We start from the raw sequence: 72,089 nt of genomic DNA on the forward strand, positions 1-72,089 counted from the left end.
AACAGGATAATTTATTAGTCCCCTATCTGCATCCACTCAGTTCTCTCCAAAAAAAAAAAAAAAAGAAACCAAAAAGGAAATAAATCTCCCATTCAGTCCAATCTGACTGGAAGTCATGACACTAGAAAGATGGTAATGATATCTATTGCCAATCTGTCATATACTTCTTTTCAATCGAAGACAGTGGGATCACAGTCTATTTCCTAGGTTTGGTCATATTTCTTCAATGGGGTCTGAAATCACTTCTGTAAAATGTATCTGATGATCTTTTGTGGTCTCTGGTCATGAACCAAGTTTCACAGCTGCTATATAAAACAACTGGCAGAGGCTTTGAAATGTGTATGCTTTGTTTTTCAAAGATAGAAATATCAAGTCTCTTCCACTGGTAGTTCCATGTGAGTGTTAGAGCTTGATATGATCCTCTTCTTTGTGACCTCATCATTTTCACACTGTCTGTGCTGAATTTCTGCCAAGATATATGAACTCTTCAACCCTTTAACATTCTTCCTGCTGTTTTAACTTTCAATTATCCTCAAGTTCCAACTTCTCATGCTTCCTGTTAACCGTTCTCCATTTTATCTGGGACCATGAGGACAGTCCCAAATCCCTGGTTACTCAGCAAAAGTTAAATTTACCTTGTGCAAAAGGCCAGTGGGACGTAGGCCTTGTTTTGAAGTTCTACTTTGAAGGTTTAGGTGATGCATAGGCCTTGTGCTGAACTTCTGTTTGGGGATGAATTTCTGGAATAAAGCTATGCCTTGTGAGACACCCTGATGACAATCACATATTAGCGACATATGCCACTTAGCTAATAGCATAAACTATGAAAACAATGCTAAAAATCAATACACTTTCTAAAATGCTGTATTTAAGCTACTCAAGTATTTTCAGCAGAGCTAGGTGAGTGAAGTGACAAGATAATTAATCCATGTCTGGTTTCTGTTTATTATAACAGTCACTTGCAATGAATTCACCCCTGTGCAGTGGGCCTGCACTAAACTACTTTAAACCCTCAAAACAGGATATAAGTGGTGAATGAGACTTCTATTGTTCCACTGCACAGGGGTGAGATTCACCTTTAACACCATAAGAATGGCCATACTGAGTCAGACCAATGGTCCATCTATCCCAATATCATGTCTTCCTACAATGGCTGGTGCCAGATGCTCCAGAAAGAATGAACAGAACAGGGAAATATATCAGGTGATCTTTTCCCTGTCATCTGTCCCAGCTTTTATCAGTTAGAAGTTTAGAGACTTCTAAGAGCATGGAGCTGAATCCCTGATACACTTTGGCTAACAACCGCTGATGGAACTTCCTCCAGGAACTTATTTAATTCTTTTTAAAACCCAGTTATATTTTTGGCATTCATAACATTCCTATGAGTTCTACAGATTGACTGTGCATTGTGTCGAGAAGTACTTTCTTATGTCTATTTTCAAACCTGCTGCCTATTAATTTCATTGGGTGATCTCTGGTTCTTGTTTTACGTGAAGGGGTAAATAACACTTCCTTATTCACTTTCCCTACCCCATTCATAATTTTATAGATCTCTCTCATATCCCCCCTCATATTTCTAAATTGAACAGTCCTAGTCTTTGTAATCTCTCCTCATATGAAAACTGTTCCATACCCTTAATAATTTTTGTTTCCCTTCTCTATACCTTTTCCAATTCTAATATGTCTTTTTTGAGATGGGGCAACCAGACCCACACACAAGTATGGCCGTTCCATGAATTTACACAGTGGCACTGTGATATTTTCTGTTTTATGATTTATCCCTTTCCTAATGGTTCCTAACATTCGGTTAACTTTTTTGACTGCCACTTCACATTGAATGGATGTTTTCAGAGAATTATTCAAATTGATGCCAAGATCTCTTTGTTGAGTAGTAACAGCTAATTTAGACCCCATCATTTTGTATGGATAATTGGGATTATATTTTCCAGTCTGCATTGCTCTGCATTTATCAACATGGAATTTCATCTGGCAATCTGTAGCTCCATCAACCAGTTTTGAGAGATCCCTTTGTAATTCTCTGCAGTTAGCTTTGGACTTGAATCATCTGCAAACTTTGCCACCTATGAATATGTTAAACAGCACGGGTTCCAGTACAGACCCTTGGGGTACCCCATTATCTACTCTCTCTACTGTGAAAAATGACCATTTATTCCTACCCTTTGTTTGCTATCTTTAAACAAATTACTGATCCACAAGAGTAACTTCCATCTTTTCCAGTGACTGTCTACTTTGCATACGAGCCTTTGGGGACCTTCTCCAAGGCTTTCTGGAAGTCCAAGTACACAATATCCACTGGATCAACCTTGTCCACATATTTGTTGACCCCCTCCAAGAATTCCAAAGGATTCATGAGGCATGATTTCCCTTTACAAAAGCTTATCTCTTCCCCAAAATATCATGTTCATCTATTTGTCTGATAATTTTGTTCTTCACTATAGTTGTAACCAGTTTGCCTGGTACTGATGTTAGGCTTACCAGCTTGTGAATGCCAGGATTGCTTCTGGAACCCTTTTTTAAAAAAATCGGTGATGGCATTATATATCTGCAAATCATCAGGTACAGAGGCTAATTTAAGTGATGGTACCACATAGCACAATTAGTAGATCTGTGATTTCATATTTGAGATTTTTCAAATACCATCTGGTCCTGTTGACTTACTATTGTTTAATTTAGCAGTTCATTCCAAAACCTCCTCTATTGACACCTCAATCTGGGACAGTTTCTCAGATTTGTCACTTTAAAAGAATGGCTCTGGTGTGGGAATCTCCCTCCCATCCTCTGCAGTGAAGACCAATGCAAAGAATTCATTTAGCATTTCTGCAACAGACTTGTTTTCCTTGAGTGCTCATGTTGCACCTCAATCATCTAGTGCCCTCACTGATTGTTTGGCAGGCTCTCTCACCCTTGCTGATGATGGTTATAGCAGATCCAGGTATTCAGCATGACTCCCCATTTGAATGTCTCATTAGGACCAACTGGAAACACGGCCATGGAATTCCATGCCACAGCACGACTTAGGCCTTGTCTACACTACCGGGTAAGTTGAACTAAATTATGCTACTCCAGCTACGTGAATAACGTAGCTAGGGTCGACGTAGCTTAGATCAACTTAGTGTGGTGTCTACACTGCGCAGCAGGAGATGCTCTTTCGTCGACTTACTTTACTCCTCTCTTTCCGTTGGAATACTGGAGTTGTCTGCACAATGCTCTGCGATCCATTTAGTGGGTCTTCACTAGACCCACTAAATCAGCCCCCACTGCATTGATCACAGCAGTGTCGATCCCCAGTAAGTGTCAACATGGTCTTAGAGTCACTCGGTGGAGTTTAGATATTTGCTCAGAGAAGCTCTCTCCATGTCTGGCATGTAGTTATTGGACTTGCAGAGCTGGGAGTTCCTGCCTGAAAAGCTGTAAAAAGCTGCTGCATGAGAAAACAGTTACTGCTGCTTTTATTTAATGCAAAATATAGATGAGAGAGGAGCCCAGTCCAGTAAAACACTTAACCACATGCTTTACCTTAAGTATGTGAATGGTCCCACTGAAGTCAACGATACTATCCATAGGCATAAACGTGCATAAGCGGTTTGCTGGACCAGGGCCTTAGATTTTAGTCCAGTTAACACTGCCTATAATGCTCATGCAAACTGATAATGGATTTTTGCATACAGCCATAAAATGTATACAAATTTTTTCAGTATTGTGCATTTTGAGGGTGAGGATAAGGTAAAGAATATATAGGGACCGCATTGTGGATAAATTGTTCCTTCCTAAAGGGAATATAAAAGATCAGATTCTCCAACCTTTCCCCATTTAAAATTGTTTTTATATTGCTTTTGTTTTGTATTCTAATAAATCACAGTTAGATATGTAGGTTGGCATTATATTGATGTAATGCTTTGAGACAAATTCAGGTATGTTAGCTAGATATGAGGATGAGTGTGTGTAAGCAAGTACTCATTCCTGTTAAATGAAAGATCAATTCCCATAGAAAAGTGTCACACAGGTGAGTGTAATATAAGTTACTAAAGCCTTCAGGATTATACCATTCACACTGTATCCTTTTGGGGAAGTTTCATTTTCTTTTTGGAATCATTGAAACCCATGTTAAATCTGACAAGCTACTGTTTGAAGCTATCCATTTTTCTCTAAAATGACGCATTCTTCATGTGTGCAAAAGACAGGAAGAATCTCCTGATGGCATTTCAAAAACAAAGTATAGTTTATGGGCGATCCCACTTCCAAATGGAACAAAACCAGATTGGCATGGTAATAATGTGAAACACACATTCTAAGGCTGGGGTCTCAAACAAGTGGCCCGTGGGCCGCATGTGGCCCATGGAGTTATTTCCTGTGGCCCGCCATAGCTCCCCTCACTCCCTGTCCCCCTGAGCGTGCCACGTTCCCGCTCCTGCACCTACCTCTCAGCACTTCCCGCCACCAAACAGCTGTTTGGCGGCATTTAGGACTTTCTGGGGCGGGGGGAGGAGCAGGGACATGGTGCGCTCAGGGGAGAAGGTAGAGAAGAGGCGGGGCTAGGGTAGGATTTGGGAAAGGGGTTGGAATAGGGGCAGAGAGGGAGTGGGAAGAGGCAGGGCGAGGGACAGGGCCTCATGGAAGGGGTGGAGTGGGGAAAAGGCCGGAGGTGGGGGGGGCTTTTGTATCTTTGTATGAAAAGGTGTCAAAGATGTGGCCCTCAGGCCAATGTACTAGTCTTCATGTGGCCCTGGTGGTGATTTGAGTTTGAGATCCCTGGTCTAAGGACTGTACACTGTACCAGAGGTGTGCACAGAAGTGGAGTGACACTATCCTCCAAAGACGTAAGCATATGCTTGACTTGAAGCATCTGTGAGCAGTGCCTTTGAACTTGACAGCAAGACTTACAAACACTGGAAGTTAAGCACATAGGTAAATTTTTGCAGGATCAAGGCAGTAGAAAAAAAATCAAAGCAGCTCTTCGAAAGTCCAAGATTTCTTCAGAAAAGTTGAGAAATCTTGGTTTCTGGAAGGATATGAGAGAGCTGGGAGGCAATATTATGGGACAGCAACATGAATGTCTGAAATGCCTTATGAAGAGCCATTAATACAGTTTCCTGCTTGAAACTGAAATCAAAGTTAAAGATATGCATTAAGCTGTCATGACTGGGATTTGTATAAATAGGTTATTTCATTGGTACGCCATGGTGTAACAGCTTCTCTATAAGGATAGAGAGCACAATACAACTAGTTGCTTTTTTTAGGCCCCCATGTTCCCCTCCACTTTCGCACATAGAAGGGAGGCTGCACTCATGGATCCAGGATTGTGGAGCACCTCTGGGAAACAGGGCGCCTGCAGCAGAAAAGAGGGAGCATGACTGGCACAGCTGAAGGCATCGATAACCAGCAGCAAAGAGAGGGAGAAAGGATGGTCTAGAAGATAGGGCACTGGACTTGGCCTCAAGAAAGCAGGGTTCAATTTCCACCTCAAATGTAGACTTCCGATGCAGCAAGTCACCTAATCTGCCCTGTGCCGTCCATCAAATGGGGGTAGCACTTCCCTACTTTGGCAGGGTGTTATGAGGATAAAATCCATTAATAGCTCTTAGGAGCTCAGGTACTACTGAAGGCTGTAGAAGTACTGAGATAGAGAGCTGTGCAGATGCATCCCCCTAATGTAGTATACCTCTCTCTCAGTAGTCTATTAAAAACCTGACCACAGTTTAAAGCTTCCCTCCAAAGGGATGGCAGACAGTGCAAACATCCCCAAGAGTAGGTGAGAAGGTTAATTCCCTGCAGGTTTAGGAAAGTACAGTTTGGACTTCCAGCAGAAGTGAATCAAGCACCTGATCTATATTGTCCTCTTTAGGTCCTCTTTAGGTAATTCTTACTCTTCTTCTAGGACTCAGAGGATGGGGAGGAACAAACACAAGTATTACAAAATACAAACTATGCACAAAATAAACCAGCCCCCAGCAGTCTACAGTTAGCCAACCCCATCAGAGCCAAACAATACATCACAACCAAGCAGAAAAAATATTTGCCAATATATACCCAGAAAAACACAGTAAACAAGACTCCAGCATTAATGAAGAACATCAAGAAGCATACCACCACTGTATTGCTGGCTTCTTAGCATGAGTTCTTAGGAGATTTTAGCTTTAGAAAACTAATCCTTACATCTCATCTTGGCTGAATGATGTTTTCCTCATGTTTCTTTATGAGTGATGAGAAAGACTCATGTATTCACCAGAAATACTTGCATGGAAGGATGGAGGGGAGTGGAATGGGAAGGGAACTTAAAATGATAAATTTAATAGGGATGCAATTAAAATACTTAAGTCCTGTATTATTCATTTTTTTAGGAGGCATAAATCTCTCTCTATCTGCTTCCACATATAACGAAGTGTGGGAGGGGTAGGGAATCTCCATGGGAATAAAAGAATTTAACGTTGCTGGGTTTAGTGCTCATGCTCCTATGTTATAAGCTACTAGAATCAAGACAGAATTTTAATGTTGCCAAGAACTGCAAGGACTAAAGAAAACACCAATGTCAACTCTAAAAAACTTTTAGCCTGGAGAAAAGAAGTGCTGTTGGTGAAGCCACATCTTCCTGCACTAGCAAAGAGCTCCACTTGCTGGCAGGTGGCAGTGTCTGAATTACTGTTTTCTGTTACTGTCTTAGTTACTGAGCCAAAAGTAAACAGGAGATAAATCAATTACCTAAATTATCAAAAGGAATAAAGTGTTACAGTGTTAAAAAGCAGTGGATACAGAGAGAAAGTGACAGCTTACATTCTTTTAATTATACTTCCTGGTTTGGGATGGAACTCCTTTCATAAAAGAGTACATGGAAGACGTTCAGGCTTATACAAAACAGCAAAATAGAGCATAGACTCAAAAAGCTTGATGCAGTGTCCACTAGATTTTTTCCATTGACTCAGTGGGCATTGGATCAGACACAAAAGAAGAAAGGGTCTCAGATTTCAAATGTACAACAGCTTAATTTAATTGAAGTTTCAAAGTATGGAGTGCACTATCAAAGAGCATATGGGTACAGACATGTCCTGGTTAGAGATAACCTGTCTATGGTTGGCACAGTGTAACATACAATGATGGTTATTGCAGAAATTATTCCAAAGCAGCATAATATTATACAAAAAATATGCTGCTCTTTGCAAATTGCTTTTGTGAGTATTGTCTCACATCTTTATTTCTCATCATAGCCTTATTCTTTTCACCTGTATAGCAAAGTTGAATGTGGCCTGTAATTTCATCCTACACTTTTTCAAATGCACATCATGAGTGTTCACTCATGTGGATAAAATTACATTTAATGGAGTATAACAAGATATTTTGTATGTAATTAATGAACAAAAACAAGTTAATACTATGTCAGAACTAAGTGTGAAAGTACATCACTCTTCTCATTCATTTAATTAAAAAATAAAAATTGATTTTCTAATGCCTGGGAGGCTCTTGTGGAACAGTGCAGTGGTAGAGGACACTAAAACCTTGTTTTGTAGGAAACAAGAATGATATGCTTTCACGAAAAGCAGGACTGCAACTAGAGTTGAATCCAAAATGTTAAGAATTATTTTTAAAGGATAAAAATGTATACAATGTTCTTGCCTATCACTAATTGCACTCACATGCAATAGGGCAATAGACAATTTGGGGCAGATAAATTATTCAACAAATTATGCTTCAATCTGTTTCACCAGAATATCTGAACAGATGTTTGAGTTTTCCTAGATTTGTTATTTGAATTTACTTGACTTTTTCTGGCAATTTTTTAAGGCCAAGAACAACTCTCTAGGTGCATCCAGTACTTTATGCATGATGTTCACACTGTGACTAGTCACATGGACTTGTTTCGGTTCCTTGACTTGAGAAGCATGTCTCTGATTCCTTCAGGCCTTCCTGATTACCACTGGGCCTTTGGCTCTCTAAGGGAGAGGTAGCACACAGAGATGTAGCATGAAACTTTAAGCACAGGCTTACGTACTCTTACGCACTTTCCTAAACTGAGGCTAACTTGCTTCTTTGCCAGGGCTAATGTGAGGGATTTTGAAAGCTCTAGTATGTCAAGCAGTGTCCCTTTCCAAATAAAATATACGCATATGTATAACTATATTTTTGATGCACAATTTTTCATTATTATAACAAATACCATGGAAAGAGACACTCCACATTGACTTCAGAGGTATTAATCAGGAGTAAAGTCACTGTAAGTGAGATCAGACATGGGCCCAAACTAAGTAAGGAAACAGTCTGATCCTTGTCTGGCAATGCTCTTTCAAGGGGAAGTTTATTCCTCTGATGCATCAGTTAGTGTCTCATAACATATACAATAATCTCTCCTCTGTTTTTTCCACCAAATGCATCCGATGAAGTGAGCTGTAGCTCACGAAAGCTTATGCTCTAATAAATTTGTTAGTCTCTAAGGTGCCACAAGTACTCCTTTTCTTATATACAATAATGGTTTTCTGTGAGCACTCTTGGTAGGAAAATTCTGACCATGGGTTAAATGATTCATTTTAAAATTTGAGTGAATACCCATGGAAAATATTTTGTTTTAAATAAGAGCAATTCTAATAATGGAGAGCCTACAGTATTTACCACTCCATCTTTGAGAATTCCAGATATAAGATTGCAAGTATAATAAACAGTGATGTGAGATAATTAAGACACCTTTATTTATAGATAGAGAATAGAGAAACAATTTACATAATTCCCCCACTGGTACAGATTATGCAAGTGGCCTCTAGAGGGATCCAGTTTATTGCTTTTCTGCTGAAGTCTTTGCAGCACAATTCTTGCTTTTAGCAGATAAATCTTTCAGCTGGGGTTAATGAAAGAAAATGCTCTACATGGTAGAAACAAGCCACAAATTTCAGATCCAGAAGCTCTCTAAAATCTCAGGGGTATTGAAAGGGTGGGAAAAAGAAAAGGAGTACTTGTGGCACCTTAGAGACTAACAAATTTATTAGAGCATAAGCTTTCGTGAGCTACAGCTCACTTCATCGGATGCATTTGGTGGAAAAAGCAGAGGAGAGATTTATATACACACACACAGAGAACATGAAACAATGGGTTTATCATACACACTGTAAGGAGAGTGATCACTTAAGATAAGCCATCACCAACAGCAGGGGGGGGAAGGAGGAAAACCTTTCATGGTGACAAGCAGGTAGGCTAATTCCAGCAGTTAACAAGAATATCAGAGGAACAGTGGGTTGGTGATGGCTTATCTTAAGTGATCACTCTCCTTACAGTGTGTATGATAAACCCATTGTTTCATGTTCTCTGTGTGTGTGTATATAAATCTCTCCTCTGCTTTTTCCACCAAATGCATCCGATGAAGTGAGCTGTAGCTCACGAAAGCTTATGCTCTAATAAATTTGTTAGTCTCTAAGGTGCCACAAGTACTCCTTTTCTTTTTGCGAATACAGACTAACACGGCTGCTACTCTGAAACCTGTGATTATGCAAGGCACTGAATTTAGCCGTATAGAGTGGAAATCTGTCAACTTCATGAAAAAACTCGCACAGATACAGACAGACATCATCTTCCTCTCCAAATGCAAACAGATGGACATCATACCGAAAGGACTGAAGGTAAAAAATCCATTACAATCTACATACCACACAGACTATGCTGACAGCTTGTGCCACACACTCTCAAGGAAACTGCGGAACCACCTGATCAACATCCTCTACAGCAAACAGGGAAAGATTAAGAATGAGCTCTCAAAACTGGATACTCTCATAAAGAACCAACCTTCCACACAAACTTCCTCGTGGCTGGACTTTACAAAAACTAGACAAGCCATTTACAAAACACACTTTGATTCTCTACAAAAGAAAAAGGACACTAAGCTATCTAAACTACTATATGCCACAAGGGGCCACAACAATGGTTCCCGTAACCCACCCAGCAATATTGTTAATCTATCCAACTATACTCTTAGCCCAGCGGAAGAATCTGTCCTATCTCGGGGCCTCTCCTTTTGCCCCTCCACCCCCACGAACATGATACAGTTCTGTGGTGACCTAGAATCCTATTTTCGACGTCTCAGACTCAAGGAATATTTCCAACACACCTCTGACCAACATATTAACCCACAGAGACCTTCCTGCCAACACTACAAAAAGAAGGATTCTAGGTGGACTCCTCCTGAAGGTCGAAACAGCAGCCTGGATTTCTACATAGACTGCTTCCGCCGACGTGCACGAGCTGAAATTGTGGAAAAGCAGCATCGCTTACCCCATAACCTCAGCCATGCAGAACACAGTGCCATCCACAGCCTCAGAAACAACTCTGACATCATAATCAAAAAGGCTGACAAAGGAGGTGCTGTCGTCATCATGAATAGGTCAGAGTATGAACAAGAGGCTACTAGGCAGCTCTCCAACACCACTTTCTACAAGCCATTACCCTCTGATCCCACTGAGAGTTACCAAAAGAAACTACAGCATTTGCTCAAGAAACTCCCTGAAAAAGCACAAGAACAAATCCGCACAGACACACCCCTGGAGCCAGGACCTGGGGTATTCTATCTGCTACCCAAGATCCATAAACCTGGAAATCCTGGACGCCCCATCATCTCAGGCATTGGCACCCTGACAGCAGGATTGTCTGGCTATGTAGACTCCCTCCTCAGGCCCTTCGTTACCAGCACTCCCAGCTATCTTCGAGACACCACCGATTTCCTGAGGAAACTACAGTCCATTGGTGATCTTCCTAAAAACACCATCCTAGCCACTATGGATGTAGAAGCCCTCTACACCAACATTCCACACAAAGATGGACTACAAGCCGTCAGGAACAGTATCCCCGATACTGTCACGGCTAACCTGGTGGCAGAACTTTGTGACTTTGTCCTGACCCATAACTATTTCACATTTGGTGACAATGTATACCTTCAAATCAGCGGCACTGCGATGGGTACCCGCATGGCCCCACAGTATGCCAACATTTTTATGGCTGACTTAGAACAACGCTTCCTCAGCTCTCGTTCCCTAATGCCCCTACTCTACTTGCGCTACATTGATGACATCTTCATCATCTGGACCCATGGAAAAGAAGCTCTTGAGGAATTCCACCATGATTTCAACAATTTCCATCCCACCATCAACCTCAGCCTGGACCAGTCCACACAAGAGATCCACTTCCTGGACACTACGGTGCCAATAAGCGATGGTCACATAAACACCACCCTATATCGGAAACCTACTGACCGCTATTCCTACCTACATGCCTCTAGCTTTCATCCAGATCATACCACTCGATCCATTGTCTACAGCCAAGCGCTACGATATAACCGCATTTGCTCCAACCCCTCAGACAGAGACAAACACCTACAAGATCTCTATCATGCATTCCTACAACTACAGTACCCACCTGCTGAAGTGAAGAAACAGATTGACAGAGCCAGAAGAGTACCCAGAAGTCACCTACTACAGGACAGGCCCAACAAAGAAAACAACAGAACGCCACTAGCCATCACCTTCAGCCCCCAACTAAAACCCCTCCAACGCATCATCAAGGATCTACAACCTATCTTGAAGGACGAGCCATCGCTCTCTCAGATCTTGGGAGACAGACCAGTCCTTGCTTACAGACAGCCCCCCAATCTGAAGCAAATACTCACCAGCAACCACATACCACACAACAGAACCACTAACCCAGGAACCTATCCTTGCAACAAAGCCCGTTGCCAACTCTGTCCACATATCTATTCAGGGGATACCATCATAGGGCCTAATCACATCAGCCACACCATCAGAGGCTCGTTCACCTGTGCATCTACCAATGTGATATATGCCATCATGTGCCAGCAATGCCCCTCTGCCATGTACATTGGCCAAACTGGACAGTCTCTACGTAAAAGAATGAATGGACACAAATCAGACGTCAAGAATTATAACATTCAAAAACCAGTTGGAGAACACTTCAATCTCTCTGGTCACTCGATCACAGACCTAAGAGTGGCTATACTTCAAGAAAAAAGCTTCAAAAACAGACTCCAACGAGAGACTGCTGAATTGGAATTAATTTGCAAACTGGATACAATTAACTTAGGCTTGAATAGAGACTGGGAATGGATGAGTCATTACACAAAGTAAAACTATTTCCCCATGGTATTTCTCCCTCCCACCCCACCCCCCACTGTTCCTCTGATATTCTTGTTAACTGCTGGAATTAGCCTACCTGCTTGTCACCATGAAAGGTTTTCCTCCTTCCCCCCCCTGCTGTTGGTGATGGCTTATCTTAAGTGATCACTCTCCTTACAGTGTGTATGATAAACCCATTGTTTCATGTTCTCTGTGTGTGTGTATATAAATCTCTCCTCTGCTTTTTCCACCAAATGCATCCGATGAAGTGAGCTGTAGCTCACGAAAGCTTATGCTCTAATAAATTTGTTAGTCTCTAAGGTGCCACAAGTACTCCTTTTCTTTTTGCGAATACAGACTAACACGGCTGCTACTCTGAAACCTGTGAAAGGGTGGGGTTTCCTGCTTATCTCTAGTGGTGGGAAAGCCTCAAATGAGTCAATTTAGCTCAGATGAAAAACACAAATTCAGCTGCATATTTGAACTTTAGCTGGTCTGGTGAGTCTGCACTATTAGGTTGGGAATCTGGCATGAACAGGTTCTCGCTTCTAGTATTTCTTCCTTCTTGTCACAGCTATAGCCAAGAAGTACATGAACAGGTAGCCAGGGAAAATTATCTGCCTTTGAATGATTGCCTCCAGTTTGGTGCCTGTTTTTAGTTTACCTGTATCATTTCACACAGCCCCACTCTAAATCGGTTTAGATAATTAAAATCCATCAGTCATTAAAATACTTATGAGATCTAAGTAAAGTAAAGGGCAGATATTTCTCTCTACAATTATCAAGTATTTAGCATCCTGTACACTGTATGCCAAATACTAAACACCTACCATACATTTAGAGAAACATTTTTAAAATGGCCTCAACTCAAACTAAATTTGAGCCATTGAGTTTGTAGGCAAATTTGACTGCATAAGCAAACCTCACATTTGAGCATAAGCTTTCGTGAGCTACAGCTCACTTCATCGGATGCAAATTTAAGACTCAATTGCAATTTAACAATCTGTCCTGACTAAAGGGGAAGGAATAGCTGTGCTAGCCAAGAAGCCTACCAGCCAGGGGATTGTGATTGTCAGAGTTCCTCCCTGGCATCACCTTGTAACAGGTGGAAAATTTTCTGTTATGGTTATAGATCAGCTAGTTTCCCCTTCTAAATCAGATCAGCTGTGATGGCCTCTGCAGCTGAGCCACTTTGAAGCGAGAAGAACCCACCTACCAATGAGTGAGAAGGAGCAGTGAAGCATGCAGGCTTCCTTATTCCTCTGTTACGTAGGAGTAGGTCACAATCCTGGCCTTAGATTTAGAGATTTTTCACTTAAACATGCCCCATAGAGATAAATTCTGTACTGATTTGCACTATGCAATCCACTGACTCCAACAGAATTGCATAGGGTGCAAATCTGAACAGAATTTGCCCCACTGAGTGTAAGCTTTAATTTGAATTTCCTTCCCTTTGTCAGCTTATGTGATCAGACTGTTTATATTACATATATGCACCTCCTCATGCTTTATTAATCAACAGCTGATGAAATTCACATCTCAGGAGAATGATGGTCTTGTGGCTGGGTCTGGACTTCAGGAGATGTCAGTTCAGACCCCAAAATAGCCACCAATTCCTTGGTGACTTTCACTTAGGCCCAGGTCTCAAAGGTATTTAGGAACCTAACTATCTTGGAGGATCTGGCCTTACTCTCTATGCCTCAGTTCCCAGTCTGTAAAATGCAGATGATAATCCTTCCCTACTTTGCAGTGAAGTTGGGGGGATGAATCCATAAATACTTGAGATGTGCTCAGATTCTACAGTGATGTGGGTCATATGATTCCAGTACTTAAACAGAACAGAAAACAAACACATATATTAAATATGGAGGACCATCTTACTCCTGGGGAAATTCTGTGCAACTGTGATGCAGCAGAAAAATGCCCTTCCCCACAGAATCCTTTTGCTTCCTTGAAGAAAGTGGTTTCTACAGGGAAGCAAAGAGAAGCTGCATCAATACTCACTTACCCCTCCTCAGCAGCTTAGACACGTCTGTTCAGGCAGCTGGAGGAGAGGTAAATCACTGGGGGTTGTGGGGTCTGGGGATGCCCTGGCCACCCAGAGATGTTAGTCCCAGCTGGGAGGGGGATGCAGACAGAGTTCCCCCTCCCCTGCATGGAGTAAGTGGGTCAGATCAAGCCCCGGAAACTTCCCTTGGCTGCAGAAAGCTCTGCACTGCGGGGGAGGGGGAGGGGTGGTGAGTTCAGGGGGGTTTCCAGGTGCGGGACATGAGGCTTGAGAGGGGGTCCGGGTGTAGGGGGGGTAGTAAGGCTTGGGGGATTTCCAGGTGTGAGGAGTGAGGCTCAATGGGGGGGATTTGGTGGTGGTGAGTTTGGATGCATGGGGGTTGGGCGGATGGGGGAGCAGTTCCCTGTACAGTGGTCTTGCCCCCCCATACACATGGAACCCCCACACACTGAGCACCCTCCATATCAGGAGCCTCCCACACCCAGAGCCCCCAAAACTCACATCCTTCCAAACCTCACCGCCTGCATCAGGAGCCCCACATACACTGCCTCCCACCCCACTGAGCCCCAACCACTTTCGCGTCACCCTCCCCTTGCAGAGTCCTATTCCCCCTGTACCCAGAACCCTGTACCAAGCCCCTGTGCACCCAAATTCCCCCCTTCACTGAGACCCCCCCACCAAGCTGCCCACACTGACCCCTGGTACTCTTGAGAGAATTCTGTATCAATATTTTTCTAAAATTAAAAGTATGCAATGTTCTGTATATTTTAATTGTCAAAGTAACACAGAAACACAATAATAATATAATCACACCATTTTCAATTATTTTGGTAATTGAATTCAAAATACTTGTCAGAAAATAATTGAAAATGGTGTGATTATATTGTGTTATTTTGACAAATTAGATATGCAGAATTTTAAAATATTGTGCGCAGAACGTTTCATTTTTTGGTGCAGAATTTCCTTAGGGGTACCATTCAGCTCCAGTTGAAGCTAGTGGGAGTTTTGTCACTGACTGCAATGGGAGTTTGTAAAGTTTAAGCCTGTTGACTCTCATATTTTATTTCAGTTTGAAATGAAAAGGAAAAGCATTAAATTAAAAATATCAATATAAATAGTTAGCACATGTTTAAGTTTTAATGTGTGCTTTGTATATTAGCAAAGCTTTAGAGTTAAACAATTTAAAGCTCCATCCTCAGGGTAAAATAATAAAACAAACAGCCATAAATTGGAGTCTAAACAAACATTTCTTATTATGCCAAGCATGCTCCAAGCTGAATTATTTGATTAAACCTTTCATAGTCTAATATTCTAGGCCATAGACTATCCTTCATATCAGCTAACTTAAAAATATTATTAAAAGGTTTCTAATGTTAAAAATACTAAGTGATTTCTATGCAAAATGTTAATTACTTGACACCAGATTAATCTGTTCATTTTTAATTACATTGTCCGAACTGTCTTTATATACTGCATTTTCCAAATGAAATGTTCTCTCTCAATGGATTTCAGATATTATCTCTTAGATATAAAACCTATTTATTTTTGTCTCTAGCTGAAAATTCACCAAACCAACAGGAAGATCAGACTTAGTTCTTCTTTTCAGTTTTTACTACTTAATTAGTATTTTACATATGATATGCCCCTGTAAAGCACATACTGTACTCAAATTCTGGATACTCACTTTCTAGTGAGATTTTTGTGAGTTTAAAATTGAGAAAACAATGGTTTGATCTGACAATCCCTAATTTACCCAAGTAATCTGGGATTTCAGCATGAATAAGGACCACTTGCATGACTAAGTATCTGCAGAATCAGACCCTTACTCATGAAGAAAGGTTGCTATATTATTTCATTTCAGATGAATCCTCTTTAACTCTCCCTTCACAGGATACCGCTTCATAGAATATTTTGCACACTAAATATTATTATCAGTAGTTTGTATTACAGTGCCACTTCGGGTGCAGTCCATGAAGGGACTTAGGCACGACCATGCTGCGCATTGCAACATCTAACGTTTAGGCAGCTAGAAAATAACAGCAGCAATGCTGCAATCCACAAAACTGGCACCTAATGCTAGGTGCCTAGCACACCCTAGAGGATGAATGGGGAGAGACATGCATCTAAACATTTGATCCACAAAAACTAGCACACTAGGATGGCTGCTGTGTGAGCCAGCCAATGGGTGATGCCAACCACACGGTGTGTTCAAAACCCTGACCCCTCACAGACATGGATGACCAAGTCTGGTCTGCAGGGCGGAATCTAGCTCTGCTAGCAACCCCTGAATAGGAACCCCTCTCCTGGAGTCAGGTGGCTTACATGCCTAAGTCATTTCTTGTGAGAATAAGCTAGGCACCTGCTTTGCTCTACACCAAATGGGAGAGGGGAGAGAAAGAGGTGGTGATGCCTCCCATTTTACTTGTAGGTTTAGGATTAGAGCACTCACCTGGGATGTTGGACATGATATGATATGATCCTCTCTGCCAGAGAGGAAGCAAGAATTTGAATAGGGGTCTGCAGTACCTGTCAGGAGAGTGCTCTAACCACTGACCTATGGGATGGTGTGAGGTGGAGCTCCCTTAATCTGTCCTGGAGAGACTGCTCCATTTTGGATAAATAATGAAAGAATTGTTGGACCAGGAGGACAGGAGCCAGAGTCTCCCACTCCTCCTAACCACTGGGCTACCAAGTCATTCTCTTTCAAGCCCTATGACTGCTCCACTGTGGATAAATACTTAAATTGGGAGAGAGAGTGAGACACACACTCTTTAGGAGACAGATTCTGTAGTGGTTACGGCACTCATCAGGGAGGGGCATCTCTAGTCATATCTGCCTAGAAAATAGGAACAGCAAGGTGCTCCATCAAGCCAGCACATTAGGAAGTGGTATATTAATTTAGATGGACTAAAGGGGCTCAGAGTCAAAAGTGTTAACATGATCTTGAAACTGACCAATACTAAACAGTGTTAAAGAAGGTTTGGGGTTCGGTATACAGAGATCTCAGCATGCTTAGTACCACAGCAAGGACACCATTAAAAATCCTTTTCACCTTTTATTAAAGATACAGAAAAGGGAAAACAGTTAAAGCATTTGAAATAGAAAGTAATAAACAACTTTTTCATTTTAACAATATTCCTTGTTCCCTTTCTTTCTAGCTTCAGGGAGTCTTCAGAAGGAAAACAAACCATGTCTGACAGCCTCTGAGATAAAAAGAAAAGGAGTACTTGTGGCACCTTAGAGACTAACAAATTTATTAGAGCATAAGCTTTTGTGAGCTACAGCTCACTTCATCGGCATCCGATGAAGTGAGCTGTAGCTCACGAAAGCTTATGCTCTAATAAATTTGTTAGTCTCTAAGGTGCCACAAGTACTCCTTTTCTTTTTGCGAATACAGACTACCACGGCTGCTACTCTGAAACCTCTCTGAGATAGCGATTTCAGAGTAGCAGCCGTGTTAATCTGTATTCGCAAAAAAGAAAAGGAGGACTTGTGGCACCTTAGAGACTAACAAATTTATTAGAGCATAAGCTTTCGTGAGCTACAGCTCACTTCATCGGATGCATTTGGTGGAATCTCCCCACTGTATTTTCCACCGAATGCATCCGATGAAGTGAGCTGTAGCTCATGAAAGCTTATGCTCAAATAAATTTGTTAGTCTCTAAGGTGCCAAAGTACTCCTTTTCTTTTTTGAGATAGCGATAACTATCTTTTTGGGGGGAAAAGAGAAGAAGTTAGTTAAGATGGGCTGGAGCTGTTGCTGTTGTTGTTAAAGTCTAATCCTATCTCCTAGAAGACAAAACGAGACGAACACACACAAAAGAACAGCAAAGATAGAAAATGCAGCTTCTGTCCCTGAGATGGTCTCTCACTTCCAATCTTATGGCTGAAAAACACAAGCACAGCACATGACCTAGTCAGCCACTCTGAAAACTTGTGAACTTGCACCAGCATCAGGCTCTTTAGGGGGTGGCTGTTAGCTGCCTTTCTAGTCACAGGCTTACCGCGGTGTTGCAAAATACGCAGCCTTGGCCAGCTAAGCCAGACTCTTATTAGACAGAAGGAAAAAGGAGAGAGGAAAGAGAAGAAATAAGAACATAAAAATGGCCATACTGGGTCAGACCAAAGGTTCATCCATCCCAGTATCCTGTCTACCAACAGGGGGCAATGCCAGGTGCCACAGAGGGAGTGAACCTAACAGGTAATGATCAAGTTATCTCCCTCCGGCCATCCATCTCCACCCTCTGACAAACAGAGGCTAGGGACACCATTCTGTACCCATCCTGGCTAATAGCCATTAATGGACTTAGCCTCCATGAATTTAACCACTTCTCTTTTAAACCTTGTTATAGTCCTAGCCTTCACAACCTCCTCAGGTAAGGAGTTCCACAGGTTGACTGCGCGCTGAGTGAAGAAGAACTTTGTTTTATTTGTTTTAAACCTGCTACCCATTAATTTCATTTGGTGGCCCCTACTTCTTATATTATGGGAACAAGTAAATAACTTTTCCTTATTCACTGTCTCCACACCACACATGTTTTTATATACCTCTATCATATCCCCCCTTAGTATCCTCTTTTCCAAGCTGAAAAGCCCTAGCCTCTTTAATCTCTCCTCATATGGGACCCATTCCAAACCCCTAATCATTTTAGTTGCCCTTTTCTGAACCTTTTCTAATGCCTGTATATCTTTTTTGAGATGAGGGGACCACATCTGTATGCAATATTCAAGATGTGGATGTACCATGGATTTATACAAGGGCAATAAGATATTCTCCGTCTTATCCTCGATCCCTTTTTTAATTATTCCTAACATCCCATTTGCTTTTCTGACTGCCGCTGCACACTGCATGGACGTCTTCAGAGAACTATCCACAATGACTCCAAGATCTTTCTCCTCTTTAGTTGTAGCTAAATTAGCCCCCATCATATTGTATGTATAGTTGGGGTTATTTTTTCCAATGTGCATTACTTTACATTTATCCACATTACATTTCATTTGCCATTTTGTTGCCCAATCACTTAGTTTTGTGAGATCTTTTTGAAGTTCTTCACAGTCTGCTTTGGACTTAAGTATCTTGAGCAGTTTAGTATCATCTGCAAACTTTGTCACCTCACTGTTTACCCCTTTCTCCACATCATTTATGAATAAGTTGAATAGCATTGGTCCTAGGACTGATCCTTGGGGAACACCACTAGTTACCCCTCTCCATTCTGAAAACTGACCATTTATTCCTATCCTTTGTTCCCTGTTTTTAACCAGTTCTCAATCCATGAAAGGATCTTCCCTCTTATCCCATGACAACTTAATTTACGTAAGAGCCTTTGGTGAGGGATCTTGTCAAAGGCTTTCTGGAAATCTAAGTACACTATAACCACTGGATCTCCCTTGTCCACATGTTTGTTGAACCCCTCAGAGAACTCTAGTAGATTAGTAAGACATGATCTCCCTTTCCAGAAACCATGTTGACTTTTGCGCAACAATTTATGTTCTTCTATGTGTCTGACAATTTTATTCTTTACTATTGTTTCAACTAATTTGCCCAGTACTGATGTTAGACTTACCGGTCTGTAATTGCCAGGACCACCTCTAGAGCCCTCCTTAAATATTGGCATTACATTGGCTATCTTTCAGTCATTAAGTACAGTAGCTGATTTAAAGGACAGCTTACAAACCATAGTTAATAGTTCCGCAATTTCAAATTTGAGTTCTTTCAGAACTCTTGGGTGAATGGCATCTGGTCCCGGTGACTTGTTACTGTTAAATTTCTCAATTAATTCCAAAACCTCCTCTAGTGACATTTCAATCTGTGACAATTCCTCAGATTTGTCACCTACAGAGGATGGCTCAGGTTTGGGAATCTCCCTAACATCCTCAGCCATGAAGCCTGAAGCAAAGAATTCATTTAGTTTATCTGCGATTACTTTATCTTCTTGAAGTGCTCCTTTTCTATCTCAATCATCCAGGGGCCCCACTGGTTGTTTAGCAGGCTTCCTGCTTCTGATGTACTTAAACATAAGTAAGGGTAAGGAAGGTAGGGAAGGAAAGTAAAAAACATAAGTAAGGGCAAGGAAGGTAGGGCAGGAAAGTAATAAGGTAGGGAAGGAAAAGGAAATATGGGATAAGGGGAACAAAAAGTCTCACTTCCTATGTAGTTTTTGGAATTTAGCCAGAACTGATGAAGACGACAATGTCATCTGGGTCCCTCTCTCTGACCTGGTCTGGTCAGGACATTTTTCAGGATTAGGATGAAGAGAGTCTGGGACCCCAGGACATTCGAGGGGTGGGGAGAAAACACAGACATTATGCATGGTGAGTTGAAAAGATACCCCCACCCATTAAAATCAGAAGAGGTTCATATAATCTCACCCCAAGAAAGTGAGTGGAGCTGCCACAGGGACAGGGAGATGCCCTGCCACAGACAAATGCCATATCCCTCTCCTACAGGCTCAGTGACCTGCCACACCCAATTTAAGGGACATCCTCTAAAAAGTGTCCCTCAATCAAATCCCAGAGGATATCAGAAATGCCCTGCATTTAATGGCTGAAGAAGCCCATGGATTCAAAAGTCTGATATATTCTGATCTCATACATACTTGGTGGGGAACAGCATTCTAACAGGGGAACCAAAACAAGGTGACTTCTCTCTGGGGCTGGGTTCTTATGCTGCAGAAACCTGCAAGGGTATTTGCAACTCATTGGGAAAAAAATCCAATCCACCAGAAACAGCTTCTGGCACTCATATAGCTCCAAGATCAACTGGCAGCCCTGATCCAGCAGGGAAGGGATCCTTGGATGATCCTCGGAATGGAAAGTCTATCTTATGAGAGGAGACTCAGAGAGCTTGGCTTGTTTAGCCTAGCCAAAAGAAGGCTGAGGGGAGATATAATTGTTCTCTATAAATACATCAGGGGATAAAAACCAGGGAGAGAGAGTAGTTAAGTGAAGCATCACTGTTGACACAAGAACAAATGGATATATACTGTCTATCAACAAGTTTAGGCCTGAAATTAGATGAAGGTTTCTAACCATCAGATGAGTGACATTCTGAAACAGCTTTCCAAGGGGAGCAGAAAACCTAATTGGTTTCAAGACTGAGCTTGATAAGTTTTTAAAGAGGATGGTATGATGAGACTTCCTACAATGGCATGTAGCCAATCTGCAACCGCAGGTAGCAAATATCCCCAATGACTGGTGATGGGACACTAGCTGGGGAGGGCTCTGAGTTACTACAAAAAATTCTTTCCCAGGTGTCTGGCTGTTGGGTCTTGCTGACATGCTCAGGGACCAACTGATCGCCATATTTGGGATTGGAAAGGAATTTCTCTCCAGGTCAGATTGCTGAAGACAATGGGGGTTTTTGCCTTCCTCTGTAGCATGGGGCATGGGTCACTTGCAGGATTAAGAGTAAGTGGTGCATTCTCTGTAACTTGAAGTCTTTAAATCATGATCTGAGGACTTCAGTAACTCAGCCACAGGTTAACAGTCCATTACAGCAGTGGGTGGCTGAGGTTCTGTGGCCTGCAATTTGCAAGGGGTCAGACTAGATGATCATGATGATCCTTTCTGGCCTTAAAGTTTATGAGTCCCCCCTCAACCTACTCCCTCACATACTACCATATCCAGCACTCGTTCCATTCCGCCTCATTCAGACACACCACTGCACCCACCACCACACAGAGCACTCTGATACCAAGAAAGAGGCCAGGCAGCACTCACCACTACCACAGACACCCAGGAAGAGAATCATAGGAGCCACTCAGCCTGCGGAAGCAGTGGCAGGAATCTGGGAAAAGATCTTGTACCAAGAGGCAGGCCAGGGACTACTCTGGGACCAGACTGATGCACTCCAGGAGGGCCACACATAGGACAGGACAAGTAGAAGTGGGGTGACAAGGATCCATGCCTTTGTGCTTGCTTCCCACCACACTGGGACTCCACAATAGCCAGTCCTTTGTTTTGGCTGCTGTGTAGCTGAAATCTGGGAACCATACCATCAGCCAGTTGCCAAGAAACCATGCAATAGGCCCAAGCTCAGCTGGGCTTGTGACAACCCATGGCATCAGAGAGAGATGTGAAGAGTGTGCTGGACTGATATATTTGCCAAAGTCAGAGTGAGACACAGGACATTGAAGAGGAAGCTGGAATTTGGCTACCAGGTATCCACCTGTCTGCAAGCTGGATTGGGTAAGGAGCTGCAAACAGACATGCGAGTCCATGAAGTCACCTGGAAGTGTCATTTAGAACAACTGACAAAAGATGCAGCCTGGATTCAATTCAACCAGCACCTCAGCCATTCAACCATGGCAAGTACTGGCTCAGGAAGCAAGGGAGCAGGCAGAGGACACCTGGGAGAGTGGGGGAGGAGAGGAGCAGCATGGGTGTGGAGAAGGGACATTTTTACACCTACCAAAATATAGGCCATTAACTGGATTATGACTGCCCGTGTTGAGGTCCCGATGGTTGCTAGAGCCATGGAGACGAGCTCTGCTGGGGACAGGCTTTGAGGAGAGCTTAGCACCAGGGCCAATGCCCTTGGAGGGCACAAGTGGGGAAGTGAGGACATGAAGAAGTGGGAGACTTCTTCATAAGCAGGGTAGGGCAGGTTTCCAGGGGATTATAAGGAGAGAAGGTGGGGGGTATGAAGGGAGAAAGCTTAGGTGGCCCAGCTCCTGGATCATCTGAGCGTGGCAGGGCCCACCTTCACTGTCCTGTCATGATGAACATAGGAGAGCTGGACACCATGCAAATGCAGTGCCAATACTGCTGTAAGTAGGAGCACTAGGACAGATGCCAGACGACTATGGAATGCATTGAGTGGACATGTGCAGTCTATGGGTTACAGATCACAGTAGCCACATTGCATGGTCACGGACTCCACTTTCATCAGTCCAATTGTTAAGACTAGGACCACATCCACCAGGCAGCATCACAGTTACATCTCCCATTGATCCCTGCACACGCACCCTGAGGCAGGAGACAGGCTTCTGGATGCCTTGAGTTGGACAATGGTGCGCATGTCCCAGGGTCTCATACATAAGCGCCTGGGGAACTTAGATGACACACAGTTGGGTACCTAGAGAATTTAGGTACCTACAGGGTTAGGCAGCAGCTGAACAGGAGCATTGTGGATTGCAGTGCTGCTTCAAATGGGACTTAGACTCTTAAAAATGGGATTTAGGCTCCAAAGTCCCTTTGTGGACCACACCTTTAGAGACTGTAGGCTATAGGTACAGGTATTTGCTAGATAAGGCATAGGTATAAGTTAAGATAGTATGCAAGAAGCCTACAGGCTTCAAAACCTGTAAGACAGTAGCTTAACCAGACTGAAACATAAGGCCCAAAAGCCTTAGCATATGTAGCTAATCAGGAATAACTGTGGATAACATAAGATAGAATGCTGTAATAAACAAATATTACTAAGCTGCTGATATCTAACAACAAGATGCCACTTGATGCTAGTTTGGGATATTTTAAGATAGAAACATCAGCAGATGTTCATCCACAAGAATGCTATGGCAACCAATTGACATATATGCTAATGACATTGAGGTAAAAGGCATAATGTCCTATGAGAGGAGAGCACCTCAACATTATTAGATTGAGGAGGTTCAGGATCTGGAAACAGGATCCTGGACATCCTTATGAATATTCATAGCTGCCATGTAACCCTATAAGAGAGCTAACCACAGCCTACGCTGTTGGAATCTTCTTGGCATGCCAGAGATTGGACCCCACTCATTCATCATCTGTCTCAGAGATCATAGGTCTCTGCAAGGGATGATGTGAGTATACAAATGTTCTGGTGCTCAATTTCTTAACCATTCTGTATTATCTCCACCTCCTTTGCTGGTTAGAGTGTCTGTGACTTTGAGTACTTGTGGCACCTTAGAGACTAACAAATTTATTTGAGCATAAGCTTTCGTGAGCTACAGCTCACTTCATCGGATGCAATGACTCTGGTAACTGCTAATAAAATATTGCAAAGTCAAGAGCCCCTTCCTAAATGTGAGAGTCTTGCCTGTGCACATTGGGGTCCTCATAATAATTCTAACAACTCTGGATCTGATTACGAGGCAGGGACCCTGCCAAACCACAGAATGCTAAAAAGGGAATTCTGATTAACATACCATCAATAGATCAGGTAACGAAACTTCAATCATATTGGGGTCCCACTGTGCTAGGCACCATTCAAATAGATAGTAAATCAAAGTCCCTGACCCAAGCTGCTTACTATCTTAGGCCCTGGCCCAAAGATCATTGAAGTCAATGGAAGCCTTTTCCTATGGGAGACAGGAGATGTTGGCTCTATCTCCTCACACCCTTATCGCACATCACCAAGGTTGGTAGGAGGTGAGGAATCAGCTAGCTCTTGTCTGAGCAGGGTGAAAGAAGCGCTCCCCTACCCAGAAAGTGAGAGGTGAATATTCAACTGCAGTCCTGCTCCCGTTGAAGAGAAACTTAAACAAACAGTTGTATGAGATGTTAATAGGAATCAGATCATGGGATTAGCAATTGGGGTGAGGCCTTTCACTTCTAAATTAGCAATTCAAATCTGGCTCAAATCAGATATGAGTAGGACACAGAACTGTCCTGCCACATTTGTACTGATGACTGCATATTTTATTGCTTAGATTTTCAGTGGTTGTCAACCTGTTTACCATTGCAGGCTGCATATGCAGCACACAATGTGTTATGTGGGCCACACCCAATACTGCCTGTATGGCCCTGAGGATGTCACATGGGCTGACCTGTGTGCTGATTGGGGGTAGAGAACCACTGTAAGTTTGGGGAAGGCACTATATAATTTGTCTTGTACATTACTGAGCACATTATCAGTCATTAACAAATAATAAAAATCAAAACCGAAAAAACAAAAAGCAAACCTAATTTCTAAGAAAAGCCCTTACTCCTGAAGAACATACATATACACTGATCTCCCACAAGAAAGTCTAGACTTCATGCATGGGAGAGGGTTCCCAGCATGCTTTATCCTTAAAGGGACTTTAATCATTTTTCTTCTTATACCTCATAACACTTAAATACCATTCAGACTCTAAACATCTCTGCTTCAAGTCCTGCCTGGGGTTACAGCTGCAGGTGGAGTTGAAACATAGGTCCTAATTACCTAATACTGTGCATGTAGTATAATAGGGAAAAACACACACTAGCTGGAAACAGAAGTGTCCTTGACATTCCTCTGCCTTTTTTGGTACCAGAGTCTCAAGCAAGGGATGTGCTTATAGAATGTATGGCCTAGTACATGCCTTCTCCTGTCTAGATGTGATTGCTTTAGCTTTACAGGAGAATTGCACAAGGCACAAGTTTAAACTTCTACCATAGCATGCAGTTTTCTACAGCTGCCAGTTGGTAGTTCGAGCACATCTTCCCCCATGTTACTTTCTGGTGACTCGTTTCCAGATGTACTCACTAGGTTATTGCCAGCCAAGCGAGCTATCAACTCCCCAGAACAGCTGTCCATTATATGAAGCAGGGTTAATTTCAGTACAGCTGACTCCTTGTCTAAAATCCTATCTTGGTGTTGTTCACTTTCAATCTATCTCCTCACTTTTCCTGGGGCAGATACCATGCAACCCTAGATGAACCATCAAGGGAGAATGAAGGAAGAAAAGAGGCCACCATTTTAGAATGAAAGGAGCCCCACACTCAAAGGCCCTTCAAAAAAAGCCTCTTCAAAAGAAATTGGACCCTGAACCTTTTATGTTGGATGTGAATGATGATTCCTGGGAGCTGCTTTCCCTAATCCCAGACACTCTTCCCCTCAGATATCTTAACATTACCCTGTCACCAGCCTAAACATACACAGACAAAAAACAAATTCTGTTTCTATTTTTAAAAAATAATTTATTATCTTTGATACCAGGATCACTTTACATTTGTAAGCCGCACCTCTCTCATTTGTCAGTTTCTCTCCTGGAAGAATAAAGTCAACAGAAGAATGTGTCAGACAGCACAGCTGAGCAAATTGCTTCTTTCTTTTAATTTGGCCCTAACAAACCTGGATCACTTGTTCCTCTGATTATACATTTTCAGCTTTGCCACTTGTGATGGAGCAAGGCCAGAGGGCTATGGAAGAGTAGTCCTTTTGGGATCTGGGAAGTGGGCGAGTGAAGCTAAAGAATCCCCCCCAGCCTAAAAGGGGGATTCACAGGACCTAGATACCCAAAAAATTCCAGGGGACAACTAATGAAATAACAGGGACAGGGGTGTGGTCAAAAGGTCAAACGAAGGGAACCGGACAGGGACACCGAGCAGAGAACCCCGGACAGCGCCCACTGCTCCTCAAAGGCGTCAAGGGAGTCTGAGGACGCCGCCCAGAGGAACTCTGCCTGGAAACGTGAACGGACCGAGGATTGGAAATAGGCCCCACAGTCACAGGAGACTCCATCGGCCAACCTCCTCACTCTGGTTTTATAGATGGCCATTTTAGCTAGGGCCAGGAGGAGGTTGACCAGGAGATCCCGTGACTTTGTGGGGCCACGGATAGGGAGTGCATAGATAAGAAGGTGAGGGGAAAAGTGCAACCAAAAGCATAATAAAATATTGGTGCGAAGCCGGAATAGGGGCTGCAGCCTGGCACACTCCAGGTATATATGTGCCAGGGTTTCCTTCATGCCGCAAAAGGGGCAGGTGTCTGGGATTGAGGTGAACCATGCCAAGTACACGCCCGTGCTTACGGCTCCATGAAGGAGCCGCCAACTGACATCCCCGGTGGGCCTCGGGACTAAGGTGGAATATAGGCTGGCCCACCGGGGCTCTTCACCCTCCAAAGGCGGCAGGAGGTCCCGCCATTTTATATCGGGGCAGGACACGAGGGTGAGGGCGTGAAGGGTGTGGAGCATGAGCGTGTATAGATGTTTTCTTGGCGCAGTTTGAAAGTAGACTGACTGCATCTCGTGGGGCCGGGACCAGGGTATTGAGCCGGAACCAGAGCATGGACAGGACTAGTTGATTAAGCACCAGCGCTCTCCCTTGAAGGGAGAGGCACCGGAGTAGTCCTGTCCATTTCCGGAGCCGTTCTATCACCCGCCCTCTAAATTCTACCAGTTCGCCGGCGGAGAGAGATGCGTGGCAGAAAGGTAAACGCCCAGATAGAGCAACTCCACCGGATGGCCTGAAGCGCAGGTGGGAAGGAGCTCTCCTGCCGCCAGTCCCCTACCACCGAGCCAGAGCTCTTGACCCAGTTGACCCACGCGGAGAAGGCTGCCGAATAGATGGCCTAGCAAGCCTCCACCCGCGCCAGGTCGCCTGGGTCCTGGACCACGAGGAGCACGTCATCAGCGTAAGCCGACAGGACCAGCCGCAGCTCCAGCTCCTGCAGCACCAACCCTGTCAACCTCCTTCGGAGGAGACAGAGGAAGGGCTTGATCGCCAGAGCGTACAGCTGGCCCGAGAAAACTGCCGTACTCCTCGCCCGAAGCTGACCGGTTCGGTCAGGGTCCAGTTGAGCCTGACCAGACACTCTGCGGAGGCGTACAGCACCCGGAGAAAACCAACAAACTGGGGTCCGAAGCCAAACGCTTGCAGAGTGCTCAGGAGATACCTGTGATCCACCCTGTCGAACACCTTCTCCTGATCTAAGGACAGGAGGGCGAACGACAGACCATCCCTACACCCGAGTTCCAAAAGGTCCCGGATATAGTTTGTCGAAGATGCTGCGGCCCGGGACGGTGTAGGTCTGGTCTGGGTGGACCACGTCCGCCAGCACGGACCCTAGCCGCCTTGAGACGGCTTTTCCCATGACTTTGTAGTCCGTGCTGAGGAGCGAGACGGGACGCCAATTTTGTAAATCGCAGAGGTCCCCCTTTTTCGGCAATAAGGCCAGCACGGCTCGCCTGCATGGAAGAGGGAGGACGCCGCTCTGCAAAGACTCAGCCCAGAGAGTGACTAGGTCTGGGCCCAGGACGTCCCAGAACACGCAGTAGAACTCCACAGTCAGCCCGTCTATGCCCGGAGATTTATTGGTGGGCATGTGACGGAGGGCTTCCGAGAAGTAGGCCAGAGTGAGAGGCAGCTCTAGCCGGTCTCGGTTGCCTGCACTGACTGTCGGGAGCTCCTCCCAGAGCACTCTGCAAGCGTTAGGATCGGTCGGATCCGGGGAGAAAAGGCTTGCGTAGAAGGCTCTCGCCCTCCCGCACATCTCCACCGGATCCATGAGGGGGGGTGCCATCTTCTGCCAGGAGGAAGATGACATATTTTTTAGCCCCCCTCTTTTTCTCCAGGGTGTAGAAAAAGTGGGAGCCACGATCCATCTCCCGAAGGAGACGGATGCGGGATCGAACAAAGGCACCCCGGGCCCGATGGTCCTCAAGGGTCCGGAGCTCCTCCCGCTTCTCCCAGCACGCTACGCAGAGGGGTGGATCCTCGGGGCTGGCGGCCAGACACCTCTCCAGCTCTAAGACCTCCCGTTCCAACTGCTCTATCGCCGCATCCCTCCGTCGGCTGGCGCCCCGGGTGTAGTCATGACAGAAGAGCCGGGTGTGCACCTTCCCTAGGTCCCACCACCGCCGCACCGAGGGAAAGGCACGCCGCTGCCCTTACCAGGCCAGCCAGAACTCCCGGAAGGACGCCACGAAGCCCGCATCCTCCAGCAAGCTGTTGTTAAAATGCCAATAGGCCGGCCCCGGCCTCTCTGCGCAGAAGGAGGCTGTCACGGTGGCTATATGATGGTCAGAAAATGGGGCCGGCCAGATGCTGGAGGAGTGGGCTCGTGAAAGATGAAAGCATGATAAATAAATGCGGTCCAACCGTGAGTGGTGCGACTGATGGGCCTCCACCCGGACAAAGGTGAACATGGAAGTGTCATCTGGGTGGTGGTCGCGCCAGATGTCCAGCAGGGAGTGGCGTTCGACTATCTCCTGAAGGACGGCGACGGCGGCCGGACTCTGCTTGGTCCCCAAGCGGTCCCGCTCCTCAAGGGTGATGTTAAAGTCCCCTCCCAGGACCAGGCACTCATGAGGATCCAAGGTGCCGAGGAAGGCGGACGCCTGCTGATAGAATTGCAGCCGCTCCGGGCTCGCTGCCGGGGCATAGATGTTGACAAGGTTGACTACGAGCCCCTCCATGCAGACCCAGAGGTGCAGCAGGCGACCCGGCACAGCCTCAGCGACCCCCAGCACCTCGGGCCGTAGGTCGGGGGAGAACAGGGTCGCCACTCCAGCCGTACGAACTGTGAGATGGCTAAAGTAGACCCTGTACCCCCAATCCAGCCGCCAGCTGTCTTCAGCGGTCGGATCCGTATGGGTCTCCTGCAGGAAAACCACAGAGTACCCCCGCTCCCGAAGGAAGGAGAGCACTTGGGACCTGCGGATACCCATCCTACAGCCACGGGTGTTCAATGTTGCGATGGTAAGAGGTGCCATGAGGAGGGCTGGGGGGGATCCTCGCCGGCAGGGACGCTCGCGGCTCCCGGCAGGTGCGCAGCAGTCCATGACCTACCCCGTAGGTGAGTAAGGAGTCACGGAAGAGGCGGACCCGCTGATAGGCCGCCGCGCCCTGCCTCCCGGTCCTCCCCCATGAGGGCCCTTGCGGCCCGGAGGATTTGATTAAAGTCCCCCTATCGCTGGAGAGCAAGCTGTACTTTGTTGCGGGAGCCACGGACGTCTTCTAGAAACTCCCGCAACTCCTCTCGCAGCGCAAGGGGGGCTGGGGTTACGGTCTCCTGATTACTCCCCGACGGGGCCCTTGGTACAGCCCCGTGGCCCACCGAGACGGGCAGACAGGGTGCGGACCCCCGACGGGGCTCCTGATAAGTTGGCTTAAATGCTGGGGCGATAAGGGGCGGCGGAGGGAAGATAGCAGCCCCTGGTAGGTCGGGACGGGGAAACACAAAGGCCACTCCCTGGGAGTCATCTGTTGGCAAGGGGAAGGAGACAGACCCAGGGGCGGCAATAACATCTCGGGATGTGGACGGGATAGGGACAGGGGCAGAGGCAAGGTTAGAGATGAGATTTTGGGTGGGGAGAGAGCTCTCAGTGATGCCAGGTGCAGGCTCTATGGTGGATTTGGCAGCCATGGCATCAGGGGATGGACTCTCTCCTGTAGGGCCCTCTCCCGGGAAGGAGGTTGAATGCTCCTCACCAACGACGGGTGCCCCTCGTGGCTCAGGCCCCGCCCGCGTGGCACTGGCCATCGCCTCAACAGGTTCGGCGGCCCTCAGTGGGGTGCCATCTGCAGCCGGGTTGATGGAGGAGTCCAGGGGCCCCTCGGAGGTGGGAGCCGAAGCAACAGTTAGGGGGAGGGAGCATGGGGAAAGGGGGGCTGGAGTGAAGTCGCCTACATCGAGGCCCGCTGGCATAGGGTCGTCCTCCACCTGGGTGACCGGGGTCAGACCCAGGGCCTCGATCTCCTCGTATATTGATGGGAGATCAGTTTCCGCCACCCCGGGATTCTCCCCACTGCCACCTGACACGACTGTTGCCTCAGGACACACTGAGGTTTCAGATGGAGCCTCGGGGGCCTTGGAGGAGAGGGACTCGCGTGGAGGGGAGATACACCTTCCAGTGCTGCCACGTCTTCCCCAGCCGGCACCGGTGGATGGGACACACCCGTGGGTAAAGCAGAAGGCTCGGCATCGGTGCCCCCCTATCAGATGGGAGGAGCGGAGCTCGAGCCTTCCGCTTTCCCCGCTTCCCCTGGACTCGGGCCCAGCCCTCCATGGCATCATCGGGGGCTAGCTAGCAGCGGTTGTGTCAGGGGCAGAGGCGATGGCTCAGGGACTTGAGGGGATAATGGTGGGGCAGCACAAGGGAGGGAAGATTCCCCTTGGGGCGGGCCCTCTCCCATGCCCGGTGGTGTCCCTGCCGCATCCTCCTCCACAGGCCCCGCCAGATTGCAAGCAGCAGGGGCGGGGCTCTCCCGCTCGTCTGGGCATAGTTGGGGAGGTGCCCCTTGGGCCCGAGCGGGAGCAATGGTGGACTGGGACGGAGGAGGGGTGGTTTTGGGTGCCGGGCAGCCAGGGGTGCCGGCGATGACGGGGCCGGTGCCCTGCCGGGGCTCGGGCGTCCCGGATGCCCCTCCTTGCCGGGCCAGGGGGCAGTCCCTCCGGACGTGTCCCATCGCCCGGCAGAGGTAGCACCGGGCCTCCCCCATGGAATAATGCACCCGGTAACGGGCCCCCTGGTAGGGGACTAGGAAGGACCCCTCCAGTGCCTCTCTGTCACCCGCCGCCGGCGGCAGTTGAAGCTGCACTTGCGGCGGAACGAGAGGACGTGACGGAGGACGGGGTCTTTGCAGCCCAACGGGAGAGGGCTGATGACAGAGATGGGCTTCCCCAGGGTAAAGAGGGCGGGTAACAGGGCGGCATTGGGGAGAAAGGGAGGGACGGAGGTCAGGACCAGGCGGACGCCCAGGTCCTCTAGCGGCTCTAAGGGGACAAACACGCCCCCTACTGCCAGGTCCTTCTCCACCGCCTCCTGGGTGGCAGCCTCCGATGTTAAGAAGAAGACGACCTTGCCATACATTTTGGAGGCCGCCACAATGGCTGTGGGCCCCACCACCCTCGCCAATGCCCACACATAGGTCTCCACGTGGGGCGAGGTGGGCACCAGGAGGCAACGGACACCGTGCTTCCTGGTCATGGTGGGAAAGGGGCCCCGGCCACTATAGATGGTAGTGGAGGCGGTGGGCAGGAGAGATGACGTAGCGGCAGGCAGGGGGGCTGCTGCCATCTGGGCTTACACCCTGGGGACTGGGGGAGGGACACCCGCAAAGCTGGTGGAGGGAACAGCGGGGAGGGACGCCCCAGCCTGTGGTGGGGCCTGGGCATTGGGGGCAGCCCCTGCCATGGAGGGCCTGGTCTTTTTAGCGGGGCCCTTCCCCTTCTTCTTGTTCCCCTGGCCTTTCCCGCCAGCTGGGGGGCTCCCCCCATATCTGAGGGGGTGAGAGACGTGTCAGCAGTGGAGGTCACCCCGGTGCCCGTCGCTGCTGGTGCCCCAGCGGGGGCGGTGGCAGATGGTTTGGCAGCGGAGGTAGAAGCTTGGGGGGGGGGAAAGAGGGGCAGGTGGGGGAGGGGCAGCTCGGGCTGCTGGAGAGGCCCCACCCGTCTCATTCCCTGCCATCATGAGCAGGGAGGGAAGGAGGGACAACAGAAGGAGAAGGGGAGAGAGGAAGCAGGTCGACCACTCCTCCCCGATAGGCTGCAGGCAGGGGAGGAGGGCGCCAAAAGGGGTGGGCTGGACAGGGGGCAATCAGGGGTTGGGGTCAGTCACCGACACAAGGTGGAATTCCAGCTCCTCTTGGTGCACTAGGGGAGGGGGGGATACAACAACATTCGGGGTGCAGTGAAAAAGGTTGAAACTAAAATGAGGAATTGCACAAGCGCACGGGAGGGGACATGGGCACATGGAGCGAGGGGCTAAGTGGTCTGGAGGTAGTGGTCTGACAAACCTCAACAGGATATCCAATGGCTTTTCTAAACCAAGATTTCACACTACATGGTAAATAAGATTCAGTTAATTACCTAGTTTTCTTTATTGATTATTACTCAATCATTTCTAATCCATCTTTACTGAAGATGATCCCAACTCATGGACAGTTGAATATGAACTTCCCAAACTTTGGGTAAATTCACATTTGGAATTCTGATTGAGTGCAATCTCTAGTTTTATAGTTCGAATTATGGGGCTCAGTTCTGCAAAGCTCTGAGCGCTCTGGCTCTGATCCAGCAAAGCAGTTATGCAAGATGCTTAACTTTAAGAAGGTGAACAGTTCTCTTATAGACCCATGCTTAAAGCTAAGCGGTCAGTAGAAACATGCGACTCAAAGAACCAGGCAGAGGAAAAGACGGGCTAGTGAAGGAGAAATAGAGCTTAGGAACAGGTTTGCAGAGTTGGAAAATGAAGAAGGGGCTCAGCAGGTACTTGTTGAAGGTGGAAGGGTAAGGAAAAAGAGAAGAGAGGCTAGTCCTATAGGAAAAGCGAAAGAGTCAAGGGAGACTAGACCAAATATGAGCCCCAGGAGGATACAGGATGGGTTGAAGAAGATTATAAGGGAAAATAAGAATGGAAAGAACTTGCAGCCAGAGGGAACAGGGGAGAGACTCGAGATTAGCACAGTCACCAGGAAAAGGCAGGTCTATGTGATCGGGGACTCTTTATTGAGAAGAATAGACAGGCCTGTAACTAGAGCTGATCCAGAGAATAGAAGGGTGTGCTGTCTTCCGGGTGCTAAGATACGGGATGTAGACCTGAGGTTGAAAAGGATCCTAAAGGGAGCGGGAAAGAATCCCCTAATTATCCTTCATGCGGGAACAAATGATACGGCTAGATTCTCGCTGGAAAGTATTCAGGGAGACTATGCTAGGCTGGGGAAGACGCTTAAGGAAATTGAGGCTCAGGTGATCTTTAGCGGGATCCTCCCTGTTCCTAGAGAAGGGAACAAAGGTGTGACAAGATTATGACTGTCAACAGATGGCTTAGGCAGTGGTGCTATAAGGAGGGCTTTGGGATGTATGGCCACTGGGAGGCATTCACGGACAGAGGACAGTTCTCTCGGGATGGACTTCATCTGAGTAGGGAAGGAAATAGACTTCTAGGATCGAGGCTGGCACAACTGATAAAGAGAGCTTTAAACTAGGAATTAGGGGGAGATGGATGGGAGATGTCCAGAAAATCTCCACGCCAGATTTTAGCATTGAGAGGGAAGAAGACGAAGTAAGAAAGGATACAGCTGTGGGTAGGAGAATGTATATAAGGAGCGAGGGCGGTGTGGATACTAGTCTAATAGGTTATACTGGCTGTAGAATGACTGTGCCTAATAGAGTACAAAATGTGAGCGAGGCCAAACAGCAAAAATTAAGATGTTTATACACCAATGCGAGGAGCCTAGGTAACAAAATGGAGGAACTAGAGCTACTGGTGCAGGAAGTGAAACCAGATATTATAGGGATAACAGAAACATGGTGGAATAGTAGTCATGACTGGACTACAGGTATTGAAGGGTATGTGCTGTTTAGGAAAGACAGAAATAAAGGTAAAGGTGGTGGAGTAGCATTGTATATCAATGATGAGGTAGAATGTAAAGAATTGATGCAATGGATAAGAGAGTCCGTTTGGGCAAAAATTACATTGGGGAAGAAATCTAGTAAAGCCTCTCCTACGATAGTGCTTGGGGTGTGCTATAGACCTCCGGGATCTAATTTGGATATGGATAGAGCCCTTTTTAATGTCTTTAATAAAGTAAATACTAATGGAAACTGCGTGATCATGGGAGACTTTAACTTCCCAGATATAGACTGGAGGACCAGTGCTAGTAATAATAATAGGGCTCAGATTTTCCTAGATGCAATAGCTGATGGATTCCTTCATCAAGTAGCTGCTGAACCGACTAGAGGGGATGCCATTTTAGATTTAATTTTGGTGAGTAGCGAGGACCTCATAGAAGAAATGGTTGTAGGGGACAATCTTGGCTCAAGTGATCATGAGCTAATTCAGTTCAAACTAAATGGAAGGATTAACAAAAATAAATCTGCAACTAAGTTTTTGATTTCAAAAGGGCTGACTTTCAAAAATGAAGGAAATTAGTTAGGGAAGTGGATTGGACTGAAGAATTTATGGATCTAAAGGTAGAGGAGGCCTGGGATTACTTTAAATCAAAGCTGCACAAGCTATCGGAAGCCTGTATCCCAAGAAAGGGGAAAAAATTAATAGGCAGGAGCTGTAGACCAAGCTGGATGAGCAAACATCTTAGAGAGGTGATTAAGAAGAAGCAGAAAGCATACAGGGAGTGGAAGATGGGAGGGATCAGCAAGGAAAGCTACCTAATTGAGGTCAGAACATGTAGGGATAAAGTGAGATGGGCTAAAAGTCGAGTAGAGTTGGACCTTGCAAAGGGAATTAAAACCAATACTAAAAGGTTCTATAGCCATATAAATAAGAAGAAAACTAAGAAAGAAAAAGTGGGGCCGCTTAACACTGAGGATGGAGGTGGAGGTTAAAGATAATCTAGGCATGGCCCAATATCTAAACAAATACTTTGCCTCAATCTTTAATAAGGCTAAAGAGGATCTTAGGGATAATGGTAGCATGACAAATGGGAATGAGGATATAGAGGTAGATATTACAATATCTGAGGTAGAAGCGAAACTGAAACAGCTTAATGGGACTAAATCGGGGGGCCCAGATAATCTTTATCCAAGAATATTAAAGGAATTGGCACCTGAAATTGAAAGCCCATTAGCAAGAATTTTTAATGAATCTGTAAACTCAGGAGTAGTACCAAATGATTGGAGAATTGATAATATAGTTCCTATTTTTAAAAAAGGAAAAAAAAGTGATCCGGGTAACTTCAGGCCAGTTAGTTTGACATCTGTAGTAAGGTCCTGGAAAAAATTTTGAAGGAGAAATTAGTTAAGGACATTGAAGTCAATGGTAAATGGGACAAAATACAACATGGTTTTACAAAAGGTAGATCGTGCCAAACGAACCTAATCTCCTTTTTTGAAAAGGTAACAGATTTTTTAGATAAAGGAAATGCAGTGGATCTAATTTATCTAGATTTCAGTAAGGCATTTGATACGGTGCCACATGGGGAATTATTAGTTAAATTGGAGAAGATGGGGATCAATATGAACATCAAAAGGCGGATAAGGAATTGGTTAAAGGGGAGACTGCAACGGGTCCTACTGAAAAGGTGAACTGTCAGGTTGGAGGGAGGTTACCAGTGGAGTTCCTCAGGAACCGGTTTTGGGACCAATCTTATTTAATCTTTTTATTACTGACCTTGGCACAAAAAGTGGGAGTGTGCTAATAAAGTTTGCAGACGATACAAAGCTGGGAGGTATTGCCAATTCGGAGAAGGATCGGGATATTATACAGGAGGATCTGGATGACCTTGTAAACTGGAGTAATAGTAATAGGATGAAATTTAATAGTGAGAAGTGTAAGGTTATGCATTTAGGGATTAATAACAAGAAGTTTAGTTATAAATTGGGGATGCATCAATTAGAAGTAACGGAAGAGGAGAAGGACCTTGGAGTATTGGTTGATCATAGGATGACTATGAGCTGCCAATGTGATATGGCTGTGAAAAAAGCTAATGCGGTTTTGGGATGCATCAGGAGAGGCATTTCCAGTAGGGATAAGGAGGTTTTAGTACCTTTATACAAGGCCCTGGTGAGACCTCACCTAGAATACTGTGTGCAGTTCTGGTCTCCCATGTTTAAATAGGATGAATTCAAGCTGGAACAGGTACAGAGAAGGGCTACTAGGATGATCCGAGGAATGGAAAACTTGTCTTATGAAAGGAGACTTAAGGAGCTTGGCTTGTTTAGCCTAACTAAAAGAAGGTTGAGGGGAGATATGATTGCTTTCTATAAATATATCAGAGGGATAAATACAGGAGAGGGAGAGGAATTATTTAAGCTCAGCACCAATGTGGACACAAGAACAAATGAGTATAAACTGGCCACCAGGAAGTTTAGACTTGAAATCAGACGAAGGTTTTTAACCATCAGAGGAGTGAAGTTTTGGAATAGCTTTCCAAGGGAAGCAGTGGGGGCAAAAGATCTATCTGGTTTTAAGATTCCACTTGATAAGTTTATGGAGGAGATGGTATGATGGGATATTGGGATTTTGGTAAGTAATTGATCTTTAAATATTCAGGGTAAATAGGCCAAATCCCCTGAGATGGGATAGTAGATGGATGGGATCTGAGTTACCCAGGAAAGAATTTTCTGTAGTATGTGGCTGGTGAATCTTTCCCATATGCTCAGGGTTTAGCTGATTGCCATATTTGGGGTCGGGAAGGAATTTTCCTCCAGGGCAGATTGGAGAGGCCCTGGAGGTTTTTCGCCTTCCTCTGTAGCATGGGGCATGGTTGACTTGAGGGAGGCTTCTCTGCTCCTTGAAGTCTTTAAACCATGATTTAAGGACTTCAATAGCTCAGACATGGGTGAGGTTTTTCATAGGAGTGGGTGGGTGAGATTCTGTGGCCTGCACTGTGCAGGAAGTCAGACTAGATGATCAGAATGGTCCCTTCTGACCTTAGTATCTATGAATCTATGAATCTAAGCATTTTTCTTAAGTACTTTGCTAGATTGCGGTCAGTATGATCATCAGTACCTTGCAGAATCGAGTCTGTGGTACAATTAAATATAAGCATTTAAATATCCCAACTCTGAATGAGTTATGCTACTGGACAAAGCATTAGAAAGCTTCTATAGACAAGGTAGACATTACTGAAATATGGCGATGTTTCCAATCACTTACTGTTTACCAGTGCCTTATGACTTAGGGGGCCAATAATGCCGCCTTTCCACACTTTTCCACACAGAGTAAGATACTAATCAAAGTGAGTGATAGTGACACAATTTTCCTCCTACAATTAAAAAAAAAAAGTTATGATTATTCAAGCAACAAATATTCCAGTGGATAAAGTGACTTGCAATAGAAACCCTATTAATTACTAGTAATCACTCTCCATACTGTGTAGCTCACAACTAGAAATGAAAATTGCCTTCACAATTATTGCAAACAAATCTGCCTTTCCTTTTTATTTGCCTTTATTTTATTTATTTCCTTTTATTTGCCAGAAGCTGGGAATGGGTGACAGGGTGTAGTACTAGGATTGAATGTTTTAAGAATTGTTTATAATTTAGAATGAAGAATAAAGAATAATAATGTAGCATGTATTAAATGTATTGATGTATGATATGATTTGACCATATTCTGCCAGTCACCCTTTCTGAAAGCAGAAAGGAATGGTCTAGTGTGCCATTGGTAAAGATGCATTAGCCAGAATCTTGTGTCTGAAGCGGATTTCAAGGCAGTAATAGACCTTTAGGGTCTCCGCTTTGTTGTAGGTTTAAAATTATCATTTTCAAATAAGTAAAAGAATGCAATGATTGTTTTTTCCTGCATTGCAATTTGATGTTCCTGTTCAAATATTCTGTGTAACTCAATCCTGTTTTATGTGTGAATGAGGAATGTGTGTGTTAGAAGATAAGTGTGAAGGCCATCACTGGACCAGATGTTCTAGGGAGGAACCAAGGACAGACGTAAAGGCACCAGGAGTTTGCAACATGCCCCTATTAATATGTCAAAAGAGGGCAGATTGACTACTCTAAAAATGAGGCAGGCACCTTGGGTCAAAACAGCTGCAATCAAAACCCTGAGAGACTAATAAGGAAACAAAATAAAGAATAAAAAGAACAATTTAAGAAAGCAAGCACTTGTCAAATGGCGATTGATTACAGCATGACGGTCCAAAACTCATTGGTCCCAATGAAGGAAAATCACTATATAAACAGGGTGCTTTGCCATGAAATTTTGGGTTCATCCTGCCAAGACTTCCCCAGAGCATCGTGTCACAACTGATAGAACACGGCTCCTCCCTACCCACAATCAACCTAGCTGGTCACTAGATTGCTCCGGACTCTGGACTGTTAACTATGACATCAACTGGCGGGATGTGTGTGTGTGTGTGTGTGTGTGTGACTGAATGCATATGCTAATCGTTGTATCTCCAATAAACGCAGCGTATTGCCTTTTCCCCTGAAAAAGATCCCGTGTGCTTCTTATAAGCATAACAAGGGGACGGATCACTTGATGATTACCTGTTCTGTTCATTCCATCTGAGGCACCTAGCATTAACAACTGTTGGAAGACAGGATAGTAGGCTTGATGGACCTTTGGTCTGACCTAGTATGGCCAGTCTTATGTTCTTATGTATCCTTGTACTCTGTAGTTATACTTTGGGAAGCTTTTTTTAATTAGATGTATTTCAGATCTTTCACTGATTGCTAACACCTTCATTTGGAAAGCACGACACCTGCAAATATCCCCTTCTCTTTGCAATGTCACATCCATTTCTCTGAGTAACTGTACTTGAACCAGTTATTACTTATATCACAAATAATCCCATCTCTAATTAGTCCATCTATTAATTATTCAGTGTCATAAGATTTGGTTTTGTTAGGCAGTTCTGTAACATAACAGTCATTGGTCTCGCCTGACAGCTGTAAAGAACATGTGTCTTTCCCAAGAAACATTATTGCATATATCAAAGTATTTTTTATAGCTTTTCCTGGCAGCTGACAATCTTCTTCATGGTTCCAATGGAATATATTGTAGAACTGCAATGCCTCTGAGACTATTTGTAGTATTGTGGAGAGATAACTCTCTCAAATTTCTCTTCAATATAATTTCTTTTCAGGAAAATTCAGAAGCACTGCAATCAGCTTCTCCTGTTTTTTATCATGTTCCCTCTCAAACTGTGGGCTTCACACTTTTGCCAAAAATTTAGCTCTCTTCATGTGATAAAGGGTGCTGGTTAGAAACTGATCTTGATTTTCTGCTCCAAGTCAAACTTGACATGGGTCAGGTTTACAAACAGTTATAGTTTTGTCACATGACAGTCCAGGGTCAGTAGCCACTGAATTACAAATAGAATGTATTATCTGATCTATATTATGACACACTCCATTTCCAACTGCTATAGTTAGAAAGTGAGGCAAGTCCCCAAGCCAAATCTTTTTCATTCCCTTTCTGTTTATCTCACCTCCTAACCATATTTCTCTGCCACTTTTACTCTCTAACTTTCTCAATATGAGGATTTAATAAAGGCCCCAAGAGGAGCTGGGCACTACAGATATTTGTTATCTGTATATTTCATTCCACAATAAAAAAAATCAAATCAAATCTAGTGCTTTAGGTGGCATTGTCATATTGAAGTCCTGTTTTTATGATTATGGTTCCCTTCTTTCTCACGCAACTTGGATTTTGTTATGCAAAGTTCAAGTTTTAAATTAGAATATTTTGTATAAGTGAAAAGCTATATGGCACACTCAAATTAGGGGACTGCAGCTTAAAGAATCAGTCACAGAAATTAGGGATGGGAAAGATGTATTAAACTGTCTAGTTCAATCTCTGCCAATTTAGGATTATCCCCTGAAACATATTTTACCACACATTCTTCCGAATTGTTTTCATCTGCAATTCCTCTCTGAAAAGTGACTCTGTACAACTGGCATTATGCAGTTCCATGCTGATTGAATCAGTGGTTTAGAAAGTAAAAGGAGTTTTTTTCCTAAATGCCAGCCTTGCATATTCAGCCTCACCATAAATAAAAGTTCTCTGTATTATGAGGCCTTCAGTTGCATCCAAGCAATTTCATATTACACTTTGGTGCAACCATATTGCCTTGATTGTGTTGTGGTGCAAAGAAGAGCAAGGAGAACACAGAGGCACTCATAGTAACCAAGGTAAATGCTTTATTAGAGATAACGTGTTGCAGATAGTCGGCACTATTTCAGAGAGACTTACAATATTAACTCTGTACCTTCCCTCTACAACAGCTCCTTTAAGTGAAGGAATGGGTCAGCTACCTGAATCTCAGAGCCTGCTGAGATTATTATTCTGACTCCTAGTCAGCTGGCTTCCTGTTAGTCTACTGCCCCTCTGACTTCTCTTTAATTCTAGGCTTGACCCTTTCCTTTTTTGTTTTGGTCATGGCTCTCTTTCCCTTTCCTTCATCACAAGCTCAAAGTTCCTCTAGGGGTCCAGGTCACAGATCTGACCTTTTCATCCATAGTGAGCAGATAAGCCACTCTCTTTTGTATAGTCAACGTCATCTCTACAGCACTCATTCCAGTCCCTATTTATCTAGGTACTCAGATGGCCCTCAACACCATAATATCTGAGTGCCTCAGATGCCCACGAGGGCTGAGTCTGTGGAAAAGAAGCTCAATCTTCTTCAGGATGATTTCCAGTGAACTCAACATTTTTAAGTCAATTGTGGGAACAAACACCTCGCTGGGAGTCTCCAATTTTTGCCGAACCAAAAAGCTCACATTGTTTTCATTTTCCATAAGTTCCATGTACTTTGAGAATTATCAATCTCTTAGATTTGCTGCTGAATCCATGATGGAGTTATGATTATAATGGTCAACAAGCTACTCTTCAGCTGGATGTGGTCGCAAAGAGGTAGTATTTCATTCTGTCATGAGCATAAGTCAGCAGCTCTGTAACACCTCTATTGTGTACACCTCCTCTTTCTCTGATGTTTTTCATTGAATATGACCTCTGCCTTCTTTGAGAAGCTTCATAATGTCATACAATGTCCCTTTTAATAATTATGGCATAAAGTTACTTGGAATGTTTTCCAAGTAGACAGAGGTGAGCTATCACATCTTTCATATGCACTGCAACCTTCTGTTCTCATTTACCTGCCTTCAACATCTTCTGTTGGGGATGAAATATTTGCTAAACAATTTCATAAATCTTTCATACACATTCTTCTGTTCTGATATCAGCACAATGTCATCTACCTTATCTTCTGTGGCATATAAGAAGAAATGTACCTCAGTCGTCACTTTTATTGCTAGTCATCCTACAACATGAAGCTGCTCTAAATGAAGAAGTTCCATTTGGCTGAAGTAGCCCTCTGTGGACTACCTCCAACACTTCTGCAGCAGAATATAGTTGGTTTTGCTTCTACAATACCATCTGCAACTCCAGCGACTGAGGCAGGGTCTGCCTTTAACTGATTAGAAACTGTCAATGAAGAATCTTTCTGGGGAGAGTATTATTTTGATGTTGTTGTGGGGAAAGAGGAGAGTAAGTGAAGCAGGGCTATTTTGATGTTGCACCATCTGTGATTTCTGATTCTGTTACAATAGTTCATTTTTTTTTTCATTGTGCCACCAAAAAATGCCTGGAAACTGCCCATAATAGCTGTTTTCCCTAGGCTACACTGAGTGAATGCTCAATTCCCTGAGGACAAAGTGCACTGATGTAAATTTACTATGAAAGAGACAGTGCTGCTGACTGTTGCAGAACTACCACTGAGTAGTAAATGCTTCACTGCTCTGTTACCCTGGGGGCTGAGCATTAACTACACTATTGAGCTGGAAATGCTTATCATCCTTTATAATTCAGACTATATAAATCATTGAAAAAAGACAATGTCCCCTTGGGGAGCTCACAGGACTTATAAAAACGTAAACATCACAACTATATTTATCTGGCAGAGCTCCATTTAAAAGACGGTATGCAAAGCTGTCAGCAGATATTCATAAAAGATACCTCATTTTTATTTTAATCTATTGAAATGTTGGTGCAGCTCAACCCTTTCTCCAGAAGAAAACACTTTCACCTTTTAGTAGTATATTATCATGAACGAGCGTTAATAAATAATCAGTGTTAATGCTCTGTCTTCTACCTGTCTTTCTTTCTTCCAGCTATTCTCAATACACATATGGCTGCCCTTTCTTATATTCATCTTTACACACAATGGTTTTCTTCATGGAGTAAGAGTAAACATACCAACCTTGCTAATTACAAAATAATGATTACTAATTAAAGGTTTAAAATATTAGTCGTAAAACATATTCCTATCCATTTGCAAAAGCAAGACCATACAGTTCTGCTTCAGCTGATAAAATAGCACTCTTCTAACAAAAAGAAAAGGAGTACTGGTGGCACCTTAGAGACTAACAAATTTATTAAGAGCATAAGCTTTCGTGAGCTACAGCTCACTTCATCGGATGCATTTGGTGGAAAAAACAGAGGAGAGATTTATATACACACACACAGAGAACATGAAACAATGGGTTTATCATACACACTGTAAGGAGAGTGATCACTTAAGATAAGCCATCACCAGCAGCAGGGGGGGGAAAGGAGGAAAACCTTTCATGGTGACAAGCAAGGTAGGCTAATTCCAGCAGTTAACAAGAATATCAGAGGAACAGTGGGGGGTGGGGTGGGAGGGAGAAATACCATGGGGAAATAGTTTTACTTTGTGTAATGACTCATCCATTCCCAGTCTCTATTCAAGCCTAAGTTAATTGTATCCAGTTTGCAAATTAATTCCAATTCAGCAGTCTCTCATTGGAGTCTGTTTTTGAAGCTTTTTTGTTGAAGTATAGCCACTCTAAGATCTGTGATCGAGTGACCAGAGAGATTGAAGTGTTCTCCAACTGGTTTTTGAATGTTATAATTCTTGACGTCTGATTTGTGTCCATTCATTCTTTTACGTAGAGACTGTCCAGTTTGGCCAATGTACATGGCAGAGGGGCATTGCTGGCACATGATGGCATATATCACATTGGTAGATGCGCAGGTGAACGAGCCTCTGATAGTGTGGCTGATGTGATTAGGCCCTATGATGGTATCCCCTGAATAGATATGTGGACAGAGTTGGCAACGGGCTTTGTTGCAAGGATAGGTTCCTGGGTTAGTGGTTCTCTTGTGTGGTGTGTGGTTGCTGGTGAGTATTTGCTTCACATTGGGGGGCTGTCTGTAAGCAAGGACTGGTCTGTCTCCCAAGATCTGTGAGAGTGATGGGTCGTCCTTCAGGATAGGTTGTAGATCCTTGATGATGCGTTGGAGAGGTTTTAGTTGGGGGCTGAAGGTGATGGCTAGTGGCGTTCTGTTGTTTTCTTTGTTGGGCCTTTCCTGTAGTAGGTGACTTCTGGGTACTCTTCTGGCTCTGTCAATCTGTTTCTTCACTTCAGCAGGTGGGTATTGGAGTTGTAGGAATGCATGATAGAGATCTTGTAGGTGTTTGTCTCTGTCTGAGGGGTTGGAGCAAATGCGGTTATATCGTAGCGCTTGGCTGTAGACAATGGATCGAGTGGTATGATCTGGATGAAAGCTAGAGGCATGTAGGTAGGAATAGCGGTCAGTAGGTTTCCGATATAGGGTGGTGTTTATGTGACCATCGCTTATTAGCACCGTAGTGTCCAGGAAGTGGATCTCTTCTGTGGACTGGTCCAGGCTGAGGTTGATGGTGGGATGGAAATTGTTGAAATCATGGTGGAATTCCTCAAGAGCTTCTTTTCCATGGGTCCAGATGATGAAGATGTCATCAATGTAGCGCAAGTAGAGTAGGGGCATTAGGGGACGAGAGCTGAGGAAGCGTTGTTCTAAGTCAGCCATAAAAATGTTGGCATACTGTGGGGCCATGCGGGTACCCATCGCAGTGCCGCTGATTTGAAGGTATACATTGTCACCAAATGTGAAATAGTTATGGGTCAGGACAAAGTCACAAAGTTCAGCCACCAGGTTAGCCGTGACAGTATCGGGGATACTGTTCCTGACGGCTCGTAGTCCATCTTTGTGTGGAATGTTGGTGTAGAGGGCTTCTACATCCATAGTGGCTAGGATGGTGTTTTTAGGAAGATCACCAATGGACTGTAGTTTCCTCAGGAAATCGGTGGTGTCTCGAAGATAGCTGGGAGTGCTGGTAACGAAGGGCCTGAGGAGGGAGTCTACATAGCCAGACAATCCTGCTGTCAGGGTGCCAATGCCTGAGATGATGGGGCGTCCAGGATTTCCAGGTTTATGGATCTTGGGTAGCAGATAGAATACCCCAGGTCGGGGCTCCAGGGGTGTGTCTGTGCGGATTTGTTCTTGTGCTTTTTCAGGGAGTTTCTTGAGCAAATGCTGTAGTTTCTTTTGGTAACTCTCAGTGGGATCAGAGGGTAATGGCTTGTAGAAAGTGGTGTTGGAGAGCTGCCTAGTAGCCTCTTGTTCATACTCCGACATATTCATGATGACGACAGCACCTCCTTTGTCAGCCTTTTTGATTATGATGTCAGAGTTGTTTCTGAGGCTGTGGATGGCACTGTGTTCTGCATGGCTGAGGTTATGGGGTAAGCGATGCTGCTTTTCCACAATTTCAGCTCGTGCACGTCGGCGGAAGCAGTCTATGTAGAAATCCAGGCTGCTGTTTCGACCTTCAGGAGGAGTCCACCCAGAATCCTTCTTTTTGTAGTGTTGGCAGGAAGGTCTCTGTGGGTTAATATGTTGGTCAGAGGTGTGTTGGAAATATTCCTTGAGTCTGAGACGTCGAAAATAGGATTCTAGGTCACCACAGAACTGTATCATGTTCGTGGGGGTGGAGGGGCAAAAGGAGAGGCCCCGAGATAGGACAGATTCTTCTGCTGGGCTAAGAGTATAGTTGGATAGATTAACAATATTGCTGGGTGGGTTACGGGAACCATTGTTGTGGCCCCTTGTGGCATATAGTAGTTTAGATAGCTTAGTGTCCTTTTTCTTTTGTAGAGAAGCAAAGTGTGTTTTGTAAACTTCTAACAAAGTGTTTGTAGAATGATCATAGCAGTAAGAGAAAAAAAGACAAAAAAGGCAAAGGCCAGGTAAGGGCAAGATATGTACCTTAATAGAGAGCTTAAGCTTTCATCCTGCCAACACCTATACACATTCACACCTATTACAGATAAATAGTTTCATGTAAACCAACAGGATTACTCGCATAGAAACATAGTACCATGGAATTATAGAAATGTAGGGCTGAAAGGGACCGCGAGAGATCATAAGTTCCAGCCTCCTGCAGACTGGACCAAATAAACTAGACCATCCCGTATAGAAACATAGTACCATGGAATTATAGAAATGTAGGGCTGAAAGGGACCGCGAGAGATCATAAGTTCCAGCCTCCTGCAGACTGGACCAAATAAACTAGACCATCCCGTTGAGGTGTTTGTCCAACCTGTTCTTAAAACCCTCCCATTATGGACAACAAACTCCTTGGAAGCCTATGCCAGAAAACTCCTTGGAAGCCTTTAGACATCAACTTTCTATTTAATATGGGAGCAAATAAGGCCAATACAGTTTTTTGGGCTACACACACAAAGAGGCACCTCCACAGAGAAGGGAGACAAGAATCTCTCCCTTTCTCTCATGACCTGAACTAGACTACTGTTATGAGGTGCTCAGAAATGAAAATCAGAAGATTACATACTGACAAATTGGAGGGAGTTTAGAGAAGAGCATCAAAAATTATTAGACAGCCTGAAGCAATAGATTTCCAAGGAAACATTGAAAGGGCTAAATATGTACATCTAGATATATCTTGGCAAAAAAATGACTAAGAAGGAACATGGCAAGAGTCTACATTTATTTGCATGGTGTCAACACAAAGAATAGAAGAAATATATTAGAGTATTACAGTTGGACAATGGGTAATAGGATAATATGAATGTGACAGAGCACAGGTTTAACATACTTACTAAACCACTGCTTAACAAAAAAGGCTCAGCATTCTACACTAGCTTGGATGGATTTAAGATACAGTTCTAGGGGACTACTCATGTGTAAAGTTATGCTTTTGCATAAGGGGCCATATTCCATACTCTTGTAAAAGCAGCATTGATCCTTATAGTATATTTCTTAAGGTGATGTCAAGTCTAATTTTTAATGTCCCTAGTGAAAGAGCTTCCCCCATTTCCCTTTTGGGACTGTTTCATTATTATGATGATGTTCAGTTTAAGTTCTCTTTCCTAATTTTAATGGGAATTGAATGTCCAAATCCCTAGGTGGCTCTGACAGTCTCAGCTTGTGTGTAGTTCCATTGATTTCAAAGGGACTACACATAGGGCCAATTTTCAGATGGCATAAGTTGTCTCAGATTCATTTATATCAAAGGAGCTATGACAATTTACAACAGGCGAGGATCTGCTCTTTTATAAGGCTGTAAAGTTAAGCACGTATATTAGTTTTTGAAAGATCAGGGTCTTAGGGTGAACATTCCTTTCCCCTCCTACTTCTGCCACACAACCATCAACATCTTAAGAGTGAAACTGAACTACACAGAGGCATTGAAATGTCCAGAATTTCAGCTTAAGTGTTTGTTTTTGCCTCGAAACACTTCCGTATTCCGAGAGCCAAACTTAAATATTTGTAAGTGCAGAAAACTGTACCTTGGTGAAATTAATCTAAATTGTGTTGTATTCACGGCCCACTGTTGTGTTCCATGCTCATGATCTCCAAACTAAAAAAAAACCTATAAAATCTCATTATTTTGTTGCTGGCTTTTACATTTAATTATTACCACATGGAGACAGATAATCATTATGCTGATTATCCAAGAATGAGGTGTAAATAGCTTGTGTGGGGGTTATAATCAGATACTAACAGTGAACACTGCTTCTGTGTAAAATAGTGACATGCGATTTATAGTTATAACAAACACACCTGTACACATAATGAAATACTATATGATATTGTGCATAGGACTACTGTCTGCTCAAATAGCTCCTTAATTTATTTATTCGTTATCTATCATATATGGATGTTGCCTAAACTATTGGCTCTTGGGAGCCATAATTGCATTACATATGAAATGAGTGGAGATATTTTACTCAAACTTGCAAAGGTCTGATTACCTCTAAAGTTGGATACCATATATACAATTAAACATGTTCAGGAAATTCCCTCCCATCAATACCCCACGATTAGCCATAGAAGGGTGGGGGGGCTAGATTACAAGTTTGATAGAGCAGAAGAGTAGAAATGAATGACATGAATAGTTAGACAGACAGACAGAGGGGCTTGTATTGCTTAAACTTCAAGAGCAGATTACTGCTATGCAAAAAATAACACACATAGGGCTTGATTGTGGCTCAAGCATCACACGTGAGTAAATGGTGGTGATGTGCACACACATGGGGGTTAAAGTACCTCTGTACTCTGTGTGGACACATTAGTCTTGCATGGATAGTGGCTCCAGGCCCAGAAGAAAGAACAGGGGCAAGCGAGCAGGTAGTGTGTAGATCTAGGTGTGAATGGGACGGCATGGTGTCCCCAGCAAATGGCTGTAGCAAAGTACTCCTCCCACCTTCCCCAGAGAGAGGGAGAAGAGCCATGGAGCACAATTCCTTCCCTAACTACTTTTGGGGCAGTGCATTTTATGCATTGCCTCCCACTCTGAGCCAAGCCTACCTGCTCTGTCTAGCCCTTAGTGAAAAAGATTAATTTATTTTTGTAAGTTTCTCACAAGGGCAAAAACAAAACCAAGAAAAACAGGAAAAAAAGTTGTTTTTTGTTAAATTTGGCAACATTCACCAAAAGAGAAACATCAATTTCTGAAATTTCCAAAGACGTAGGGAATTTTCAGTTACCGTGATGAGTAGGTCAGTCTACCTGCAAATATTAAGGTGGTTTTTTTGGGGGGAGAGGTAGATAATGCACCCACCTCTTCCTAATCAATGGCTCTTTTGCAAGTTTTGAGGTAGTGATATTTAAGTAGACAAGATCCTTGGCCCAGGATGAGACTGGTGGATTGCTTTCACAATGCTAGTCATTAAATTTCTCTCACTATACCAAATAATCCATCTTTCCAGCTTGTGTGAGAGTCCCTTTGTTTGGTGCTCTCAATCTCTCTCTCTCTCTCTCTCTCTCTCTCTCTGAAGCATGCTAAATCACCACTAAATTTCTTACAATGCCTTTCAAGATTGATTTGTTACATGGAGCCAATAACAAATACAATCCTATGTAAGAAACTTGTCCTTTCTTATTTGAATTGTACATTTTGCATAAGAACAACACATTTCATTACATTTTCTGACCGACCTGTTAATACAAGGTGCAAGATCTTATATGTTTAATACAAGGTGTATGTTTAAGTCAAAATAATATTAAAATACTGGCTGAAAATAACAAAAGACAATAGAGTCCAAGTAAATGCCTCCCAATCCATGCTTCTTCATCCCATTGTGCACAAAGATTGATCTTAACATAGTAAATGTAAGTAATGAGGAAATCCCACAGTTAGGAAATTGAAGTAACATTCCTGTAAAAATATTTTCTGCTGAGTGATGAATAAGGTAGGAGAAAAACTAAGATGTGAGCAGAGTCATAAATGACAAGAGAATGTGCCATTTGGAATTCCATGACTCCATATAAACTAATACATTTGAAATTCACTTCTTCTCCTTTGGCATTGACTGACATGTCCAATTCTATATCAGCTACAGCTCTGAATGTTCCTTTTTTTGTGCATTCCTTCCTCTATATGGCCAATGCTGTATGAACAAGATGGAATTTGGCACAATCTCTGCAATATTCCACTTGTCACAACTTCCCCCTTTAATCTGTAGCTATTTACCACTACCACTACCTGACAGGGTTATTAAGACAATTTTTTTTTATTCTGTCAAGAGATTTTCCATCAGTATCTTCCTCACTAAGCATATATACTAGTTCTGTATGCAACATCATCCAAGTAGATTTATTTATTTATACAAGTTCACTTTTGTCATTTTTCATTTTAATGTCTTTAAAGAAGTTGCTTGGCTTTAAAGTAACTGCACACACAAATGCACATGCTTTATAAATGAAGGTAGGAAAAAAAGAGGTAAAAGAATTATAGATCTTGAAAGATTTTACCCACAAATTTAAAATAGCAGCAGGGGGAATGACTTTCCTTTTCCATACTGAGTTTCAAATTCAGCATTGATCACACACGGAAAAACAAGGAAGGTGGATATATAGGGGAACCATTGCTGCCACTACTGACCCTACTACTGCTGGTACTGTATAATCTATTTACTGCAACATTGATTTTGCAGCAAGTATAACCACAGGGAAAAAAAGCTAGTTCTGGAAGCAAATACCTCACTAGGATGAAGAAATGAAACAGTGTCAAGTTGGTGGCTTCGTGGAGTTACACCAAGGAATTTTTGCCAATACAGTAATGTCAGCTAAAGATACGATATTTTTAATGACATTTCTATACTGGCAAAAGCCCGTGTATAGAGAATTATACCAGCAAAAAGTGTTTTTTGCCAAGATACGTTATTTCATTTAGGGAACTGGTATAAGCAGTACCACTAAAAGCACATATTTTGCTGATAGAAGTTGCGTCTACACTGGAAGGGTTTGCCAGTATAGGTATACCAGCAAACCTTTTCTAGTATAAGCTAGACCTAGGAAAAACACAATGTGGTCTGTAAGTATCTACATGGGGAGCAAATATTTGATGATGGGCTCTTCAGTCTAGCAGAGTAAGACATAGCACTATCCAATAACTGGAAGTTGAAGCTAGACAAATTCAGATGGAAAATAAGGCATGGATTTTTAACAGTGAGAGTAAATAACCCTTGGAACAATTTACCGAGAGTTGTGGTGGACTCTCCCACACAGACCATTTTAAAATCATGATTGGATGTTTTTCTAAAACATATGCTGAAGGAATTATTTTGGGGAAGTTCTATGGTCTGGGATATCCAGAAGGCCAGACTGGACGATCACAATGGTTCCTTCTAGCCTTGGAACCTATGAATTTATGTTCTGAGATGGATTTCAAGCAAGCTTTAAGGCTAACACCTTTCAGAGGCAGGTATTTATAACATAAGATCAATTCATATCAGCTGAATGAAGCATTTTTAGAATATAGGTAGTGTGAGTGGCTTTAAACTGCTCAAACTACTTTTTTTCCCCTTGTAATGCTTAAAAGAAGCTTTCCATGAACTCCTAAGTAAAGATAGTGTAGTTTGTTATCTATTTTCCCAATGAAACAGCTTACAAGACCATCACTCTCTAGCCACGGCTGTGTTTATATCCTTTACCATAACAGGACATTAAATGGTAAGTTACAAGAAACATTTAATAGAGGAATCTTTCACCTAAATGATGATGAGACACCAGCTCTGGAAGCTACTAGCAGTTTTGTTTTAATCACTCAGAATCAGATTTGGACAGCTTTACTCAAGGAGAGAAGTTCCTTACCTCATGAGTAGTCCTACTAATTCAAATGGAATGTTTGAAATTGAAGGCTTTTTCATTTATGATTTTTTTCCATGAGAATTTTTATAGAAATTTTTCAGTTTCAATTTTGTTCCTATTTTGACTTGTTTTTCTTCATTGTTTTAGTTTTGTTTCTTGTCTTTTTAATTCTTCCCCCCTTTCTCCCCAATTTCTTCTAGTTTTCAATGTAAAAGGGAAAAAAAAAAGAGGAAAAAGCAAAAAAAATAAGACAAGTATTTTTCATTTTAAGAACATAAGAACATCTGTACTGGGTCAGACCAAGGGTCTATCAAGCCCAGTATCCTGTCTTCTGACTGTGGCCAATGTCAGGTGCCTTAGAGGGAATTAACAGAACAGGTAATCGTCATGGGATCCATCCCCTGCCACCTATTTTCTAGCTTCATCGACAAAATGCATTAAAATAAAAAGCACAAAAATTCCCAATTTAGAAAAAAGGCCATTTTCTTCAATGGGAAAAAAAAGATTGCCTCCCTACTTACTACACTGATAGGTCCATTCAGCTGTTAACCAAAAAACTGTTATTTCAAATGGATGAGGGTAAATGCCAAGCAATGCTTCTGCAAGGAAATTTGTCAAGGCTAACTTAACTCTTATTTTGATCGTTATTATCCCTTTATTTCCCCTAATAAAGTCACTGTAATTAATAAAACAACCTGAACTGGATTTGGTTACTCTGAGTATAAACCAGTGATTCTCAACTTTTCCAGACTATTGTATCGCTTTCAGGAGTCTGATTTGTCTTGTGAACTCCAAGTTTCAGCTTACTTAAGTACTTGCTTACAAAATCAGATATAAAATACAAAAATACAATAAAATACAAAGGTGTCACAGCACACTGTTACTAAAAAATGTTTGTTTTCTCATTTTACCATATAATTATAAAATAAATCAATTGAACTATAAATAATGTGCTTACATTTCAGCGTGATATTTGAGCCTATTTTTCACTTGTGAGCTTTGGCTGGAGCCCGAGCCTCAGGTGGCTGAAAAATGTAACTTAGCTTCATGGGGCCCCCTGTGGCACAGGGCCTTGGGCAATTGCTCTGCTTGCTACTCCCTAATGCCAGCTCTGCACTTGCGATCCCCCTAAACACATCCTGTCAACCCCTAGGGGCTGAACGCCTGAGGTTGAGAAACACTGATCTAGATGATTTGAGTTCCCAGTGGAAGACCTCTGTGTACCCCCAGGGGTACGCATACCCCTGGTTGAGAATCACTGGTATAGATAATCATTGTCCAATTATCTAGAAACAAAGGAAAATGACCTCTTCCTACAGGACACAAAGTCAGGAGCAGAGGTGGCACGATAACTGAAGATTGCCCTCCCTGAAATACCACTGGCTGAATTGCAGGCAAAGAGCAAGCGAGTAACACCTGTAGTGCAAAAGGCCTGGCTTCAAAGGAGTATTGTTTAAGCATATAGTGATTTTTCTCATATTTTTAACTTTCCATTATAATCACCTCAACATATGGTTTTGAAAATATTTTGAACTGCTAGCCATTTCAATTCATTGTCATGTTTTCCAGCCTTTGGAGCACTGCTGTCCCAAATGAAGACAAAGTAGTGACATTATGGCTGTCAAACGAAGTTACTTGTATCTGACAGCAACAGCTATTGCTTTAGTACAAAATTTCAAAGTCCTCTATGCATGATCTGTTTGATTACAAGAACCCATTGTGATGTGTGTGTGTGTGTGTGTGTGTGTGTGTGTGTGTGTGTGTGTGTATATAACAGCTAAAGTTCCTTTTATTAACCCACATACAATAAATGGATTAATCCCAAGAATCAAGACGCATGGGTTATGAATCCAATAGCAACCATCATTGCTGACATTGCATTTGATGTCAACATGGTTATAGCAATAAAATCAACAGTGAGGTGGAGGAAATCTCATTAGTGATGAAAAAATCTCATTTTTACATCAGAAATTGAAACTGAACAAATTCAAAGTAAAATACCATACAATGAAACCAGATACAAGAACTTTTATTGTAGTGTGTTCACACATAAAAGACACCCTAAGAGATGATACAGACTACATTAATGGTGACTTTCAGGATTGCTTCCTCCGTATTTTATTTAAATCTTAATTCATTAGGACTTCTACTGCAATTTAGAATTAATTTAAACCCATTTACTATGAAGTTTCAAAGTAATCTCACTATAGAGACCTCAATTAATGTATTACTTTTTAAAAAAATCCTTTTCATATTTGCAAAATGTAATCATGTTTGTATTTTATCATATCACTTCAATTTTAAATAGATATCTACTTCACAGCTAGTTATATTACACCACAGTAAATGTTTTCTTTACTGGATTCTTGAATATCTTATAATTTAGGCCCCAGTTCTCCAAACTCAAACAGGTAATCATGAAACTACTTCCATGAATAGCCCTGTAAAACTGAATACTACTCACATGTAGAGTTAAACACCTTTTCAAGTCTTGAAGGATCAAACCTTTAAATCTCAACACATTTCTGTAATAATATGTCCCACACCACAGGGGTGCCATTACAGTCAATTGGCTACTGGCAGATTGTGCCTGTCCCCTTCATATGTATTGAAGGTACATTAGTTCCAGGATTTTGCTGCTGCTGCTGTTGTTCCTGTGTTTAGCTGGGAAGGGGTAAACTAAATGGAAAGAAAAGTGAAAGGAGACAGGACACTAAAGGGAGGAGGTATGAGGGGCAGTCCTGGATTAACCAATGTGCTGTCAATGTACTTGCACAGGGCCCGCATCTCAGAAGGGCCCCAAACTACTGTGGGGATGGAACCAAAAAACACAAAATCAAACCTGATCAGTGCTGTGCCAGGGTGCAATGCCACTCTCTCAGCTTTGGTCCAAGGAGCTTTTCTCTCTCATGTCCCAGGGCAAGGCACAAAGGCAGAGATGGTATACAGGGAATGCAAACATTCAGTATAGCTAGTTATGCTGTCAGCACTAGCCTCTGAAAAGGAGACATGGAGAGAGCAGAGCCTTATGGAGTACTCATGAGAGAAGAGAGAGGGGCTTGGATGGTTCTTAAGCGTTTCCTCCGAGTAAAAAAAAAAAAAAAAACCACACAAAACAAACACACCCACTTGTGCTGCTGTTGGGGGCCCCTAGGGAGTGAGACAGTGAGGCAAGGGACAGATGTGATCTTCTTCCTTAATCTCCATGTGATAAAGAGGAAGTTCTTCCCACACAGATGCTATTCCTCCCATCAGCCAACTGCATTTCAGAGCTGCCAACCATTACTATTGTCCAGGGTGCATGACACCTTTACATTTCTCTTGAAAAAAAATCAAGTTGTTTTTGAAGTTCACCATGTCTCAGTATGCTCTCTTAATTCTCTCAATCTTTAAAAGCAAATGTTAATACCATTTTAAATTTAAAAATATATCATCTATGGTCCCTCTCTTCAGATTTAGCCTGGCATCCCAACAGAATTGGAAAAGCATAAACATGAGTGAACTAAATAAATATGATTTTACAACCATAGTATAGCCTTTGTCATGGTAATATCAATATCAGCACTGTAATACTCTAATTTGTAAGAGAGCACACCCTACCACTTCAGCTTTTTAAATGGTCTTAATTTTGATTACAGGTTTCAGAGTAGCAGCCGTGTTAGTCTGTATTCGCAAAAAGAAAAGGAGTACTTGTGGCACCTTAGAGACTAACAAATTTATTAGAGCATAAGCTTGCATCCGATGAAGTGAGCTGTAGCTCACGAAAGCTTATGCTCTAATAAATTTGTTAGTCTCTAAGGTGCCACAAGTACTCCTTTTCTTTTAATTTTGATTGTCTGCCATTCTAGATCTTATCCAAAGACTTTCAAGACTGCTACAGTAGTGACATACCGTGTATGCAGCATGTTGCTGTCTTGAGGAGAATGCTAGAGGGATTTAAAGCCCAGTGTTGTGGTTCTCGTTCACTGTAAGAGAACTAAAAACGTTCTGACATATGAATCCAATTAAAGATGTGAGAACATATTCCAGTGAATCTCAGACCAATGACAACTTTATTTTTTCCCAACAAAAACAGATCATTTAAGTTTCAGTGCAAAAAGTTTTTTTTTTTTTTTTGCTTTTCAGCTGGGTTGATTACCGGGGAAGTAATCTGGATGTGAGAAGCCTTATTAACTAAGCATTAACTAAGACCACCACCTGAGAAAGAGAGCTAGTGTCTAACAACCCAGAGGAAAGACCTGGGGTGAGAAAACAGCCATGACCTACTAGCTGACAGATGAGAGAGATGGCAAATAAATTTGAGCTAATAATTAACTGTTAATAAGTTGATTAATTTACCTTTTATTTCCTATTCACAAATTCTCCATGAGAGGACTCAAATTCTCAAATGTATTGCTTATTAAAAAATTATTGTGCAAATTGCCAATAGAGGAGGAGAGGTTCTTTGAGTTACATCAATGAATAAACTCAGTGCCACTACTCATGGTACATAAAGTTAAACATGCGCATAAATAGTTGCAGGATCTGGGTAAAATAGCCATGAACACTGGTAGCAACTGTAAGGCATATATCCAAGTTTATAATGCATGGTTGGCCCGGTTACTTATCAAGAGCCCTAAATCCTATCAGTGAAATGAAAGGAAAAATTCTGAAACCAAAGGTCTGATTACCTATGGTGATTGCTTTGTTATGGCAGGAGTCATTAGATGGCACTGTTACATGTACTCTTACCAGTTCTCCTCCTTAATGTGAAAGCAGTGTATACAGTGATGAGCTGCCAAAATCTTAACAACTGGTTCCCTATAAAAAGTTCTGATTTAAGGGATGTGCCCCAGTATGTATTTTTTGTACCAACAGGGTTACCATACATCTGTATTTTCCTGGGAGGAATTTTTAAAATTTAAAAATTCTTCCTGGACAGCGATTTAAGAACCAAAAAGCCTGACCTGTCCGGGAAAATACGGATGTACGTTAACCCTGCCTAAAGTTCTTTTTTAAAAAGATGGGCCTGAACTAGAAATGAGCTCCGTTTCACATGTGTGGGTCCCCGTCACTCCCTGGGGGTGTGCTAGGGTGACCAGATGTCCCGATTTTGGGGTCTTTTTCTTATATAGGCTCCTATTACCCCCCAACCCGTCCTGATTTTTCACACTTGCTGTTTGGTCACCCTATGGTGTGCACATGTATGGGTCCCAGCTGCTCCCTGCCCCCCTCATTGAAGCAGGTGTGCAGGGTTACTGCCCTGGGAACTGTAGGGCACCAGTGGACATGGGGCCAGCCGCAGACAGGGGCATGGGGCAGGGCTAGCAGGGCTGGCTGCGGAGCTGGCTGGAGACAGAAGGGCGTGGGGTTGGCTGGAGGCAAGGGGATGTGGGGCTGGCTGGAGACAGGGCAGGGGCTGACTGGGGGTAGAGGCTGGCTGCAGGCAGGACAGGGGAGTGCAGGGCTGGCTGGAGACAGGGGCTGGTGCGGGCAGGGGGTGCCGGGGATGGGGCAGGGGCTGGCTGCAGGCAGGGAAGGGGGTGCGGCAGGGGCTGGCTGCAGGCAGGGGGTGGGGGGGTGGCTGGAGGCAGGGCAGGGGGTGACTGGAGACAGGGGCTGGCTGCAGGCAGGGAGTTTGGGGGTGGCTGGAGAGAGAGGCTGGCTGTGGGCAAAGCAGAGGGTGCAGCAGGGGCTGGCTGCAGGCAGGGTGGTGGGTACTCACGGGGAGAGCAGCAGGACACAGCCCAGGCCCAGCAGAGCAGCCGGGGACCCACCAGGCAGCAGCGGGAGCCCCAGGGCCAGGGGTCGGGGGAGCAGCTGCAGCATCAGGGCCCGTGCCCAGGGCCAGGCAGCAGCCCACATGGCTCCTGCAGTGCAGCGCCCCCAGTGGTGGAGGAGGAATTACATCACTTCCCGGCCAGAGCCCATCAAAGCCTCAGCACCCCCTGCAGGGAAGCGGGTTTAAAAACTGGTTCTAAAACTGCTTCAAAATTTAACAACCGGTTCACGCGAACTGGTGCGACCCGGCTCCAGCTCACCACTGAGCGTATAGCTTTAGAAGAAACATTAGTTGTTAGTTTTATGGATGCAGAACTTTTGAGGAAAGCTGAGGCAAACAGCAAGATGATTTACTCTCTGTCTTAATCTTTCTAATTGCAGTTAATCTGAGGGCAGTTGTTTCCTGAGAACGAGGCATTGGTGTTTGGGCTGAGATTCCAGGAAAAAAGGCGTTTGCCTGAATGCCATTTTTCCCTCTAACAGGAAACTGACCTCCAAGACTATGACATCTGCTACTTGCTTTTCAGTACCAATACCCTATTCCAGTGGTTCTCAAACAAAGGGCGCCACTTGTTCAGGGAAAGCCCCTGGCGGGCCAGGCCGGTTTGTTTTACTTGCCGTGTCCGCAGATTTGGCCAATCGTGGCTCCCACTGGCCGCGGTTCGCTGCTCCAGGCCAATGGAGGCTGCGGAAAGGACAGCCCCCATTGGCCTGGAGCAGCGAACCACAGCTAGCGGGAGCCGTGATCAGCCAAACCTGTGGACGCAGCAGGTAAACAAACCAGCCCGGCCCGCCAGGGGCTTTCCCTGTACAAGCGGTGGCCCTAGTTTGAGAACCACTGCTCTATTTCATAGTTGTTGTAGGATAACATACAGCCAAAATCTAAACATTTGTTATGTTCACATTACATTCTAGACTGACTATCACAATGCTGTTCATTAATGCTGATATTTATACTTGGTAGTTGTTAAAGATTTTTTGAAAGGTACCTGAAAAATAGTCAGGGAAGATTTAGTGGGCTGATAAAACTGTCACACTTCTACTAAGAAATGACCTAGTTTGTTGAAGTGCTTCCTTAATTAAGGGAGTTCAAACATTAAAGATGCCAGTAGTGTTATCGCTGAGTTATACCTGCCATCGCCTCACTTTTGTTAGATGCCTTTAATCAGTTTCTCCAGCCTCATATGCAAACTTTGTGTTTTCCAAAGCAACATTTCCAAAGTTCAACCTTGTTCACAGTGAATCTCTCCTGGAGAAAGCTTCATTATCCTGTCTGATCGATTGCCTTGTGGCATAATGATCCAGGAGGCAAATCAGCAGACTGCAGCAGTTAATTTGAATCTGGAATGTGAAGAAATGGAGACTTCAATCTGAAGATAACAAATGACGGGAAATCAGCTGGGACATAAACTGAACATTCCAAAGGGAACAGGCATGGTAACACAACATGCAGCCTGATCTAGGGCAGCAAAAGCCCCAAAGAAAAACAACTGGACTAATTTTTAAATATGTTAAGGGTACAGTGGCAAAAACATTTTGTATGAACAACTGCATGAGCCTAAGTACTTTAAAATGTGAGTCCTAAAAGCCACCAGGACACAGAGAAGCCAACAAATGAAAAATAGCCAAACTGGAAAGAGAAGAGGGACCACTTCAACATGAGTCCACACAACAATGAGAGAATAAAACAAAATCCAGAGCACGGTTAGACAGCAGGGATAAAACACACCACATTAGCCAGAGCAAGCAAGCAGGCCAGCAGGAGATAAAACAGTAATTAAGCAGCCAGTAATTAAATGTAGCAATTTCTATGTTATGACTGTGAAAGTTGGAGAGTATTTTTAAAGAATGTATGATGTCTATGCATGGCTCAAATGTAAATATTTTCCAGGAAAGTAATGTAAACAAGACATATGTATATGTACACGTACCATGCAAAAATAAAATGCCTTAACATTTCTTTACCTCATATAAAAAAGTGTTAAGACTTAATGTTTTAAAAGTGATTTGGAATCCTGCATAATAGGTGTCATAAGTAGTATTCATTATTTATAGTCTAATGAAGATCTCCAGACTGAGCACAGATATGTGTCATGTATCACTGGCAAAGTTAGTCAGTCATGTATTAATCTTGAGAAATCTGTGTAAGATTTATGATTTCTTTCCCATTTTAATAGGTATATCTTCTGATTAGCTTACAGGAAGTGCATTAATCATTGTTTTAGAGTCTTTTATCTTGATTATATAGAGATTCATTTTAAAACTGTGTGGCCAGACTTCAGTGTAATAATGTTTCATTTATACAGAATACAACTTGCTCAAGCAATAAAAGTTGGGTGGAACTTTTCATAAAATCTCTCGGCAGATTTGGTTCACTGTCAGAACTTTCCTTTCACGATCATATGAGACATTTCAATTTCAAACCTTTTTGTGTCTAAGAATTAACTAAATAAAGATTTCTTTACCAATGTAGGCACTTCGGAGTGGCTTTCCTGAGAATTGCTCCATTTAGGGCAATAGCTATACCTTCATATCACAACATTTAGGGCTATAGCAATAATTCATATAACAAATAAATGTGCATACATATTTTGCACAGAAAAAACCCCTCAAGATATCCATCACCAGGAGATTTGGCCTGTAGGCTAGAAACACAGAAAATGGTCCCTGTAGCCTCCAGTGAGTTATTCCATCATTAGATTAACTACTACTAAGGCAAGCCTATACATCATTAAAAGAGACAAGTGCAGTGTTGGCAATAGAAGAATAATAAGTAGAACAACCTGCATTGTCACTTTGTGTAGGAATGTAGCAGAAATTTTAGAGACACTGGGGGGGGAGGGATGAATATGTAGTCACTACAAAAAAATGATGAACCAAATGCCTGTTCAGCAGATGTGTCTATCTAGTTTATCAGTATTTACAGTACATTATGATTACAGTGTGAAAATTGACTATATCAGTCACAATGTCGAAATGGGCTGCTCTGACATGCAGAATATTGTATTTTGTTATCCTACTAATAAATTAAATGTTTTTTTACTTAACCTTACTTTTATTTCCCTCTCGATTTTAGCTTGTTATTTATGTGAAATATTTCCTGTCTAAGCTCATTTGCAAAGCACTGCAAGTAAATACTGAAATCTGCAAGGGCCAGAGTTGGCCTCTATTACTCACACTGAATAGACATGCCCATCTTCTCTGTAATATTCAGGATCATCAGTCTGATTTTTCTGTGTGTGATCACCATTACTATCAGTTCACATTCCTCCAGGCCTGATCCATGCAAACAGGGTGACATCATACCTGCCTCATGAGTACTTCAGACCAATCTGCGTACAGTGCCTGCTCAATCCAACCCACATTCTTGCTAAATCCTGACTCTCAAACTCAACCCCCAATATCATTCTCCTTTAACATTAGATGGATGTGATTTGCCCATTGGGGAGCACGGAAAAAGCTCATCCCACAACATGCCTCTTCTCCCAAACGATCTAAGATGAAGAACTAAAGCCTGCTGACCCATTTATAATCCACCTGCTGTTTGCCAGGTATCTTGAGGGCTCACTGTACTATCAATTGCCTACAAATCCAAATATCCACCTTGTTTCAGATGTCTCCTGAAAATTACAAGCAGAAAAGTTTTACCTCACATTCTGCACCTGACCTGATGGTCCTCACTATAGGGCAAGAATAGGGCAGAACATTCCAGTCTCAAGGTTCATTAGCCTAAATCTCTCTGGGAATCAAATGCCCACAAAGCTGCAGATGTTGCTGTACTAATCCTGAAGGAATACATACCAACATTTTCGAGACTGTCCTCCAAACAGGCCAACACTTTTCTTGGTATAGCCGCAAATGGTTATCTGGTAGGGTAGGTGCCCTCCCTGTGTAAAATGCCTAGTTCTTGTATATGCAGAACCAGAAATGTTGTTATGGCTTTCATGGACATACTTGTCTATCTGGACATTTCCTTAGTTGTATTATGGCTCTCCACCCACATCTGCTTCATCAATTGTTGACCCTTATTTAACCTGTACCTTTGCCAATTCCATTTACATGCCTGGAGCAGTCCCTTTATGTCCCAAACACATCTTCACTAACCTTAACAGTGCTGAAAAGTAGAGCTGAATTTCAACATGTCAAAATTTTCTTTTGTCCCAAATTGGAACAAAAAGAGGTGTCAGATATAAAGGGAAGGGTAAACACCTTTAAAATCTCTCCTGGCCAGAGGAAAAACCCTTTCACCTGTAAAGGGTTAAGAAGCTAGGATAACCTCGCTGGCACTTGACCACAGTGACCAATGAGGAGACAAGATACTTTCAAAGCTGAAGGGGGGAGAAACAAAGGGTCTGGGTCTGTCTGGGTGATGCTTTTGCTGGGGACAGAACAGGAATGGAGTCTTAGAACTTAGTAAGTAATCTAGCTAGATATGCACTAGATTATGGATTTCTTTAAATGGATATTCCTGGATTTTGTGTCTTTTTGTAACTTAAGGTTTTGCCTAGAGGGATTCTCTATGTTTTGAATCTAATTATCCTGTAAAGTATTTTCCATCCTGATTTTAGAGGTGATTCTTTTTACCTTTTCTTCTATTAAAATTCTTCTTTTAAGAAACTGAATGCTTGTTCATTGTTCTTAAGAGCCAAGGGTTTGGGTCTGTGGTCATCTATGCAAATTGGTGAGGATTTTTATCAAACCTTCCCCAGGAAGGGGGGTGCAAGGTTTTGGTGAGGATTTTGGGGGGAAAGATGTTTCCAAACGGCTCTTTCCTAATTAAAAAACCTGGTTAGATGTTTGGTGGTGGCAGCGAAAGTCTAAGGGCAAAAGGTAAAATAGTTTGTACCTTGGGGAAGTTTTAACCTAAGCTGGTAAAAGTAAGCTTAGGAGGTTTTCATGCAGGTCCCCACATCTGTACCCTAGCGTTCAGAGTGGGGAAGGAACCTTGACAAGGGGGATGGACATATTTTCTTTACCTAGAAAGTAAAACTGGTGGTATAACACATTGTTCCTCTGATGACCCCTAAGCAGTTCCATATCCCACTGTTGGGGCCTGATCCTGTTCCAATGTAAGTCAATGTCAAAACTCCTATTGATTTCATGATTGTGTGTATGCAAAGTGAACATTTTTCAACCAACTGTAGCTGAACAATTTTTAAGCATAACTTTCTGCAGGCAGGGAATCGCAGCAAGATAGTGAAGTTCTTTTTCTAATATTAAAAAAGTATTCTTGGACACATAAGGCACCAATCCTACATTTATAGGGACATGAATAAAAACCTAATAGGCCTTTTCTATCTCCAATATCTATGCCTGTATGATCTAACAATAAACTGTTATCTCCTTTTATCTCATCTTTAAGATCTGCTGTTTATACATTACACAGCATTTCTTTTCTACAAAATGTACCAACACACATGTTGATTAATTTTATTGTGTCCCAAGTTTTTCTTTCTTGGCAGCAGAATTATTCTTAGTCTACCTGCACAGTTGTATGGTTTTTTTAGGTTGTGTATCACAATATATTGGTCCCAAACTTACAATCCATGTGTATTTTAAGTTCCTGTTTAATCACTTTGAGACTCCAGCCAAAGCAGGGGCTGCTGCATTGGTGGAAGGGGCTGGAAAGGGGATAAAATAGGCCCTAGCCAGGGCCATCCTATCCCCCAGCACTTCAAGACCAGAAGTGCTTAGGGGAGACTCCCCCCACACTTTGGGGAAGCTAGAACCCAGGTGGTCCCTCCCCTCTCCTTCAGGACCTTCAGACATTTGGAAAAATTTCTGTAATTCTGACAGAATTTTATGCATGCTGTGCTGATTGGCCGTTTGTTCCAATCCTCTCCCTCCCCATCCCTCAGTCTCTTCACCTCATCTTCACTCCACATCTTCTCCCCCACCCTTGTCCTCCTTGCTTTCACTTTTCTTTCAATTTAGCATCTCTCTTTTTAACTCATCCTTCCCTCCCAAATGGAATTAACATACTGTTTGCTGCCATTTCATTGTTCATTCTACCTGTGCTGTAGTTTTTTTCCTCACCCTGTGTCTGTCTGGCCTATTTAGATTGAAAGCTCTTTGCAGCAGGAACTATCTACTTCTCTGAGTTCGTACATTGCCTAGGAAAATGGGGCCTCTTCTTGGTTGGTCCTTAGGCACTGCCATAATAAAACATGATTAATCATAATAAGTGGGTACACAAGTCATGGAAATATGCAATGATGTAAAGAAGAATAAATAAGATCTTGATGTTGTAATGAACTCTGTGGTGACACCTCTAATGTGTAAATCCCACTGTCTTCTGAAGGGCTCTGCGTGGCACAATTATCCCCACATGTAGAGTTTACTGAAGGATTTTTGCCTAAAAAATGAAACCTTTGATTCAGTAATAGATATTTAATGTGTTCAATGACTATCATTCTGACAGTGGCAAACACTGTGTTACCTGTTCTACTGTACCAGTTACTGACAGTGCTGATAAAAATATATCCCTAGATAAAGAATCAAAACAAAAGAAAGCTTAATGAGGATATTTCAGAGAAATGATCACCAAAAGACAATTGTGAAGGATTGAAGATGATCAGGGAAACTTGGCTATGTACTATTTTTTTAAATGAAAAACATTTTAAAATAACTTAGCCACGATGGCACCACCTACATTTTCATGTATACTTTAAAAAGTCATTTTAAGTAAATGTGCCCATGAAAATAACTGCAAAATACCACTTACAATTAGGGTGGTACATTATTTATCAATCTGTTTATTTATCACACCTATTTCATACACTGTTTTCATTACAGTCAAGCTCATTATTTTTTTCTAGCTATTGTGAAAGTCACAATATCCCAAGGAAGATAAAAATATCTATAGCCTAGCAATGCAATTCATGAACATAACTATGGTCTTGATGCAACTCCTTTTGAAGTCAATGGGCATCTTTCCATTCACTTTAAAAGGGAGCGGGATCAGATTCTGAATGTATTGTTTTAGAAAGAAGACGTAAGAGATGTCACATATATGTAGAACCTTATTCCTTTGCAATTCAAGCACAACATGATTCTGTAATATAATTCATTCATTGCTTGCTTTAAAATAATTAAATAATATCCAGTGAAAATACCTAAAGAATGGCATGGGAATCTTGTACAAACTATAGTTTAAACAAATAAATTGTCAATTTATCATCTGCAACTGTTTGTTTAGTATCAAACTTTACTGTACTGTGTTTCTGTAGTGGCAGCAAAATAAATCAAGTAATAATTTAATACAACATAAACCTATCAAGATTTTAAGCAGTCTTTGAACCATATGACTTACTATGTTAACTGAATACCACTCAAAGCAAACTTTCCTTGAAATTTATTTATTCACAGCACTACCTATATTAACTCAGTATTCTCACCTTTGCATTAACCTTATCACTGCTTTGTCACGTCAGTTCATCTAGTCTACTGGGAGCGCTTTACCTTAATTATTCCTAGAGCTGAATTCCTGCTATGTTTTCAATATATGGTAATCTAACCAGTTCCTTTCTCTGAAGAAAGGATATTCACTCCTGCTATGCAAAAGAATAAATGGACACTAATCTGACATCAGGAATCATAACATTCAAAAACCGGTAGGAGAACACTTCAGCCTCTCTGGACACTCAGTAAAAGATTTAGGGGTGGCAATTTTGCAACAGAAAAGCTTCAAAACAGACTCCAATCAGAAACTGCTGAGCTTGAATTAATATGCAAACTAGATACCATTAACTTGGGTTTGAATAGAAACTGAGTGGCTGGGTCATTACACATATTGAATCTATTTCTGTATGTTACATATCCTCACACCTTCTTGTCAACTGTCTAAATGGGCCATCTTGATTATCACTACAAAAGTTTTTTTCTCCTGCTGATAATAGCTCATCTTAATTAATTAGCCTCTTACAGTTTTGTATGGCAACTTCCACCTTCTCTGTATGTGTATATCTCTCCTTACTATATGTTCCATTCTATGCATCCGATGAAGTGGGCTGTAGCCCATGAAAGCTTATGCTCTAATAAATTTGTTAGTCTCTAAGGTGCCACAAGTACTCCTGTTCTCTTTAAGTATGTGATCTCTCAGCACTAAATGTGTCTATGTAATATAAAAATGGAGCAATACAACTTCAGCAATGTCAGTTTTCTGGTATATCAATATTTCACTTTTATCTTAATAAGACCAACAGATGTCATAATGCATATCACATGCAGAATTTATAGACAGGGTAAGCATTTAGATACCGTTGCATTAATTCAGATTTATAATAAAAAACACTATAATGAAAAGGAGAGAACAGCTGCTTGTTATAGGTAAAGAATGTATTTCAGTTGCAAATAACGATGGGCTCAACCAACCTCTGTATCTGATCACTGTTCAAATTTGAGGAAATTCAGATCCAGATTCAGATGCAAACTTTGTGTACCATACCCATTGTGAGTTATAATATCTACTGCAGAATAGAGAAAAGAGTGGGCACCAAACAAAGAATCGATCTACCCCTCAGTCTAGTAAAACACTAGGGACTTTTGGATGGCAGTGTTCTAAAGTGATACGTGGCTCTTTTGTTTCTTCCCCAAAATCCAGGAAAGTCATCAGTGATAATGAAATCCCATAACATAGTAGTATTCCTCCTGCAATGGTTAGCAATGAAAGAGCCAAGTTAAAATTTCATGAGGCGCTGTAATTTTCCTCTTCCTTACAGGATGCTCAGTAATCAAGGGAACTTCTGAAAGTGCCTCACACTGTTGCTCATTTATTTTACTCGGATTTTATTTTCAGTTTATTCTGAGTGTTCTAGATGCCTCCACTCAGAGCTTATCTAATTTGTAAAACGTGATTGGTGAGTGAGGGGTTTGTTAGATTTCAATAGTCTTACCTAATCTTGCCTGATAATGCTATCTAAATATTTTCCCCCAAGTATTTGCCTGTTGTAATATTAAAAACAGGAGAGTATATAATGACCTGGCTAGTTTGTGTGCTGGGTAGATTCAGGCCTGTTGAATTTTGTGTGATAGGTCCTACACTGTTAACAGCTAATGGAGATTCTTCTTTAGTTCAGGTGCTGGAGGTTTGAGGTTTTGGAGCACAGTGATCTAACTACTATCCTTGCTGTTGCAATGAAGCTCCAAGTAGACCAGGTATGCACTCATAGATGGCCTCTAACTTGTTACTATATCTATTTTATAGCTCTATACACACAAGATCATATCATCCTCTCATGCAGTAAATGAAAGGAGCAGAAATCCTGCCTATTTGGGTCAAAACTGACAGAAGGTGACCGACGCAACATGGTGTAATCCTCCTCTTTCCAACCCTGTGCAAGCCCCTCCACAGAAACGCCACATAATTGGGCTTCCATCGGTTTTGAGGGAAGGGAGTAGCTTGGCAATCAACATCCAGAGATGATTCCCTTGAAAACCTACCTAAGTCCTATTGAGTAAGTTGATGCTGATGCTGTCAAGCTTAACTTAAGGGAACTTCTGTTCTGTGCCTTACCTCTTTACTTTCCCCTGGGATGGTTAAAAGGAGGGAATTGCATCAGACCCGCACTAGGGAGGCCTTTGTAGTATGTTTCCAAGCTGCCTCCATGGCAACTGGGACTCAGTGGAAGTACCACTGAGGGGATCTGGGGCTTTGTGTGGAAGCCTCCCACTTCCATCAAGGCATCGAAATACGTGGGAATTGCATGTGCTTTTTGGATATCCATAAGTTAGGAAGGCAACACTACCAGTTTGCCTGTTGTGTGGCCACACATTTTCCCCCTCTTCCTCTCTACCAAAAATTACCTTAGATGGAAGGGTTTTCCACCAAAATTTAGCCATCATTTTTTTTCAGCAGAAGCATATCATCTGGCCTATGATATGAGTATGTGTGTAACACGTACTTTCCATCAAATTTTGCACCATTATCTTCATATTATAAATGTGCTCAGTCCATATACAGAATACATTATTTACTTTAATTCCTTTATGGTCCTATATCTTCTACTGATGGATCCATCCATTAACTCTGGTTCTAAAACTCAAAACAGGGATATCTGGGATATTTCCAAATTTTATCCATTGGTCATAAACTGTGATTCCTCCAAATTAGTCTGCTATAATGGAGGGGGAGATAATTACAAGCTAGAGACAGTGAAGAAAACTAAATGATAACTGGTTTTTACTTTAATCCTTATCTCAGTGTCTGAGCAACTCTGGTACTATGTATTCCTTCAATATTTGCCAGCTTAAATGTAGTGAAATTTCAACTGAAGAGCAAATAATTTGCTGCAATAATATATTATTGGGTTATTATTTCTGCTCTGAAATAATGTTTTTAAATGATTTACTCTACTAGAGTAACTTTTAAGGACTAAGAAATAGGAAAAATATAAAAATAATCAATTCAGGGGGTTTAGATTGTGATTATAGGCACAACTCTGGGTTAGGGGACCCACCCTCATAGGCACTGTGACACAGAGACACACCCCTGAGTCACTATTAGCTCCCTGCAACCTTGGGTCAGGGGAGCAGTTGAAGGAGTGCAGAGCCAAGCCTGTAATTTGCTACAAGCCTATACTAGTAGCAAATCAGATATTACTTGTTGGCTAGCATAGCTGAGCTGGCCAACAAATAAGAGGAGTGAAGCCATTACCTGCACATCTACTCTGCTGGAGGGAGTAAACAAGCATAGAATCTGCTTACTTATGGGTCCAGATGCATCCTTCCTCAGATTTACTCCACTGCATGAGCATATAGTCCAAGTCACACTGTAGCCCACATTATTTAGAATGACTGACGTCAATTACCCTGATCTCATCTGTCATCAACCAGTTTTCCTTTTAGATGCACAGATACTCAATATACAACTTTGACTTTAAAATTGAACCTGTTTGTTGTGACAGAGGAGGCTTGCTGAATTAATGATTTAACACTGAAAAGAAAACATGTTAGATCCCTAACCTTAAAAGTTTGTCTCCTGCTATAAAAACGAAGTGTTTTTCTCACAAAAGCACTACAGTGTCATAGAGCAGATGCTCTGTCCTGTTAGACAAAGCTAGGTTGGTGGAAATCTAACTTATATTCTCTGACCTTTCCTAACACTTACCTCCTTGTTCTCTTCACAAGGACAAATACTGGGAAATACTTTATGCCAATACAATAACTGCATTTTGGCCAGTGAAACAAAACGAAGTCAGATCACAAAATTCAGATCTAGATGGCTGACAAAAATATAGTAGCAGGTTGAATACTCGTTATTTGCCTACATAGTTTTATGTGTGTGCACACATGCATGCATGCTGACCATATAGTAAATGTAAATATTTTATTAGAAATGATCATAAGCCATTATGTTTGGATCTGGACTTTTCTAAAGTCTGAGAATCAGAACTGGGGTTCTGGAGCAGGTGCATATCTGTATTTTACCAGTTTTATATATTTTGGGGACCGAGATGGGGCAGGGAACCTTTTTATCCCACATCATTAGGTGAACTACCGTGCCGCTGCCCCTCCTCCACGCCCAACCACAGTTCTAGGATAATCACATGCCACATGATTAGCATTGTCAAATAAATCTCCTCTCCTGTGTTCTGGTTTATCAATATACCAATTATACTCTAATGTTTATTCAGAAAATCTCCACTTTGTCCTCACGTTTCTACATCCCACATGCTTATATCTGAAAATAATTCTTCCTTGCTTTTGTCAGGCAATACAACAACCCCTTCTACCCTTCAGCTACAGGGATTCTCCACAGCCCTCTCACAAGTCAAGGAATGAATAGTTCTCTCACTCATCCTGGCTGTAGAGGGCAACAATAGTTCCAGGCAGACTCTCATCAGGAGAGTCCTAACAACCACAGCTGCTCCCCTTCAGGAACTCCCTGTTTTTCCCCCAGATCTCTCCCCTTCTGCTGACATAGCTTGGCTTTTATATCTTGTTTCTTCTCCCTGCAGGCCTTACAGCCTAATGTCGCACAATCAGTGGGGATTAGAAGTCCCAGTTGAAGCTTCTGTAACAGGTGTTCTGGGCCACACCTGCCGTTAAAGGGCCAGCATACTCTATTACAATTTAATCCGGGCCCCCTGTGTACTCCACAGCAATCTGGATATAAATTCTCTGGCAAAGTTCCTGGATTCTGCACCAGCCTGGAAGTTCTATAACAGTTTCACTTAAATAAAAAACCCAGAGATTTTTAATGAATTAAATATAAAAGTAAATGCAATCCTTACAGGTGCTAGTATTTTGATATAAAATTCCAGTTCTTTGCAGTCCTAGATTTTCAGCATGCCATAGGTCTCTATACAGTCACTGTGTAATTGTCATAGGCAGATGTGGCCCCAGAGAACAAGGTACTCATTTCGGTTTCCTGGGCCTGGGCTACTGAGGGATTTAAATATCTTAGTTCTTCCCTTGACTGTCCTTTGGGTCAACTCCTAGGTCAGCCACAATTCTCCTAAAAGTCTCCCATTGCAGTGTAACTCCTTCTACTCTTCTCCTGAATGATGAAAGGCAGCCTGTAATGTTTAGATCTTTTCTAAAACTGCTGCGCCCATGTTTATTTATTAATACTGGAGTTTGGAGAGATGTTCATATATAGTTTTAGCCTTCCCTTGATTGCCCTTCAGGTAAATGGGGATGATAATATGCTCTGTTTATCTGCAGCTGGTAGGGGAAACAGCTCAGCAAAAATTTCTCACCACTACTTTATTTTTTAATTAGCCAGTTTATTAACAAAATACCCTCAAAGGGACTTCTTTTTCGATACATGCATGCACCTCTCATCATCTCTAATATCTGGAGTAAATAATAAACTCTCTGTTCTCTCTCTCTCTCTCTGAGCCCTTTGTCTTCATACTTCCTTCACTATTATATAAAGGTTTTTCACCCACTCAGTAAAGGCACAGATGTCCTACTTTCTGTCTTTTATGCTTCCAGTTGCCTTGTCTAACCCTGCTCTACATAATCTATTTCTATCTTCACTCTTTTTGAATAATGTTCTTGAACAGACCTATGACCAATGAGTTTTCTTTAAAAATATGCAAGGTTCTTCTTTACTGTATCATATCAGGTGCCCCTTTAATTACTTTCATCTTTTTTTAAGGCTAGCTTTTTAATTTGAATCTCTTCTGTAATACTGTACATTCTCCCCTCCTGACAATCATTTGGCAGAGGAACTAATTATCTCTTCTACTCTGGAAATTTTTTTAACCAATCTAATCTATATCAATTTGCACTGAGTGTCAAAATTGAAAGATTTATTTTAGAATAGCATGCCATGTTTAATCAGTTGTATTAATATTCCATCATACTATCCCTTTTGACAAGAATATGTTGGTCATATTACAATATGATTACTGCTAATATAGATCTTTTAGACAAAATTAGATTTTGCTTCTGTCCAGATGCTTCTAAGTAGTTGCTAGTTTGTGGTGTCATATTTTGGTAACATTAATAACATCTGCTTATGAGCTTGCCCATGTGCTCTAACTACAGCAATTTATCTGACAGTTAAGCTGTCAAGCTCATGTAACATCTTATCCTAACAAACACAATTGCAGTCTGTATCAAATTAGGCATTGCCACACTATTTTAATGTAGCAATGATTTGACCAATGAATAGTTTGATGAGTTTTCCAACCTTGAAGATCTAGAAAGTCACATTGTACAATTCAATAGCTACTTCAAAAGAACAGTATAATTTCAAGTGGTGAATGTACGATATTTGTAAAGCAATATAGCTAACAAAATGGGGTTGTTTGCTATAATACCTTGACAGGTAATTAATGTTCTCTCTTACAATATATAAATCCCATTATCAGCAGTAGCTTTTACATGCACACAGAAAAGAGACTATACAACAACTAATTTATTTAGAAAGATTTCTTCTCCTTTTCCACTTGGACTACTAAATGAACCAAAATACCCTTAGTGAACTATATTTACTAGTTAGATATAAAAATATAAATACTGAAAAGCATAAAGGTTAGCTTTAATGCATTTTGACCGGAATGTCTTCAGATATCAACCAAGCAATACTATTGCCCTTAAATTATAGTAATACATGGCAATATGAACTCTGATGGTATGCTTCTAATAATATGCCTTTAAAAACAATGTCCTTTAGGGTCCAATGGACCATGAAATAGTTTCTGCAAAAGTACCAGTGGTGCCAATGCTGGGACAAACATTCATTTTGGCTGGCAGCTCTAGGAACTGTGGAAGAAATGAAGCACATTTATTATGTACTGATGTTTTCCGACTAGATAATGCTTTTCAGTTGGAGGCACTATAAAGGCAAGTACAGCTTACTGTATGGGAACTACTAAAAATAAAATTCAGATGGGTTGCAACAGTTGTGCTTCCAATTTCGCAGCTGGATAATTTGCTTTATAAACTTCTATTTAAAAAAAGTTGCATTGGCAATGAAGTATGGTAAGTAATCTATAATTTGAAAGAGAGCAAGTTGGAGACACTACACAGGAGCTGATTCTGCTAATGCTGTATTTGTGAATTAATATTAAACTATGAATTTCTGACATGGAGAGCGTCAACATTTCTGTTATAGATTCACAATTTCCTTATAGGTCTTTGGACATTTAGCTTTCTTAAAAATTGCAATTTTACAAAATCTCAAATATACAGGTGTTTATTAATAGTATGTAGCCATCCCAGTTCCTGAACCTGGGTCTCCTGAAGTCATTTAGAGACCTTTCCAGACTACTGTACCTCTTTCAGGAGTCTGATTTGTCTTGGGTACCCTAAGTTTCACCTCCCTTAAAAACTACTTGTGTAAAAATACAAAAATGTCACAGCACACGATTACTGAAAAAGTGCTGACTCTCCTTTTTACCATATAATTATAAAATAAATCAACTGTAATATAAATATTGTACTTATATTACAGCGGATAGAACAGTATAAACAAGTAATTGTCCGTATGTAATGTTAGTTTATACTGATTTTGCTAGTGCTTTTTAGGTAGCCCATTGTAAAATCAGGCAACTATCTAGATGAGTTGATGTACCCTCTGGAAGACCTTTGCATACCCCAGGAATACGCATACCCTTGATTGAGAACCACTGAATTAGAGCATAGGATCAGACACATGGTACATTAAACCTGAGTATTTTCAAGCACTTTATGACAGATAAGCATCATTACCACCATTTTGCAGCTGAGAACATTGAGGTAGGGAGGTTAAGTAACTTGCCTATGGTCACACAACAAATTAAAGGCAGAAGTGGAGAAAGAATTCCAGTCTCTTGATTACCAGTTCAAAGTCCTGTCCACTAGAACAGATTGGTTCTCCAACTTTGTAAACCATTTGAGCATACTGTGAGGGAGCAGAAAAACTGCCATCTGGCACGACAAAGGTTAAAGAAAACCTGTGGGTTCAGTTAGCCCCACGCCATTATACCTGCAGCCAATGACAGGCCTGGAAGGTGGAGAAAAGAAGGGAGCCTGGCTCAGTTAAGGGCTGACTGGTGAAGAGGCAGGAGCTCTCTGTCTCCCTGAAGGCATGGACCAGCAACCTGCCATCCAATGCAGCTACTGGAGGTAAGTAAGCCTTCTCCTGCCAAGGGGAACCTGCAGGTATGGCCCAACTGTGGGGTAACTGGCCCAGCAGGGCCACATCCAAACTAAAATGACTTTCATAGGAAGTAGCCCAAGAAAACAAGTCCTGAAACCACCCCCAGGCAGGGAAAAAGATTCATC

This window comes from Dermochelys coriacea, chromosome 9 (assembly GCF_009764565.3).
Source record: "Dermochelys coriacea isolate rDerCor1 chromosome 9, rDerCor1.pri.v4, whole genome shotgun sequence".
Lineage (NCBI taxonomy): Eukaryota > Metazoa > Chordata > Testudines > Dermochelyidae > Dermochelys > Dermochelys coriacea.